The following is a 72,089-nucleotide window of genomic DNA, read 5'->3' as shown; positions in this document are numbered from 1 at the left end:
TTGAGCATGGGCCTGGGAACCAGGAGGTCAGGGTTCGATTCCTGGTCAGGGCACAGGCCCGGGTTGCAGGCTCGATCCCCCCAGTAGGGGGCGAGCTGGAGGCAGCCGATCCATGACTCTCATCATTGATGTTTCTCTCTCTCTCTCCCTCTCCCGTCCTCTCTCTGAAATCAATAAAAACATATTAAAATAAAATGCATGTGGCAATACAGTTGACCGAAGATCAACATTTTCTTTATCGGAGATCTGGTACCTTTGATTTTTTTTTTTTTCCCGTCAGTTTTGGAATATCCGTCTCGCATATCAAGAGACTTCATTTAAATCTAGCAAAAATGCTCCAATGATGACCTGCTGCTGCAAGATAAGTTAAATGCCGTGGCATTATCATATTGTGTGTTTTATTATTTCTCTGTCAGTTTAATGCAGACTGGAAAATCATGGCTATCTCTCTTCTTCTTTTTTTTTTTTTTTTTGTCTTTAAAACTCAATAAAGTTTTATTAAATGGGCCCTGGAAGGCATCTATTAAGCCTCTCTCAGGCAGTGTGCTGGGGCCAGCCAATAGCCTGGTTATTGGTTTCCGAGGTCTAACTTCATATTTCAGAAACTAACTTAATTTGTATGTTCCATGGACTTGATTTTCAAGGGAACGCATCACATTTCACACAGAAAATTGGAGCTATCCTTTGGAGGTAAATGGCCATTTTTCATGCATTTCTAATAAGTGCCGGCCCTCCAAAGAAAATCAACAAACTGCCTCAGGACCTAGGGCTATAGGCTTTAGAGGCTCACGGACAGGTCCCCGAAGGGTCGTCGCCGTCACCTGAAAATGAAATAATAACGGGGAAATAGTCTGTTTTCTCACTCCGGCTCTTTTATTTTTCCTAGAACCCTATTTCTCACGTATGCATTTGGCGGAGTCTTGGAAACAAATTTTAACTGCCTTTCCGTTACACAGGATCAGCCGCCTTGGGAAGAGGGAAAGATGCAAAAGTTACGAAGGGGAAAAAAAAAATTATTAGCAGGGTCAGCGTGATTCAGGGGTTGAGCGTCGACCTATGGACCAGGAGGTCACGGGTTCGATTCCCCGTCAGGGCACATGCTGGGGTTCAGCGCTCGATCCCCAGTAGGGGGCGCACAAGAGGCAGCCGGCCCACGGCTCTCTCTCATCACTGATGTTTCCATCTCTCTCACTCCCGCTCCCTTCCTCTTTCTCTCTAAAAAAAAATCAATAAAAAAATATTTTTAAAAAATGCAATTATTAAAACGCATTCACAGGGAGCACATCAATGCTTCCCTGAGAAACGCCTTTGTGTTAAACCACGGAATGGACTGTGTTTCCCCCCAATTCCGATCAATTGTTGTATTACTCAAACCGAACGAAGGCTGTTTTCAAGAAAGGGTTGCGAATCCTTTATTTAGAAGCGCACAGCTTATTTCAATATTTATGGCATTCCACCTCCGCAAGCGACTTTCAAAAAAACCTTCCCCTGTTTTTCATTCAGTATTTTATTTGATAAATTGAGTTTTGGGGGGTGGGCATGTGGAATAGTCCATTTTTAGGCTGTGATCTGTGTATTTCATCGGGCATTCTGCATATTATAAAGCTAATCCTTAGCAACAATTCATCATTTTCGTCCATTGTAGATTTAGCTAATTTTTTTTTTTTTAAACAGTTGTTCCAAAATCGAACTGGACCTTTGTGATGAAATGTTAAAAGACCTTTCCCTGGGTCGTGCCTTCCTCCCTCTCTCTGTGTGTCTGTCTTTCATGTACATGGTGTTCAGAACTATTGCCCATGAACCATATGATTTGCCAGCATGGCTGGTGGTGATTGTTAAACATGTTTTCTAAGGAGACCCTTTGCCTCTATTTATTATGCTCTTGCCACCTGCTCTTGTCATTATTTTAGCCCAGTTGGTGCGTTTTAGTGACATTTCTCTTGTCCTTTCTTCCACGTTTTCAACTAGATTCCCCAATGCCAATGGCATGAGTGTACACGTTGGTCATAAAACCCTGAAACGCACACAGCTCCGTATACGCCACGAAGAAAACAGACCCCTTCCTTTGAAACACAGACTCTAGGAATCACTAAATGATTAGCTCCCGGCCTCAATCTTTATTATTTTATTTTATTTTATTTTACTTTATTTTATATTTTATTTTATTTTATATTTTATTTTATTTTATTATTTTATATTTTATTTTATTTTATATTTTGTTATTTTATTTTATTATTTTATTTTATATTTTATTTTATTTTATTTTACTTTATTTTATTTTATTATTTTATTTTATTTTATTTTATTTTATTGTATTTTTTAAATATATCTTTACTGATATCAGAGAGATAAAAGGAGAGGGAGAGAGAGGGACAGAAACATCAATGATGAGAGAGCCACTGATTGGCTGCAGGCCACAACCCGGGCATGTGCCCTGACCGGGAATTGAACCCCAATCACCTGGATCCTAGGTCGACTCTCAATCGCTGAGCCACGCCTGGCCGGGCCCGACCTCAATCGTTTATTAAACTGATATTTAAGAAAAGCCTCTTGCCCGGCCGGCGTGGCTCAGCGGTTGAGCGTCGATCTATGAACCTGGAGGTCGCGGTTCGGTTCCCGGTCGGGGCACAGGCTCGTGTTAGGTGCTTGGTCCCCAGTAGGGGGCGAGCAGGAGGCAGCTGATCAATGACTCATTATTGAAATTTCTCTCTCTAAAAATCAATAAAAACATATTTAAAAAAAAAAAAAGTCTCACCAGACTTCAGACACTTGTGGGAGGCATATGTTTTCCTCTGTGCCTTGCCACCATCCTTTGTCTTCCCCCCGAAAAAGCCGCACTTAGATCATGGTTATACCCTTTCATGGCATCTAACGCAAAGCTCAACATGCCCAGATATTACCTGTCAGTCCAGGAATCCGATCCTATTAGAGATACTTGGGCAGATGAACTCTTTGGGGGAAGGAGGGTTTGCAGAGAGGCGCCCGGCTGTCATTCGTGGCATGGAAGGATTTTTCACCCAAGTGGCACAAACCAAAGATGACTTGGGCAATGGGGGTGCAGAGGGTGAAGACACGGTTATGCATGGAGAGCTTTGCAGCAGGTACTGCTGTGGACTGCGTCCCGCCCACAGAATGTTTTATATTCAGGGGGCATCGTCAGGGACAGGAGCTGTTGGCAGAGGAGGTGGGCAGCTAAGGCCGCAAAAGGCATGAAAAAAAAAAAATAGTCATCCTTGGAACGACCGAGCACAGCCCCTGGCTGAGCTGAAAGTGGCCTCCTCTCAGGGTGCGTTGCTTTTTGAACATTTCACAGGCGTGCGGCAGGCCGACAGCTGAAGTCGTGGTGGGTAAGCGTGAGCACCCACGGGGGGGAGAGCGCAGGTTTGTGATTTGTTCACAGGATAAAGGAGGCAGCTGCAGGGTGAGGGGAAATGACAGGGGCCCAGCCAGATGCTGGCCACCCGGGAGCAGGGAAGGGCTTGGGCCTGTTGTCAGGATGACGGATTCTGTTCCCTGCGTTTCCATGACTCTGCTCCTAATTCACTTCCCGGCTGCTGTGCTTTTGGGTGACGGAGAGGAAGATCCCTGAGATGTCTGGGTGTTTCGTTCTCTGGTGAGGACTGGCTGCCAGACACAGGAGACAAAGAATTAAAGTAGGAGCAGGGGAAGCACTTGCTTTTATATATATATATTTTTTAGAGAGTGAAAGATCGATATGAGAGAGACACATCCATCGGTTGCCTCCCACACAGGCCCGAACCGGGGCCGGGTATCGAACCTGCAGCCAGGTACCTGCCCTTGGCTGGGAATCGAACCCAAGACCCTTTGGTGCCCTGTGGATGCTCTAACCACTGGGTCGCATCAGCCAGGGAAGAAGCGGTTTGATTTTATAAAATACAAGGTGTCCCGTGAAAAATGTAAACACATTTTGAATGATTATAATGAACCTACAGTTCATTTTCAGAATTAAGTGAGCTATCGGCTGTTACATGGTGTGTACATTTTTTTGGGCGCCACGTATATGCATATATTGGATTCTATTTTCAGCTGAGATTCAGAATTTCCACGGTTGTCCTTCCTAACCGCGGGCGGCCTGCACGCACACCCGGTGCCTTTTCCCCACACGCTCACACACAAAACATCAACACACATCATCGTCTCATCAATCAATTCACCAACCTCTTTTTACTCGACCCCCACAATCCAAAGTCTGAGACCCGGGGCTCAAAACACAGAAACCAAAATAACAGTTTTCCCTCTTAAGTGTAAGACAGAAATTTGTAGCGACCTAATAAAATGTAATTACACAAAAAAGGAGCCACGGGAAGTATTTATTTATTATGTTTATTTATTTATTTGTTTGTTTGTTTATTTTTGAAATTATTGGGGTGACACTGGTTAATAGAATTATATTGGTTTCAGGGGTGCAGTTCTATAATCCATCGTCTGTACATTGTTTGGTGTGTGCACCCCCCCAAGTCAAGTCTCCTTCCATCGCCATGTGTCCCCCCTGGACCCTCCTACCTGCCCCACCCCGTTTCCATCTGGTGATCACCATACTGTTTGTTGTCTGTGTCTAGGAGATGTTTTCTTGTGTTTTCCTTAAAATGCATTTTTATTAATTTTAGAGAGAGGAAGGGAGAGGGAGATAGAAACATCAATCATAAGAGAGAAACATTGATCGGCTGCCTCGCGCACACCCCCTACTGGAGATCGAGCCCTCACCCTGAGCACAGGCCCTGACCAGGAATTGAACCCTGACCTCCAGGTTCATAGGTCGATGCTCAACTACTGAGCCATGCCAGCTGGGGTGTATATTTTTTGTTTATTTGTTTGTTTTCTTTGCTTAACCCCTTCACCCCTCTCACCCTGCCCCCCAACACCCCTCCCCTCTGACAGCTGTTCTCTGACTCTAGGAGTCTGTCTCCACTGTGTTTTTAGTCTGTTTCCACCTACGAATCCTTATTTTTAATTTGAATCCCTGCTAGTTTTCTATAGTAGTCCCATTTGTCTACCCACATTTATCAAAATAAATTTTATACATTCACTGTAGGGTGATTTGCGCCTGAGGTGTGATGGCTCTCGGTCTAGGTACTGTTGAAGCATTAATCTCACGGATGCTGATGTTTTTACCTCTTTGCCCATTTCCCTGGACAGTTTCATTAATTTTCCTAGTGTTTACTTTTCGTCTTGCTTCACCTCTGGTTGCATTTCAGCTTATATTTTACCTCTTATCTCTGGGAATTTCCCCTTAAAAAGAGCTAGGTCACCGAGGGCAAATTCTCTTTTAACCACAGGAGCCACCATTTCCAGTCCAACCGCACCTCAGGGACCTAATTCCTGTTTCCAAAGGTGACTGACAATCCCACTTGGCCACCGCCCGTCGTCTACGGTTCTCAACTGCAAAAAAAAAAAAAACCACAACAACCAAAAAAACCACAAAAAGAACCTTAATGTTGATGTGCTGTTAAAGAACGCACAGTAACAACATCTCAAATTCAGATGGACCCCAGGGGAAGAATTATGTTTCAGGCAACCTCCTCCGACACAAAGAGTCCTATAATCCCTTCCCATCCCTGGTGGTGGGGACGGATGACGTAGGTGGGCCAGGAGCCTGGGACAATCGTTTTCACCATCTCCTGTTGCCAGATGTCTACAATGGACTCATGCAGAGATATCTGCCTGGGCTGGTTTTGCAAGCTCAGCCCCTGAACAAAGTGGGCTTTTATAAAGGGATTAAGTCCTTAACAAATGAAGACTGTTTTCCCCCAGAGGGGGCTTCAGAGTCTATTCGGATGAAGATGAGCCTCCTTTCTCTGCTGCAGCTGCCCGAGTCCGAGGAAGGGAGGGATCCAGCAGCCCAGGGTGGGCAGAAGTCCAGGGACCGCCTGGGAGGGACAGCATAGGACACAGGCAATGGTTTCCCTTGAGAGGGAAATGTAGAAGCGGGGACACTTTCTCTAACACCATTTCATCTCATTTTTAATTTTTTAAAATTGATTTTAGAGAGAGGGAGGGAGAGGGAGCAAGAGAGAGAAACATCGATGATGAGAGAGTCACTGATCGGCTGCCTCCTGCTCGCCCCCTACTGGGGATCGAGCCCACAACCCGGGCATGTGCCCCGACCGGGAATCGAACCGTGACCTCCAGGTTCATGAGTTGATGCTCAACCGCTGAGCCACACGGGCCAGGCACCATTTCATCTCATTTGATTTCAGATGTCTTTGCATGTAATCACGTGTGCAGTTAGCAAAGTGATCTTTTCTGCTGTGTTATAAAATTATTACGAAATTTACCAAGAGCATGCCAGTCTTAATTGATTGTGAGAATCCCCCAATTTAGGTCAAGTTTGCAAAAAAAAAAAAAAAAAAAGTCTACAGAATAAAATAAATGTTAACGCCCTGAAATATGACCCATAGAACAACGAAATGCAAAGTTCCGGTAGGGGTCAGGGGGACGTATGGGAAACATGGTTCATACAATGAGGCTCTTGTGTTACATATTTATGTATCATAAATAATGTCATTGATATTATGTTTCCACTGCGCGTTACTGTTGCAAATAAATTGCCCTTGCACAAGATGGAAATATGTACAGTTGCAACTTGAGCTGAGTGGAAGTTCCTGTGGTATCCCCGCTTCCCTTGTGCTTGTTTCTATAACAAGATCATGGCTCAGAGCATCGATTGAGAAACGAGACTAACTCTGAGCTACTATCTGCAACTCGCCTGCCTTGAATGAACTTATCTTTCATCTGACATCCATCTCCTTGATTCTGAGAGGAAAGGATGCAGATATGATGGTATCTTTTTTGTCTTTTCACAAATATTAACTTATTTAATATATGAAAAGTGCCCGGCACATAGTAAACTTGTAACAAATATTAATTATCGTCCACTTGGCTATTGTGGAGCCACTTTCTCCTGATGTCACTCACTATTATTTTCTGGGCTGGGTGACGTGACATTGCAGATACGGGTACAGATTCAGGTACAAATGCAGATACAGATGTGTAAGTATATAAAACATATGGATATGCACTATATAAACATGTACAAATATAACTGATCTCTAAAGTCTCATATATACTTATATACACACATTCAGAGATTACATTTTATTGTAACCCAATTCGTTAGAGAATCATGTTACTGTTCTCACATTTTGCAACAGAATTCTAATCATGCTCTCGGATTTTGATTTTTTTCTTTATTGTGATTCTTTTTGCTTTCTATATTGTGAATTTCATAAACTGTGTGCTCCTCTGAACCTTCCAGGGCACTTATTTCCTTTGATTTCTAGGTAAGCGAACTAATAAAGTGTAGCTGGTAGGTGGGTTCAACTTAGCATCTTGATACCAACACCTCATGGAATGTGACTGTTGAGGCCTGGTGTGAACATCCTGGATTCCCAAACCAATGGGTAAATATAGGGAGTCCCAAAAAATATAGATACACACTTTGAATAATTATAAAGTAAGTCATTGGGGAGAAAAAGGGACATCTGTAGTACTTTGAAGAAACAAACAAATTAAAATAATAAAATAATAATAAAATAATAAAATAAAATAAAATAAAATAAAATAATAAAATAAATGTGAAAGTGATAAAAAATAAAATACATTTCATTTTCAAAATCGAGCTATCAGCTGTTAAAGTTATATTTACATTTTTTGGGACACTCTATACTCTGTGAGCATCGAAAGGAATGGTGTCGGTGTATATACGTTGAATTTGAAAAGGTCAGAACTTGCAAAAAATCCATCTTGAAAGACTGAAGGGAAAGCAAAAAATTCTCAAAATAACGTGCATAGTAGAACCCATTTTTGCATTAAAAATTCATGGGAACGTTGAAAGCCATAGAAAATGTGAGACAATATAGCAGTTCATGAAGCATGGCTGTCCCTGACTCCTGAGACTAGAGGTGATTTTTGCAGTATTTATGGTTTTGTATATTTCTACTTTCTGATTTTTCTACAATATCCATATATGGTTATTGTAAAAAAATCTTTAATGTTTATCATCAATTTCCTATGATATGAAACATCCCCAATTAGTTTGGCACAAAAGATAGAGACCAGCCCTAGCCAGTTGGGTTCAGTGGTTAGAGGGTCAGCCCAAGGACTGAGGGGTCTCAGGTACGATTCCAGCCAAGGGCATGTACCTGGGTTGCAGGTTCGATCCCTGTCCCCGGTCAAGGCATCTGAGGGAGGCAACCAATCCTTGTGTCTCTCTCACAGCAATGTTTCTCTCTCTCTCACATCTCTCTCTCTCCCCCTTCCACTCTCTCTGAAAACAATGGAAAAAATATCCTCGGATGAAGTTTTTTTTAAAAAAAAGAGACAAAAGAGAGAGGAGTGAAGACATTTGTGACAAGGGCCTGAAATATGTACATCTGGGTCATTGTCCCAAGAGTCTTTTCCCGAGTAATATAAGGTAGGAAAGCCTGATAGAATATCTATGACTTATGACCTGATAGGGACTATGAAATACTTTTCTTTTAAATATTGCTTTAACCTACTCCATAAGGAATCACTCTGTATTTCTCATTGATGGGCCATCATTCATATATATTGTCAGTTTTATTAGCCTTCGAAATTACGGCAATTATGTCAAGCTAAAACCTCACCAACCCTAAGCGGCTGAGATGCTGAGTTCTTAATTGTCCTCACACTCCATTCGCAGGTGAATGCTCTAGCAAGAGCAATGCTACCGTTACAAAAACAACAGCATCCGAAAGAGAAAGATCAGCCCAGCCAGTGTGGCTCGGTGGTTGAGCATCAACCTATGAACCAGAAGGTCAGGGTTCAGTTCCCCATCGGGACACATGCCTGTGTTGTGGGCTCCATCCCCAGTAGGGGGCGAGCAAGAGGCAGCTAATCCACAACTCTCTCATCATTGATGTTTCTCTCTCCCTCTCCTTTCCTCTCTCTAAAATCAATAAAAACATATTAAGAAGCATTTGAGCCACCCGTTGACAATATGAGACCATAGCAGGATGTCCTTGGAGGTCACAGAAAATTCTAGAACAAACCAATGTGTTGTCTTTTTAATCGCTCTGCCCTCAGTGATCTGATCACAAACATACAAGTTCCTCCATTATTTCGGGGCCCTTAGAAGTTATTAGAAGTTAGCATTTGCTTAAATGTCGCTACGATGCATTTTAAAATTAACCACAAGCTGAGTTCCTCGACTCATGACATTCTGTAATTCGACATGTAGAAAAACACGTTGTGGCAAATAAAACAGACATGAATGACTCATTAACCACTTCTTTATCAAAACACAGCTTAATCGTTGACAGTGTTACTAGTACCCGAAAGTGAAATATTCAACTGGGCAGAATTTATTTTGGAAGACTGCCAATATAATTGTAAGCTTTCTCTCTTCTCGTGTGTGTGTTGACTGTAGAGATTTTTTTTTTTTTTACATGGAAACCAGAGGCAATTATGTCTCAGTTCTCAGCTAATAACTTTTCTGGAAGTTGATGACGGTCTCTTTTTATTATTTTCTTAATATTGTTAATCTATTTGTTGATGAGAGAGGGTGAGAAACATCGCTTTGTGGTTCCACTTACTTATGCATTCACTGGTTGATTCTTTTTAAAGCAATTTTTTATTTTTTTATTTTAATATGTCTTTATTGATTTCAGAGAGAGGAAGGGAGAGGGAGAGAGAGAGAAATATCAATGATGAGAGTCATTGATCGGCTGCCTCCTGCACACCCCCTACTGGGGATCGAGCCCTCAACCCCAGCATGTACCCTGACCGGGAATCAAACCACAGTCTCCTGGTTCATAGGGTGACATGCAACTGCTGAGCCACACCTGCCAGACTGATCGGTTGATTCTTGTTTGTGCCCTGACCAAGGATAGAACCCACAACCCACAACCTTGGTGTATTGGGATGATGCTCTAACCAACTGAGCTACCTGGCCAGTGCCAAAAACTTGCCTTTAGATGAAAAACAAACTCGTTGCCTAAGTGCATTCCTTTCATGTCATTGTTTACCCATCACTCCTTTGAATCCAGTGACAATCAAAGAAAAAAAAAAAAACACATCCAGAGACCTGGTTCTCAGTCGCAGGCAAATTAAAATTCATGTTTTCTGCATATAAATGTCCATCTGCTTAGTTTTGTTTCCGTTAGGTGTGCTGAAGACAAACCAGCACTGATCCAACTTGACGCTGATGCTAATAACAAGACAAAATCAGGTGTATAGAGCTGAGGAATTAAGTTAAAAGATGCCTTTTTAGTACTTTCAAGGGGTCTCTCTATACCAGCAGACCTAGGATTTGTGATATCTACTAATATTTGTTTTACTTAGGAAGCATCTGAGTTTGTATTTTCCGCCATCACACACATTCTCCTCGGCCACCTGCCGCCCCAGCTGTTTTCCACTGAGAAGGCAGAGATGAAAACCCTCAGAAGTCGATGAATGCATAATGTCATTTCCCTGCAAGATCAGTTACTAAATCTTACAGGTTTAGTGCTGGTAGAAACCAGCCCGTCCAACATCAGCTTCCCTCGTGAGAACGTATCATCTCAATAGCCGAAGATTCTCCGGCTTACTAATAACTCAGGAAAACAGCCCAGTCCAGAGAATGTTGTAAAGGCAAAGGGAATTGTGTGCTCTCACCAACTGCTTCTGGGCTTTTTATTACTTCAAATGGCTACGTTTTTTTCTTTCTTTCCTACAACTTAAGAATACTAAGCGTAAAATACCCATTCATCTTAAATTAATCTATAACCGTGATGGGGTTCAAACAGAAGGGTGGTAATTTTAAAAATATATATATATTTTAAATTGATCTTAGAGAGAGAGGAAGGGAGAGCGAGAGAGAAACATCAATGATGAGAGAGTCATTGATCGGCTGCCTCCTGCTCGCCCCCTACTGGGGATCAAGCTCATAACACAGGCATGTGCCCTGACCGGGAATCAAACCTTGACCTCCTGGATCCTAGGTCAACACTCAACCACTGAACCACATCAGGTGGGGAATTTTAGTATTTTTAAAAAGAATGCACTTAAAAGCTGTCTAATCTTATTACCCATTATCACCCCAATACATTTAATTAAAAAATAAAATTTCAAAAAGGGAGCGCTTCACTTTAGTAAGAAGTATCAATACTAGTAAGATAATTAGGCCATGAGAACAATTTTAACACACACACAAAAAAGCGTTCATAGAAAACATTGAAATGGTTTAAAAACATATGACAAATGCCTACTGGCAAAACAAAAAGTTTAAAATATGAATTTTTATTAACTATGGGGGGGGGGGGGTGGAGGGAAACAGGCAACCACTCTTGATTTAGCTGTAAAATGTCTACATCTGTTTCCTAAGCTCATGGGAACTACCCCAAAAATTTGATATCATTTTGATACAATTATATGTACATATTGTTTGCAACATCCTTGTAGTATTTATAATGTATATTGATTATATTTCTGCTGTCTTTCATCACAGACTGTCCCCATAAGTGTTTTAAGATACAAGTCAACTCTTGACACAAAGTTGACACAACTCTTGACCCCAGAAATATATGTTTCTATGTTGCCAAATCAATGAAACATAATCTTTGAGTCTTGTGTTGAGTTTAGGGGGAAAAAACAAAAAACCAAAAACTGTAACCTGCACACCCCACTGATAATATGCAGAATAGAAACTAAAACGTCTGGTTCATTGCCTGGTGTGCAGACACGATGCTATGCATTCAATGAGGCCATTCAGTGACTCCGGTGCACACTGAGCTTTCAGAAACAGATAAAAACCCTCATCTGTCCCAGAGACAGAGAAAGCTCCAGCGTAAGGGCCTCATCAAAACCGCCCTGAAAAAGACCAGTTCCTATATGGTAGCTTCACTGTTTAATATATTACAGTTTCTTTATGACAACTAATCATAATGTTTTGGGGTCACTGCCGGGAATATGTGGGCTTGCTTTGTGTCAAGGCTTGACTTGTATCTTAAAACACTTGTGAAAGATGCAATGATAAGTGGGTGACCCCAATTTACCTATAGCTATGACCTGCCACCCTTCCTTGCTTCCCTATTTTGATTAGGAATGTGTTCTTTCCTAATATTGTATTGTGTTCTCCTGAACTTTACTTAAAGACAAATTTCCTTTATAAAATATTCTAATCAAACTGGTTGGTGTGACTCAGTGGTTGAGTATCGACCTATGAACCAGGAGGTCAGGGTTCAATTCCTGGTCAGGTCTCATTCCAGGGCTTCAGGCTCGATCCCCAGTAGGGGGCGCGCAGGAGGCAGCTGATCAATGACTCTCTCATCATTGATGTTTCCATCTCTCTCTCCCTGTTCCCTTCCTCTTTCTGAAATCAATATAAATATATTTAAAAATATTCCTGCTAGGTTGCATCTCACTAAAGCCATCTGAATCTGTCAGTAACAGATTAACAGGCACACTCTTCAGAAGACAATGTGTTTGTGCCTTTGAGTGTGAGCACTAATTTCTTAGACTTGGAGCCTGTTCCATTCTCCGTTTCAAATCCCTTGGTGCTTTCTAATGTGACAACTCGTTTATTCCCTGACCTGAATTTATCTGCACAGAGCCAGAGAGAGAATGTACCACCCTTAACTCATTGTGGGATTCCAAGGATTGGGGTTTGAAAATATCACATGGGATGGAGAGAAGGCTACCTGAATACCCAGGTTTTGGTGGGTTATTCCGTGGTGGAAACTCTGCAATGTGAAGAGATAACATTTATTTCTTCTGAACCAATTTATGCATCTCTGCCTGGCTTATTTCGCTTAGCATAATACTCTCCAGGTCCCTCCCTGCCGTCCCAAAGGGTACGAGATCCTTCTTTTTCACAGATGCATAGTATTCCATGGCGTAGATGTACCACAGCTTTTTTATTCACTCATCTACTGATGGGCACTTGGGCTGTTTCCAGATCTTAGCTATTGTAAACTGTGCTGCTATGAGCATCGGGGTGCATATATTCATTCTGATTAGTGTATCAGGATTATTAGGATATATTCCCAGGAGTGGGATCACTGGGTCAAAGGGAGCTCTATTTTTAATATTTTGAGGAACCTCCATACTGTTTTCCACAGTGGCTGTCCCCCTCAGCATCCCCACCAGCAGTGCACCAGGGCTCCCCTTTCTCTACACCCTCGCCAGCACATGTCATGTGTTGATTCTGGCAGGTGTGAGGTGATACCTCATTATTTGATCTGGGTATTTAATTCCAATCTATATCAGTAATTCAAATTGTTCACCAAATGGGCCAAAAGCAACAGTATTGTTCCTATAAGAAAAGCTTCTTTTTCTAGCATTGCCTCAGTGTCATTTTTTAAGAATCTTGTTATGCATACCCCAGTCTACACGGGCATGAAATCCCAAACATTTACCTGCCTGTCATATACACATATTTGAAGGGTTGCCATCGCCTGAATCAATTACAGAAGTGAGAAGCTACAAAGTATGCACACAATTTGAATTTTGTTTCTGAAAATAGAACATGTCTCCACTGTGTCTATTTTCCAAATAGAGTCTCCCATAATGGGACACTGAGACTCAAAAAAATAAAAAAACTGAAAAAAAAAAAAACCAAAAAAGCTTTAGAGATGATTATCTTAACATAAATATGCATTATGTTTATTATATCATGCACTGCGGACATCAAAGGCACGCGGAAGCGTTAGATGCATATTACAAACCCGGTTTTGTTTGAGGGTAACCATGGAAACGTCAGCTGTCATAAATTAAGGGAAATACGTGGGAGAATTCATTTCACCACTGTAAGATGAAAACTGTGTTTTAACAGATTTGGATGGCTCAGGATTGGGAGTGATAGTGGAAAACAAAAATAAATCTAAAAATATATATATATATATATTTGTATATATATTTGTGTATATATATGTGTGTGTGTATGTACATATATATATATATATATATATATATATATATATATATATATATATATATATATATAACAGGACATAATAACCTTTGCACAGGGCCTAAAGCAACATTGTATCCAAAAGAGCTGTCTGCAAAGATGACAGGAAAGCAGGTGTGAGACCACTGAGGAGACAAAGTAACCTTTGCACGGGGCCTAAAGCAACATTGTATCCAAAAGAGCTGTCTGCAAAGATGACGGGGAAGCAGGTGTGACGACCCCTGGACAGGCGACCACAGGGCTGAAGGTTAAACACACTGTTTAGAATCAGCGTCACGATGTCCTGTTACCTGCACCCATAGTCACGCCCTCCCACTGTGGGTGTCACTGTGGCCCGTCCCTTCCTCACAAAACACCCATGGCCTCCGTCTCCTCCTCGGGACGCCATTTGGGCTCCGGCCTGAATCCGTGCTTCTCAGATAACTGCTCATACAGATGTCAACCAATTCTTGTCACTTTGAAAGACCTTTTACGTCTGGGTGAGCATCTCCAGCCTCACCCCAGATGCCATGTTTCTGTCTTAAGTTCGTCACCCCATAAAAATTCCATTTCGGACGTTTGCCATAAATGGCCTCGGCAGTTCCCAAAACAGAGGACAGTGGCTGCCATGCGCTCATTTCGAAGACACTCCAGCCGGTCACCGGAGCTCTCTCCTGCTCAGTATGCAACACATTTAGCATTTTTTATTTTATTTTCCCAGACGCGGTGTGCCATCCTCTTTATTTAACTGCATCTGATGTGTAGCGACGTCTAAAGAGCAAGCCCTTCTTGATGATTTAGGGAGCAGAGCGATGCATTTTTGCTGATCTCCTGCCTGCCTCGTGGCATTGGGTGGAAACAGAGCTAATGAACAGATTTTTATCTTTATTTTTTTAAATTTATTTTTATTGTTGAGAGTGTTGCAGGTGTCCCCCCTTTTCCCCCATTTCCCCCCCTCTACAGATTATGAAAAATCCATGGAGGGGGGAGATAAAAGGTTTATGTCTGAGTTTCCATTCACATCAATAGCTTTTTGTTGTTGTTGTTAATCTTCAGCTCAGGATATTTTTTTTCCTTTAATTATCAGAGTGGAAGGGCGTGGGGAGGGGAGAGAGAGAGAAACATGGATGTGAGAGAGACACGTCGATTGGTTGCCTCCCACACACATGTACCCCCACGGGGGGGGGGGGCGGGGGATGAAACCTGCAACCCAAGTAACTGTCCTTGACCAGGAATCGAACCCGAGACCCTCCAGTGTGCGGGCCGGTGCTCTAACCCCTGAGCCACACTAGCCGTGGCTCACATCAGTGGCTTTAATGTCATTTTACACAGTGTCACTAGCACGGAGAGGGACATTGTCAGGGACACTGGAGCAAGGCAGACAGGACAGCTGAACACGTAGGGTGGCCCTGGGTTTATTCTGCATTAGGTGACCTGAGAGGGTTCCCGTTTCAGTGTGTCGTTGACGGGTGACAAGGGATTAGCGGGATTCTTCCTGTTGGAACCCTCCCTAATTCACTCTCTTCAGCCCCTGGTGCTTCTGACAACCCCGAGAGGTAAGCTGTTTGTTATAAGAGACTTAGGACGGCCTGTGTAGAATTTTAAAAATAATACCTGTCTCTTTCGTTTGGTTGACCGGGAAGTGCTTTATTGAGCCAATATGTGTTATTGCTTTTTAATGTCCAGAAGCAACCTTTTGCTATATAACAACTTGCAAAACACTTAAAGATCTGTATTTCCAGTGTCTCCTCTAACAATGAAGAAAATCTCATCTCTGAATTACGATTTTATGCATTGCCTTAGACATTTTAAATCGAGTTTATTTAAATCCTTACTTCCTGTTTGACACAGGAATTTATTACAAATATATGTGTGTATATTACCTACACATATATGTCAACATCTATGTGTTACATATTTTTGCATATATGTATAAATTATATATATATATATGTGTGTGTGTATATATATATATTCTTTATTTCTTCCCTCCCTTTCTCTATCCCTAATACATGCAGCATGAATCATATATCATGTAGGTGCCTCATCTATTTGTCTGCCTATCTATCATCTATCTATCTAACTATCTATCTATCTATCTATCTATCTATCTATCTATCTATCTATCTAATCTATCTATCATCTATATCTATCTATCTATCTATCTATCTATCTATCTATCTATCTATCTATCTATTATCTATCTATCTATATCTATCTATCATCTACTATCTATCTATATCTATCATCTATCATCTGTCTATCATCATCATCTATCATCTATCATCTATCTATATCTATCTATCATCTATCTATATCTATCTATCTATCTATCATCTATCTATCATCTATCTATATCTATCTATCATCTATCTATCTATCTATCTATCTATCATCTATCATCTATCTATCTATCTATCTATCTATCTATCTATCTATCTATCTATCATCTATCATCTATCTATCTATATCATCTATCTATCATCTATCATCTATCTATCTATATCTATCTATCTATCTATCTATCTATCTATCTATCTATCTATCTATATCTATCTGTCTATCATCTATCTATCTATCTATATCTAATCTATCATCTCTCATCATCTATCTATATCTATCTTGATACCCAATCCATTTAGAATTAAGTTTTTCTTTTCCATCCTAACTCCATCATAAGGATATTAACATCCCATGAGTACCCAAAGAGACGCACACCTTTTTTATTTTTTTCCACAAACAGCTTTGTATGACACCACCTTTCAAGCTGTGATTTGATTTCATTCTTCCTGGCAGGTCATTACCCCGTCAGCTTGCATTACCTGCCAAATCCAGTCTGCACTCTTCCAGGACACACGCAAGCTCAGTGGGAGATAAGTTTTAATACAAATGTTTGTGTCTGCCGAGTCTTGCAACGCGGCTCAGTGGCTTTTGCATTATACCTACGAGTATTGAAAGGCAGGTGCATCGTGTTAATGGAAATGGCCTAACGTTTCTCAGCTGAGGGACCCAGCACATTCATGTTATGGGAAGATTTGATGCCTGTGACCTGAAATAAGTTTCCTAGTTGTAACCCACAAAACATTGTTCTTAATCTCATGAGGGCAAGAGAAAGGGGCTCTTCAGGCATCGCCCGGGCTGACCTGTTTTTCACTTGAGTAAGAGAGAAAGGTTGTACCAAGTCCCTTTACGTTAAGAAGCATTAAATAACAAGTCAATGTTTCTAGGTTTTATTCCAGTGTTCCCCAATTTAACCAGCTCCTACCAAAGCACATCATCAGCCCACAGTCGTATACTCCAGAATTTCCCATGTCATTTGTTTTTCAACATAGTAATGCTGTTTTATTGTTTTCATTTTTTTTTCAATTACAGTTGACATTCAATATTATTTTGTATTAGGTTCAGGTGTACAGCAAAGTGGTTAGACATTTATATCATTTACAAAGTGTTCCCCCGGTATTTCCAGTACCCGCCTGGCACCATACATAGTTATTACAATATTATTGACTGTATTTCCTATGCTTTACATCCTTATGATATTTTGTAACTGCCAATCTATACTTCTCGATCCCATCACCTTTTTCACCCAATCTCTCAACCTCTTGTGCTCTGGGAAAACATATTCACCAATGATACATCTCATAACGGATTAATATCTAAAATGTATAAAGAACTTATTAAACCCAACTCCCCAAAAAACAAACAATCCAGTTAAAAAATGGGCAAAGGACCTGAATAGACACTTCTCCAAAAAGGGCACACAGATGGCCAGGAGACATATGAAAAAACACAGAGAGGTGCAAATTAAAACCACAGTGAGGTGTCACGTCACACCTGTCAGAATGGCTCCATCAACAAGTCAACAAATGACAAGTGCTGGCGAGGGTGTGGAGATAGGGGAACCTAGTACACTGCTGGTGGGAATGCAGACGGGTGCAGCCACTATGGAAAACAGTATAGAGGGTCCTCAAAAATTAAAAATTGAACTGCTATTTGACCCAGTGATCCCACTTCCAGGGATATGTATTAAGAAACCCGAAACACCCATCAGAAATTGGTGCCATGCACAATTCATAAGGCAAAAGAGCATTGTTGGAAAAGACCAAGCTGTAGGTACTATCTGCAAGTGAAAGGACCGAGACCCGGTTTCATGAACTGCTTCTGCTAGTCCACTCTGCCCAGTCAATTCTTTCCAGATTAGGGTTCAAAATCGTGCCTTCCTTTCAGTCTGTGAAACCATGCTTGGATTTAAAAAAAAACAAAACAAAACTTCAGTTTTAACAAGACTTGCATTTCACATCAAGGAGCCCGGCTGGCAGGAATCGTTTGCTATATAAAGACCTGTAATTCAATAGGAGACAATCATTGAGTGCTTATTATGGGATAAACTACACTTGAGGCAGTGAAACCAAATCTCAATGTCCACGTTGCCAGGAGTCCTGAAGAAATAACACAATTATGGGGAGAATTTGCATCTGAAAGGATGACTCCAGTGGGGGTCGAGCCCAGCAGACGCTGAAAACCTTTGGGAAAGACCCAAAAAATCTCACTGTTGAGTCAAGTTGCAGAAGAAAGAACATCAACGGCCATGGGTAGTCACAGATCAAAGAAAAAAATAATTGGGACATCTTATAAATGTTTATAGCTAATAAATGACAAAGATTGTATGTATAAAATACATCAATGTGATAAAAATCAAGAGGACCGTGAAGAATTAGGAAGCATTTGCCTTCCTAAAAGAATGGATACATATTAACATACAAAGAATGGATACAGACATTAAGATACATAGTAACCTGGATTCACTTAATACGTATCGAAAGTAATTTAGATACAACGTAACAACAAAATGTAACACAACACAACAATATAACAAAAAAAATAGAAACAAGTAGAACATAATCCTACATGGTTGTAGCAGGGATTAAATGAAATAATATACCCATGTTACTTAGGAAAGTCCTTCCCATTTAGCAAGCACTCACTCCATGCTAGAGGGAGCCAAGTTCTGCCCACACTTCCCGCCTGAGCAATGACAACACAAGTAAACAAGGGGGGGGGAACACCAGATCGATTCATCTAGGATTCCTTTGGAAACTACAGAGCCCTCTGGATCACTTACTCCACACCCAAGTGTAATTATTATTAGTCCAAACAGATCTTTCTTTCTTCCTTCCTTCCTTCCTTCCTTCCTTCCTTCCTTCCTTCCTTCCTTCCTTCCTTCCTTCCTTCCTTCCTTCCTTTCTTTCTTTCTTTCTTTCTTTCTTTCTTTCTTTCTTTCTTTCTTCTTTCTTTTTCTTTTTTTTTTTAAGTGTTTTTATTAATTTCAGAGAGAGGAAGGGAGAGGGCGAGAGAGAGAGATAGAAATATCAATAATGAGAGAGAAACATCAATGACAAGAGAGTCATTGATCGGCTGCCTCCTGCATGCCCCCGACTGGAGGTTGAGCCTGTAACCTGGGCATGTGCCCTGACCGGGAATCGAACCTCCATCTCCTGGATCCTAGGTCAATGCTGCTGAGCCACACCAGCCGGGCTAGACTCAAACTTTATATTCTGCTGTGACCCCTCACTCTCTCTCTCTCTCTCTCACGAGCCACCAAGCTCTGTGTCCCTCTCTTAGTGGTGGGAAGTTCACAATACAACAAATTGTCCTTCACTTTGGCAGAGAGATCTTGGCCCAGCCCAGCCCACTGGACCCCTAAAAGTCCCACGTGGCAGGCTGTGACGTCTTCACGGAGTTGACCCCCACCTCTGCCATGCCTGGGTCACACTAGGGCATATAGGGCACTTGCCCCTTTGTGAGCAGGGGCTGATGTCATAAACACAGAAGGCAGTGTGTTGCTATGCAGGATGCCAAGGTGACCGAGGAGGCAGAGATGAAGAGCCAGCATGTGAAGGAGAAAGGCTTTTGATCATCTCTGAAGACAGTAATTCTCAAAGAGTGACACGGAGAACAGCATGTCCACCTGCCCCGTTGGGTACGGAACAGTGTCTCCAAGGGGGGTATTGTCTGGGTACGTTTAGGGTTCTTCCCAGTTATTTTCTGTGACACGTGTGGTGTTGGTATAGAGCAGACGGGTGATCAGAGCGAGGTGACAGCGACACCCTGCGCCCCGGGAATCCCCCGAGTCTTTAACGGTGGGCCTGACTCTTGCGTTTTCTCCTGAGTGTGTAACTTCTACCATCTTGGCCAGTTGAGGGGATTCTTTGTGGCTTTTCCAATGACGATGGCCCTTACTGCACGGATCTGAGAACCCGTGAGAGGGTTGTGTCACCGAGAAGTAGAATTGAACCATGATCTCCTGGTTCATAGGTCAATACTCAACCTCTGAGCCACACTGGCCAGGCCAACCAGATCTTTCTTAATAAGGAACAGATATTCGGTATTTCCATTTATAAACTTGCAATCAAATCATCTCTTTCTGCTTTTACCCATAAAACATAGAGATGTTGGCTCCAGTGAGAACCCATTGACTTTTTTTCATTTTTATTAATTTAAAAATTAACTTAAAAATTAATTTTTAATTAACTTTAAATTTTTCAATTTTATTTTTATCTTTATTGTTGAGAGTATTACAGATGCCCCCCCTTTTCCCCCCATTGCCCCTCCATCTAGTTCCTGCCCCTTCCCCAGGCCTAAATACTGCAGTTTTTTGTATGTTTAATCTTAAAAAACAATCTAAATAATGTTTTACTATTGATCTCCATAAAAAGCCCTAACAAAAAAAGCAATTTCAAAATGTTGGAAAACTTAAAAGAGTCCACAGATAGGGAGGGGAATGGAAATAATAAGCATTTGTGATTATCACAATGAAAGTTTTTTATGAAGAAAAAATATCAAGGAGGCACATTTGGTTTTCCCACAAAAGGCATTTAATTGAAACTAATAACAATTTTACCATGTTACGTTATTTTCCCTTTAACATTTATATGCCCACTTTAAAACAAACTATTGATTAAAACCATTTAATTGCTAACAATGCCAATGGTTTATGTTGTTTAAACTATTGTTTAAAGTAATATTATATTTCTAAATTATTTCTCTTGAAATTTAAATTTGATTTTGTAAAACGTAAGTTACTTTCCACAGTAAAATTTCTAAAACATAACTGTTTAACCTTTTAAGAATCTTTTTAATAAACCTAATAAACACACCTTAATATATATGAAAATTTTCAAATTAATGAACTAGGTGGTTAGAGAGAAATACATGTTGTATCATTTTTATTTTTATTTTGTTACTTTTAATTTTTATTGAGATATAATTGACAGATAACATTATATTAGTTTCGGGTCTACAACGTAATGATACGTATTTACTGCAAAATGACCACAATAAGTCATTAACATCCATCATCACACTTAGTTACAAAATTTTTTCATTGCAATAAACACTATTAAGATTTACCGTCTTTGCAACTTTCAAACATACGCTACAGTATTAACTAGAGTCGTCACATTGTACTTTACATCCCAGGATTAAGTCATCTTATTACTGGAAATCTGTAATATTGTATCATTTTTTAACTCTAACACTTGGACAGCTTAACTGATTTTTCTTAAAGACACTAGTCATTTTTTATTGTATAATTTAATGTTCCTGCAGCCCTGGCTTGTGTGGCTTAGTGGTTGAGCATCGGCCCAGGCACCCAGAGGTCACGGGTTCGATTCCCTGTCAGGGCACATGCCTGGGTTGTGGTCTCAATCTCCAGCAGGGGGCGTGCAGGAGGCAGCCGGTCAGTGACTCTCATCATTGATGTTTCTCTGTCTCTCTCCCTCTCCTTTCCTCTCTCTGAAACCAATAAAGATATATTTTCATTTAAAAAAATACGGCACTGCACAATTTTATTTAAAAAGGTGAATCTTGCATTTTGATTTGTAGAGAGAAATTTTGTAAGTCTATTGCAACCGGGGCTCTCTAGATTCATTGATGATAAAATTATTTTTTTGCAAATTATGAAGACTGCTGGTGCGGTTTTCTGCCCGTGACATAGCTGCCTGCCTCGTGCCCGGTGCCTACTTTGTGGCTTCCCGTTTGTGATTTATTGTTTCTCCTGGAGACCAATCCAGAATCTGCCATCACGACCCGAATCAGGAAACTCACTCGTGTGGAAGCGTCGTGGCCCAAAGGAACGACAAGGGAGACCTAATATCTTAAACTATACTTGTCACTCGGGATGTAACATCCAAAATCCACAAATAGGCAGCTGTCACAACGTGTCACCTCTCCTCGGGGACAGGCTGACAGCTCGAGAGAGATATTGCAGGTGCATTTTGACAACAAAGCCTACTCAACGGTGGCCGCTCTCGGGCAGGACTTTGGCTGAGATTAACGGGCCGGGATTCCTCAAGTGGGGAGGGATGATATCGGCAAATACTCTCATCATTCCCGGGATTTTTCCTTTAGGGCTCCACGGGAGGTGCAAAGCGATTATTGTATCCCCGGATCTAAAAGCAAACACAAGTGGACACACGCTAACAACCATAAAAAAAAAAATCAGGATTTTTCTTCGACCACATAATGGCCAAATCAGATTTTTAATTGTGGTTTCCACAGCTCTTTCAGAGATGATATATAAAAAAAAAAACACAGAAAAATAGCACTTGAAGACCTGGCTGGGTAGCTCAGTTGGTTAGAGCATCGTGTCCTGATACCCCAAGGTTGTGGGTTCGATTTCTGGTAGGGGCATGTACAAGAAGCACCCAATGAATGAATAAATAAGTGGAACAACAAATTGATGTTTCTCTCTCTCTCTAAAATCAATTTTAAAAAAATCAGAATTTAAATCACATATAATATTGTATGTTTATTCTAGGAGCTATTAGGTAATTAAAAATAATATAATAATATGAAAACAGACAGGAGACTGGCAAAACTCAAGGACTTCCCTCAAAAGCACGTGAATGACAATTAAAATACAGGCTTTCGTTTCAGCGACGGGATTTACGTAGGCGCTTTACCAAACTCAGCAAAGTGGTTTGGAAAGAGCATTGCCGGGGACAAGCCTATAACCTTAAAAAGCGATGGTGTTGCCAACACGTCATCCTGAACTAGGGAATGATGTTATGTCAGAGGCCCAATGGATACTCTGAAAACGATGAATTTTTTAACTTTAAACACAAATTGTTGGTTGTCGAGATTTAATCAAGAATTTTGAGGTTCAGCCCGGCCAGTGGTTGAAGGTCGTCCATGCACCCAGAGGTCACGGGTTCGATTCCCAGTCGGGGCACATGCCTGGGTTGCTCGTTCGAGCTCCAGCAGGGGGCAGGCGGGAGGCAGCCGATCCATTGATGTTTCTCTCTCCCTTCCTCTCTCTCTGAAATAAATAAAAACATGTAAAAAAAAACAACACAACAATTTGGAGGCTCAATAATAGTCCCTGTTAGGAGGTAGCCCGCAGATTTACCCCGAAGCAATCATTTTTACCCTCGTAGCATCCAGTGGCATTTTGAAAATGACATTCCTGCTCGAAGGGCCTCGTCTGGTAACATTGGTTATTGGAAAAAGTCATATTTACAGTTAAAACGCAACAGCATTGTCTTCCAAGCTTGGAATTACTATCAAATAAAAACATCGCCTTCTAAAATACAGCTTAATATCAATAGTCGGTTTTTCCTATTGCGATGTGATCTGTGAGGATGATTTTACGCCCCGTTTAGCATGTATAAAGCTCCCTGCGGAAACCTACCTGGACTCCTTAAAATACAAATGCCAAATACAGCCGTCAAAGCCGGCGTCCGACGGCCCCGCTCGGTGACTCTCGGCTGGTATTTATGTCACGGGGAAGTGTTTAGATTCTATAGAGTCGCCTTAAATAGCCCCATTATTTCCCTCGTTTCCTGCTGTCTCTGAAACGTCCCCGGGGAACCTGTTCTTCCTTCGCTGGAACAGATAAGCAGCATTTCCACCCCGCCGGCTGTTAACATCCACCCTCTTCCATTTCTCGAGTCTTGGGGTAGGTGATGCACTTTATCGGCTGTTCAAGGTGAAAATATAATCGAGAGCCACGGATTCAGCAGCAGCAGTCGTTTGCTCGTAATTTTTTTTTTTTTTTTATAAAAGTCGGCACCGTAGAGAAACCGGGCCCCTAGAGCCCTCTTGTCAGACGGCTTCTGCTTCTGCTTTGCAAATATTAGAGACATGAAGACACACCCAGGCTGTCCCCCCAAAATGCACACGCACTTCGAACGATGATAACAGTGTTTCTCGACGTACAGCTCGTTTGTAACATGTGAAAGAATCTACAGAAATGCATCATTTTTTTTTCTTTCTGTCAATCATTTTGTTTTCTAACGGACGGTCGTTCTGGTCCAGGCCCTGCTGATAACGCAACGCGGCCGAGTCGCCAACATCAAGGATCATTTCGTGGGGCACCTGTGTGGCCTCAATGCGTCGCCGGTTGCGGGTTTTGTGCCGTAAATATTATCTTTTATGCGTCCCCAATTAAAAAAAAACAACTCTAGTGGGCCCTTTAGGATAAATTTTCTCTGTTCAAAGCTTCGTCTGGTTTCTCCCATTATTTCAAATCCATTAAACCTGAAAAGGGGGGAACATTAAAGTCTGTCTACATTTTGGGGGGAAACCCAGGGAAAGCACATACAGACTTTGAATAGTTGCAAAGGCCGTGTTTGTGCTTCAGCCGCCTTTTCAAACATCCAGCAGCATTTTAGGACCCGTTTTCTTTGTTCAAAGCTCAGTCTGGCTGAAAAAAAAAACATCCACTGAGGGATCGGCTGCAAAACTGTGTGTACACGCGTTTCGGGGACACCCTGTATTTAAGAAGGTGGCGTCAATGCAATTAAACCAGGCGCCCGTTAACCGTGAGGTACCGGTGTTTGTGTCTTCGCTTTCACCCAAGAACTATAATTACTCAAGATGTTAATTCGAGTGCGGGGGGAGCTGGGAGAAGGTTGTAGATACGATGCATGGGAACTCCGCGCTGTTTCTGTACGTTTTCTGCAAATCTAAAAAAATTTTTCCAACATGAAAAGCTTGTTTAAAAAAATAGCAGAAGCGGCCTGGCCTGTGCGGCTCAGCGGTGGAGCATTGACCTTGGAACCACCGAGAGGTCACCGTTTCGATTCCCCGTCGGGTTGCGGGCTCGATCCCCAGTACCGGGCGTGCAGGAGGCGGCCCATCGACGGCGCTCCCTAAAAATCAATAAAAACACGTTTAAAATAAATAAATGCATAAATAAAATTTAAAAATAACAGACGTCAGCCTGGATCCGTGGACGCCTGGGGACGTGGGTTCCGAGCATCGCTCTGAAAATTTCCGCAGGCAGCCGGAGGCCCTCGGAGGGCTTTGCCCAGCTCAGTGGCATGTGGTGGAATCAGCAGCTGCGGCAGGTTAACTCCGTATGTCGCTCTTTCTGCGTGAATCCTACGTATTCCACATTTTCTGTCTCTGTCTACATAAGCTAAGACCTCGTGCGTCATCCAAATCTAATATATTACCTACTTACTGTACGGTTTAGGAATGCTGAGATTAATTGCTAATTATATGAGCGTTTTAAAGGGGAAACTAGGCGGGAGGCGATACTTTTTTGGAGTGCACTTTGGGCGTCACTGTGTCAAGTCTCTGTTCCTGTTTTTTAACTTTATTTAATTTTATTTATCTTTATTGTTGGAAGTATTACAGGAGTCCCCCCTTTTTTGCCCCCATGGACCCCCTCTACCTGGCATCCGCCCCCTTCCAGGCCTTCCCCACGCTATTCTCTGTGTCCATAGCTTATGCGTTTTTATGCATATAAATTCTTGGGTTAATCTCTGCGCCCCTTTGGGTACAGGCTGTTCCTGTGAGGCAGGGGGCCAAGGGCCATAAAATAATACGCACTTGGAAACAAAACAAAAAATTTGGCCTCCACAGGACTGCCTACTTTATAGCCTATTTTAATTTTTTTCTTCTAAAAGCTTTATTTTTATATCATACTGAGTGTCCCCAAAAAATGTACACGTACTTTAACAGCTGATAACTTAATTTTGAAAATGAAATGTATTCTAATCAACGCTTTGTAATTATTCGTAGCGTCCGTATACGTTTTTAGGACACCCTATATTTACATCTGCAAATTATCTATTTTTAAGTTAATGTCTGTGCAGGGCACAAAGTATCCAATTGTCCCAGGACTATTTGGCCTCAATAGGATGCCTACTTTATAGTCTATTTTAATTTTTTTTCTTCTGTTATATTATATTTATATCTGCAATTATCAATTTTAAGTTAATGTCTGGGCCTGGCACAAAGTATCCAGTTGTCCCAGGACTATTTGGCCTCACCAGGACTCCCTACTTTATAGCCTATTATAGCCTAATTTTAGAATTCTGGAGATTTAGAAAAATCTAAAGCTGTAGGGTTCAGAAAAATCACATTAAGAGAAATTACAGAGTCACTGTGTTATCAGGGATATCAGGGTGTCCCTTTCTCCACTGGGTGCTGGGGGTGGAGTCTTTACGACATCTGGAGAAAAAGAATTTTCTGAGATGTGTACAGGAGCACGAGTGATTTTTATTTGCATGGAATTACATCCCTCGGTTTCTAAAGCCCCATTTCTCTTAGTTTAGTCACAGAAGACGTGTAGCTGGGGATTGAATAGAGCTAAAAGCAGAGCCAGTGTCCAGACCTTCCATTCCATGGTGGAGCTGGGTCCAGTCCAGCATCAGGCTAGTTATTGTCCATTAGTCCACTGTGTGGGGGGTGCACACGGCTGTGGGCCTCATGGGCAAATGCAAGGGAGCCAAGGGAGCAGGCTCCCCGCAGCAAGAGTCCCAAGAGAGCCAAGAGCAACCAAGAGAAAGGGAGAGGAACGAAGAGAGCTCACTCCTTTGTTTAGGGGCTTAAATATTCCAAATTTCTCAACCTTGCAGTGGCCATGCCTACCCCGGCCAGTGACCTGATCCCAGGTGCGACTGAGAGTAAGCAGCTTGGCTAGGCCAACCGAACTTGGCCTGTGTCTATCTCCCCTCCATTGAACCCCTGGGGAGTGTGAAATTGCATCTTCCTGGTGAAGCTACCCGAATGACATGCCTGTACCATCCAGCCTTCCCTTTGCTCCTTTCCTGTTATTAATACCTAGGTTAATTCCAACAGGATCAGCTGGAAGGTTTGCATTTGCCAAGAAGCGGGGTGTTTATGCTCTGCTGCTACTCACCCAGACACATCCCCACGGAGCTGCTGGTGGGTCCAACTCTTGCAAAGCTTGTCTGCCTGCAACTCCGGCACCAGGAGCCCCGATGTCAATAAAATTCCAATCAGGCAGATTGACTGCTGTGAAGAGTGAGCCCATAAAGAGGGGAAAGAAATCCTAAGCACTCAAGTCGATACTGAGATCGGCAGTAAAACTCTGGTTTTACTGCGCTGCACACACGGATCGTCAAGGGTGTGCTTCCCAGAGGCTTGGCAACCAGAATGTCTGAGCAAACCAGTAAGTAACAAGGGATGACAAGGGAGACAGGTCTAAGTGAAAAGGAAGCACGTGTCCGCCATTCCTCCTTGTTTCATTGTCTTAGACAAAGTGCGGCAAACGGGCCTGGCACCTGGAGGCGGCTGGTCAGGTGCGTAGCGAAGGTGGGGTCGGGCATGGCAGAGTGCCGTTTTCTAACCTGGCCCGGGGTGGGTATCTACCCCACAAATTAGGGAACCAAGGTAGGGTGTCCCATCATTGACTCGTTGCTGTAAAAACGGCCCCCCAGAAAGGAAGGAGGGGTCATGTGTCACACAGAAATTTACAACTAAGAAAGTCGCCTCTCAATTACTTTATTTCGAATGTCCATATAATCTGTGAAGATGACACATAAGTCTCGAATGAAGCCCTCAAAATACTATATATGTGTACTAATAACTAATATAGATTAGTTATAGATATATATAGTGTTTATACGTACATAGTGTATATAATTATATATAATTATGTATATTATTATTACCAATATCTAATATATGTAGATATATGACCAATATCTAATATAATATATTACTAACATATACTTATATATATGAGTTTGTTTGTATATTTAGTCTATATATACTATATAGTATATAGAAATATATTTTGGCATATAGTCTAAAAATAAAGCATATAGTCTAAAACTATAGCATATAAGACATATTTTAGATAGTCTATAATATATATAATAACATATATTACTTATATATGCTATATACTATACATACGAATATTATTAATATATACTATATATACTAATATATACCACATACATACTAATATAGGGTGTCCTCCCAAAAATATGCACATTTAGCAGCTGATAGCTCAATTGATGTTTCTTTCTTTTTAGATTTAACCCATTGGAATTTAATAATTATTCAAAGTGTGTATACATTTTTGGGGACACCCTAATATCTACTATATACTAATATCAACTGTATACCACTTTATACTAATATCTACAGTGTACCACTTTATAGTAATATCTACTGCATACTACATATATACTAATATCTACTGTATAACACTTTATATTAATATCTACTACAAATCGCATATATGCTAATATATACTGTATTAATATATACTAATACATACCACATACCACATACATACCATTTTATACACACACACTAATAACTAATTCAACCTTTAATATTTTTTCTTGAGGGCATGAAAACATCCAAATGCCTTTTACACAGTTTAAATCCATTTTAAAAGCCACTCAGCAATGCTTTTTCTGTCAGGGTAACAATTCTACACATACCAATAGAACAGAAAAGTAAAGTCCTGAAGGTGCAGAAACAGGTACATGTGCCTTGCGATAATATTTTCAACAATAAAGATTAAAAAATAATAAAATGAAATAAAATATAAAATAAAAAATAAAATAAAATGGAAAATAAAATAAAATAATAAAATAAAGTAAAATAAAGTAAAATGATAAAAAATAAAATAATAAAAAAATAAAATAATAAAATAAAATAAAATAATAAAATAAAATAAAATAAAATAAAATAAAAAATAAAATAAAATAAAATAAAATAAAATAAAAAATAAAATAAAATAAAATAAAATAAAATAAAATAAAAAATTTCCAATGACAGCATTACCCAGGGCTGCAAAATCCGCTCGACCTCAAATTCCTTAGATGGAACTGAGTTTGCAGCACCCTGGACAACGGTGTTTGGTTATTTTCATTCTGATTAAGACGTTTAAAAAAAATGCTCTGAAACCTGTGCATAAAATCACATCCTGAACTGAGGAGGAAAACATGCCCCGTTTCTAAATGAAGATATGATTTCCTATTGAATTTAAATGCCTGCTCCTTAATTAGGGATTTGGCCGTTTCCTCTAATTCCCTCAGTATTTATATATTCAAATCGCATGCATTTCATTCTAAACCTCTCTAATTGGGGAGATTAGATATCTCCTTGTACGCAGGATTGCGGTTACAGGTTGACGCCCTCGGTGGGCCAGGGAACAGGGACTCTGGAGAGAATAAATGCGAAGGTAAAATTGGATCTGAATGAGCAGAGGCAGGGAACGGAACCTCCCGGACACAGAGAACAGTAGGGTGCTTCCCAGAGGGAAGGGGCTGGGGGCCTAGGAAACGATAAAGGGGGTCAGATAAATGGTGATGGAAAGAGGCTTGACGTGGGGTGGTGAGCACCCAGTACAATATACCGATGACATGTTGCAGATAGAACTGTACACTTGAAACTTAATGCTTTTTTTAAAAAAAAATAAAAATAAAGTTATTATGTTAAAATATGTTTTTATTGATTTCAGAGAGAGGAAGGGAGAGGGAGAGATTGAGAGAAACATCAATGATGAGAGTCATCGATGGGCTGCCTCCTGCTCGCCCCCTACTGGGGATCCAGGAACATGCAACCCGGGCCCTGTGCCCTGACCGGGAATCGAACCAGCGACCTCCTGGTTCATAGATGGATCGTCAACCACTGAGCCACGCCGGCCGGGCTATCTTGGGTGCATTTAAAATATCAAAGAAATACATGCCCACGCTCTCCGTGTTTACTTCCGAACTGATTCTGACTTTATTAACCTTTCCAAAAATAACACTTCCTGACAGCATTTCAAACGGAACGGGGCTTGTTAAAACGATGCCTGTTTATATTCGACACCTGCGGTTTCCTGACAATAAAAACAGCATGGCACCTAAGAGGATCCTCAACTTCACGATAAACTTCACGGAACGGCGTTTTACGGTTGGATCACCGTGTCTCCCAACCAAGGAAACTCTCTTATCCCCCTGCCGGTCGTCAGCACCTACATATCACAATGCAGGTAAGAGTCTTATAAACGTATCGTTGTGCTTAGAATACATAAAAATAATTAGTTTTTTTTCTCATAGTAAAATTCTGTACATTATAATCATTTTTCAATTAAGTTCAGGAGTAAATTCTTTGTATACTTCATGCCCTAGCCAGTGTGGCTCAGTGGTTGAGCGTCGACCTATGAACCAGGGGGTTGCTGGTTCGATTTCAGGTTGGGGCACGTGCCCAGGTTTCAGGCTCGATCCCCAGTAAGGGTCGTGCAAGAGCCAGCCGATGGATGTATCTCTCTTATCGATGTTTCTCTTTTTTCCCTTCCTCCCTCTTTAAAAAAAAAAAATCAATAAACTATTTTTAAAAATTCTTTGCACCCTTCAGATGTTTTTTTCCATAAATCCACTTACCAAAAAAAAAAAAAAAATCATCATCTTTAGCATAATCGAAGAACGGAGGCCCTTTTCCAATCCTCGGCATCGCCGAATTTAAATGCGATTTAATGTCTATGTGACTCGAAGCCGTGTGAAAAAAATATCTGCTTCTTTCTCTCTGTAGTACGTCGGGATGTGGGTCCGTAATCGACCGTTTATTGTATCAGAAATTCAGGGCCCTATGTGACCCAAATTGTGTTATTTTTTTAAATCATATATGTATCTGAGGGCTATCATTGTGCTTAGAATACATAAAAATAATTAGGAACGAATTCGGAATAACGAATACCCCCAGGCAGGAGTCTCGATGCCCAGTTGGCACCAGTCCTCAGAAGGGCAACCCTGGGAGTTTCCATCACAGGCTCGGCCTTCACTGGGTACATGCCATTGAACTGGTCTCACGATCTTCTCTGCATTGGAATTAAGTAAATAAAGGCCATTGAGAAGGAAAAACAATCCATTGAATTTGCTGAAGGGCCCTCGGCCAATATTAGAAATTTTCAACAGGACATCTTTTAGGTAAACTAAAATACGAATAAACGGAAGGTTTCGTTTCGTATGAAATGCACCTTAAGCGGCAAATTTCTTTCCAACCATGGCACTAGAGCTCTTCTTGGATTTTATTTTTATTTTTTAATTCTGAAATGGACAGAAACGGCCAGCATATCGTATGGATACTATACCGAAGACTGAGTGCTCCTTCCCGAGAATCAACAATTCTTCATGCTTTGCTGTCTTTGCTGCCGTGGTATCTGTTTGCTCAAGGATGTCCGATTAAACAAAGACATGTGGGCTTTTTTACACATAAATATTTCAATATCTTTACTAAGCCGTGTGTAAATCTTGCTGAGCAATTCTAGTTCAATTCTTGAAAGTAAATAATTAATAATACTTCCCGAGTACCTAATACCCAGTTAAATTTTATTTTATTCTCTCCAAAATGTATTTTCCCTTGTTGATTCAACCCCAAATTAAATTAAGACTGGGCCATAAATCTGTATTTTTTTTTTAATTTAGTGCAAATGTTAATCCCTTTTATGACAACATATTTTCTATAATATTATATAGTATGATTTTATCCCAGTACTCTTATTAATAAAAAGTAATATACAGATAAAGAACCAAAGAACATAATTACTAAATTAAATATTAAACCTAATACTGAATCTCCAAACTCAACTAAATTCACAGCATTTTATGTTTCACGTATCACCTTCATTGAGCAATTTTGTTTTATTATAAAAATAGTCTTAAATTTTTAAAAACATCCCCCATCACTTTAACTTCCTTCCTCATCTCTGTGAGTTTTTCTATACTTTGCTTCTTTATTCCTGTGAACATTTAACGTTTCCTATAATTTATTTAACAATTATCCAAACAGTCTGAAGGCTGACTTTTCTTTGTAATCTCACCGATTATTTTGACTTAGTGGCACAAATGCTACTGGATGGATGGGAATTAATAGCCGACGTTCCGTATAGGAAACTGAAACATGAAATTGCTGTAAGGGAGCCCTGGCCGGAGTGGCTCAGTTGGTTGGAATGTCGTCCTGTGCACCAAAAGGTTGCGAGTTCGATTCCTGGTGGGGGCATGTGGTGGAGGCAACCAAACAAGGTTCTGTGTCACAGTGATGTTTCTCCCCCCCCCCACTTGCTGTTCTCTGAAATCAGTGAAAGACATGTCCTTGGGTGAAGAATGATAGATAGATTATAGATAGATAGATGATAGATGATGATAGATATAGATAGATAGATGATAGATAGATAGATAGATAGATAGATAGATAGATAGATAGATAGATGATAGATAGATAGATAGATGATAGATAGATAATAGATGATAGATAGATAGATAGATAGATAGATAGATAGATAGATAGATAGATAGATATAGATAGATAGATATAGATAGATGATAGATAGATAGATAGATAGATAGATGATAGATAGATAGATGATAGATATAGATAGATATAGATAGATAGATGATGATAGATGGTAGATAGATAGATAGATAGATGATAGATAGATAGATAGATAGATAGATAGATAGATAGATAGATAGAGATAGATATAAGTAGGTAGGTAGGAAGAAAGAAAATTACAAGTGTTATTGAAACAGTTGATATAGACCAGGTGGGCCAGGGGGTGAAAGTAGGGGTTGGGGGCTGTAATTTTAACCAAGGTCCAAAGGTAGGAGAGGAAAGCTTCATGGAGATGACGGTACTTGAAGAAAGGCTTGGTAGACATGAGAGAGTGAGCTACACAGACCTTGGGAAGAGCTTTTGCCATAGTGGGAACACCCCTTGCGGAGACTCCAGTGGAAGAGTCAGCCAGGTGGATCCCAGGTATCCAGCTGGAAGGGAGTGATATCAGAAATAAAATAACAACCCAACTTACAATAGGTAAGGTCTGGAAACCGTCCAAATGCCCATCTGTAGATGAGCGGATAAAAAAGCTGTGGTACATCTACACCGCGGAATACTATGCAGCTGTGAAAAAGGAGCTCTTACCTTTTGAGACAACATGGAAGGACCTGGAGACGGTTATGCTGAGTGAAGTAAGCCAGGCAGAGAAAGACAAGTGTCCCAGGATCTCACTCCTAGGTGGAATCTAATGAACATAATAAACTGACAAAATAGGCCCAGAGACATGGAAGCATGGAGCAGACGGAGGGATCTCAGAGGGAACATAGAGTGGAGAGAGATTAACTAGAGAACGTATATGCAAATATGCACAACCCAGGGACACAGACAATAATGTGGGGAAGGCCTGGGGGGGGGGTGAGGGGTAGAGGGGGACCAATGATGAAAAAAAGGGACATCTGTAATATTTTTAATGATAAAATTAAAACAAAAAAAAAAGGACTGTATGTAAGAAGGCATCAAATATTTAAGGTCGTCAAACTGACTAAATTGGGGAAGTACCGGAAAGTATTGATCAAGCTGGTTGTCATCTACCTACCACGTTGCGAAAAATCTTGGGGGTGTGCCCAATAGAGGAGGGCAAGGGCGACCGCGGAAACCCATGGTCAGAAGTGGTGCCGGATTCTGCACATACTTTGAAGATCTGGTCGGAAGCCGTCATCTCATCGATTTCGATGCAGGGCCTTGGAAGAGAGTGGGCAGGGAGATCTCCACGATTTCAGAAACCTGCCAACAGCTCGGTTCAAAGCCCGCCCTTGTATCACCCCCTCTGTGAGTAGGACTTTGAAGTAGATAGTTTCCCAACATGAAGGTCAGTCAGTTTTGTGAAATATTAGTGGCTTAATCGTAGGCATGGTTAGAACGGTACCGTATTCAGTTCAAATAAAACGTACTTTACTTTAAGGCAGGATGAATTTTTCCGCTGCGTCTCAGGGTTGCACTTCTTTCAAAAATCCCCTTCAATCGTATCGACGAGGGCTTTGATATAGAGATTCACGGAAGCCCTGCTATCTCGCGGTTTAATTAAATGGAAACGGAAATAGTGAGAGAGGTTGGCACGCGAAATTCAAAGAGGTATTTCTGGTACTTGAGAGACAATTTGGCTTTTTGCTTGCACATGAAAGTGTGTAGATATGTGGCTCTCAAGAAAAACACACACAAAATCATTCATGTTGGGTTGCCTTTCATTTTAATTAAAATTCCTATTCAATAGCTTATCAAGAAAATTACCGAAATTGCATATTCATGAGTTATTTCGCTGTCACAGGTGAAAGGCGTTTTTGTAAGAAGATGAAAGCAGAAACGCCTTGCAAAACTATTGGGTAATAAGAATCGATTAAAAACGACAGCATAGAATTAGATAAAAACCCTCGAATTCAAAGAAACCATGATCAGAGATGAAATGAATATTGTTTCACAAAAATGCTTCCCCTTAATCACTTTGAGATAATTTTTATTTTGATCAAAACCAAAATATAAGCAAAATAAAAATAAATCAATTCAGCTGGACAATGCAAACCAAAAAAACACACCGGAAAAGTCTCTTTACTCTTCGGCTGTATTTTTTATTTTATGGAGGTTTTAATATGCAATCACCAGAGTTGGAGAATTTGTAGGAGAAAGGAGCATAAATTCATAGCAATAGGTCAAAGATGCAGATGGATGTCTCTTTTTAATATTGAAATCAGACTTCCGCTGAATTTGGGGAGCCCTGTGAGAATGCGAACACATATTTAAAAGTATTTCATGTAAATAAAAATATATTAAATTGCATATTGAATATATAACAGGGAGGTTTCTAACATCTTGGTACCCAATCAGATAGGAATTTTTGTAGGTATAAGCGATGCGGACATTTCCGAGGAACCTCTGCACATTTGCAGGTTGCCAGAAATCTTTCTTCCGCGTCAAGAACATTTTATGCGTCCACTAAACCATTTGGGTTTGAACAGCTAATATCATGGGGAAAATATGGGTCACATAACACATCTTTTTTTTTTTTTTTTTTTTTTTTTTTTTATAGCATTCAGGTCAAAATATACTAAGATATGTGCAGGATGCAAAGTCACTAAGCATTTTGTACAAGACAAAAATTCACTAGTTGAGAATATAGTGATTTGTTAAATATGCAGACATAGCTGAATAAATATAAGGAGTAAATTTATATAATTCTGTTAGGTGCTCACTAACTTTATTAAAGTTAAGAGAAATTAGATACTGCTGATAGCATATGAAATAATCATCCACGAACCCGGAGGGGGGGGGAGGAATAATTTAATGCAAAATTCCCATTGGAATCCTTTTAAATTCCCCCGTTGAAAGCGATTGTAATTTCAAAATTACTTAGTTCCACCAAGAACGTCATTCGGAAAGCGTGAAGTTTCTAAAATGACTCCTCATCGGGGTAAAGAAAACTCTTCTCATGGAAAAGCATTCAACCTGACAAACAGAGGCACAAGTTGGAAAGCAATGATCTCTTTTCAACAAACCAGCTTTCAGCACCCTATTTTTTGAAGAGTCATTCTGGTTTTAAGGGGAATCACTCCGTTTTTAATGTGTGTTTTTTTAAAAAATTGATTTTAGAAAGAGAGGAAAGGAGAAGGAGAGAGAGAGAAACATCAATGAGAGAGAAACACTGATCGGCTGCCTCCTGCTCGCCCCCTACTGGGCATCAAGCCCACAACACGGGCATGTGCTCTGATCTGGAAATTGAACTGTGACCTCCTGGTTCATAGGTCAACGCTCAACCACTGAGCCACACTGGCCAGGCGAGAACCACTCCGTTTTTAATGGTTTGCTTTATCGAGTAGACACGAAGCCCATACATTTTTTATTTTTGCCTTGCACTGTCTTTACTCATGCATTTCCTTGCTCGCAAATGTGCTCCTTAAAGTGGACTCCGACATTATAAGTACAATGAAAATTAAATTAGTTCAGCTACGAATTTAATAGTACATTGAAAAATCTTTGGATGCATTAGAATCCTTTCAATCATTTTGTGTAAAATGGATTGGAGAAAATTGGGCTGTTGGTATATTTACTCTTATGCCCACAACCAAAGCTAGTGAAAATCAAACACAGCCCAATGAAATAAAAATAAATATACAGATGTTCCAATATAGTTAGATGATAAACATAAAATGTCATCATTTAAAAATAGCGAATTTTAAAAATCGTAGATGAGAAAGTTGCTCATAACTTTGCCAGGGGTGGGGAATGTCTGGCCCACAAAATCATTCGGTCTGGCCCTGCCATACAAAATTATCAGGTTAAAAATTAGACTGCTATATTTAGTCAAACATTTAATTGAATTTATTGAATTTTGAGTCTCCCCTGCATTTGCCTTGGCAGGGCCAGACGGAATGATTTTGTGGGCAGAAAAAAGGTTCCCCACCTTTGCATGAATGCTTGCTGGGTTGTTGTTTTTTAAACTGTTTTTCAAAATAAGAACCATATTTTACTTGAGATGTACAATCTGTATTTTAAAAGACTTTAAAATATACAGCATATTAATTTTATCACATCACTAAAAATAATTGTATCACACAATTTTTAAATTTGTTTATTAATTTTTAAAGAGAGAGGAAAGGAGAGGGAGAAAAAGAGAAACATTAATGTCACAGCACAACATTGATTGGCTGCCTCCTGCACACCCATTTCCAGGGATCAAGCCCACAACCGGGGCACGTGCCCTTGACCAGGATCTGAACTGGCAGCCTCCTGACCCACACCAGCCAGGGCTCACATGATTTTAATAGCTGCAAACAAGTCTACCCAAGACAGAGAAACAAACCAGGAACTAGCTTTGGAGAAGGAGGCTGATTCCAGAGACCAGAAGTTCTGTCTCCAGGAGACTTGCTCACTCTCAGCCACAAAAACTGGACCTTCACTTAACCAGTTTTGAGAAAATTATCAGAATGGGCTGTGCTGACTTACGCATAGAACACGTTCAAATTTCTCCTCCCCTTGGTTTATTTGTTCTACTTTCTCTCTCCCTCCCTATAAAAAACCCCTGCTTGTGCTGAGATGCTAAGATAGGCTTTGGGACAAGAGCTCCCCATCTTCTCAGGCTGCCGGCACCTGAATTAACCTCTTTCCTTCTCACTAGCACCTGTCTCACGAGTTTAGCTTTCAATGCAGCAGGCAGTCAAACCTGCATTTGGTTACAGTTTTTCCATCTGGTCGATTTACCTGGGCCACTGGAAAGCCAATGAACAGTTTCCCACCATCAACTCTCCTAGGAGATTTTCTGTCTTTTTCAGTGTGTCTTCTAGGTGCACCTTGATGTGTGGTTCCTTCTCTTATGACCGATGATTTCTACAGATGCCATGTTAACTTTAATATATATGTTGCTTTTAAATCCTCTCTATATTGAAGGGCGTGTGCTAATTATACAGCATCCAGCATTAACTATCTCTCAATTTATTCTTATTGTATTCAGATCTCACTCTACGTATGCCTCCTCGGCACATGAGTATTTCTAGTAATCTCCCCACACCTCATTTCCCAAGGTTATGCACATAAAAGAAGATTTACAATTCTTTTGGAAGAATTGAATGGGTAGGATAACCTTTTTAAGAGAGCTATGGGGAAGATTTTAAGCATTTTTTAAAAAAAATACCTGAAGAATGTAGCAACTAATGGAGCACAAGTCTTTTTTCATCAGTTCGTCCAAATGTCATGCACTGTACCTGTTTATTACATTCCTATTTTAGCAATAATTATAAAATTATCAAAATGTTAAAACTGATTCTAAAAAGATGCTTTTACCTAAAAATAAACAATTTATTGAATCTATATGAAAATTTGCTTCACATTGATATTACAGTATATATTTATGTATATGACATAATATATAGTACTATTTATAACATAGTAATATACATACTATACATAATTATAATATAATCTAATATAAATAAGCATTTTATACTTTGTTTCATAATTAAACTTGAAAACATCTATAGACACCAAAGAAGGCTTTGAAGGTGAGCACTAAGAGGTAAAAATAATCACGAAAATTAATGGTGTTCCATATATAGCTAATCCATCTCAAATTTAAAAAATTGCAACATAATGTCAAGATGTAACTAAAATTTTTATTAATTTGCACTCTGTAAATTAACATATATATATATATAGTGCTTCTTAATTGGATCTGTATAATGCAGTACTCTCCTAAGATATCCACTGCGCAAACCTTGGCTTGTTTTTTTTGTAAACTCACATTTGTATTCTGCAAGGTTGACATTGCATGTTTTCATCTGGGGCTTTACGATGCTAATAATGGGTTTTGCATGTGATTATGTTATCCTACTGGCAGTCCTGGAATCGCGTTAACTCAGTTGAAGACTGACAAGTGATTTAGTGATGTGTGCTCTGTATAAAATTCTCTTCCCTGACTTATGAGGAAAATGTTAAAATGCAACATTCCATTTTGGAAACTGCAAAATAAGGGAACTTTAGGTCTAAGGGCTGACGTTAGTCTTAATGTTGGAAGCCCTTAGAAACTCACTGACAATGTCCCTCCTATGAACAGTCATTTGCAAATGGCTTTCAGGTTTAAATGAAATTATACGATTAGCTATGTGTCAGAGTTTTATTTTCCATGTTGGTATGATTATTTCAATTTTTAACTGAAAATAGCTAAGGCAGCTGACTGGTGTGGCTCCGTGAGTTGAGGATTGTCCAACGCACCAAGAAGTTGCTGGATCAGTTCCCAGTCAGGGCGCATGCCTGAGTTGTGGGTTCGATCTCCAGTAGGGGGCGAGCAGGAGGCAGCCAACCGATGGTCTCTCTCATCATTGATGTTTCTCTCTCTCCCTCTCTTTCTAAAATCAATAAAAACATATATATATATTTTTAAAAGCTAAAAAGTATTCATCCACTTTGGCCGTACTGAATTAACGTCTGCCCTTCCGGTTGACAAATGGCTATATCAAAGTTAAGCAATTTGTACGTTGGTTTCATAGCGAACAGGGAGATCAGAAGCTTAAGACAAATCAAAGCCCACATTCCCCTCGTTGGACTTGTTAGAAAAAGCACCCTACGTCCCTTAGAGGAACATTTTGAATCTTAAAAGACTCCACAGCTCAGAATTCCCAACGCATGTTTCCTAGGGGGAGTTTAACACTGAGAACGTGGTCTGGGAAGTAACGATTCTCAATACCCAGCCCTGCTTGGTAGGCTCAGGAGGTCAGCTAGGAGTCCTTCCAGTGGCCACGTCCGATGCCAGTCCCTGGGGGGGCATTCAGATTGGTCCAGGAGAGGAAGACGGCTGGCTTCCTATGTGGACCAAGAGGGGCTTATACCTTAGGTGGAAAAAAATGTTCCTTCTTGAAGATGCTAATGTCCTAGTTCCTAGAACTTGTGCATCGATTATGTGATATGATAGAGGAAGAGGGAGATTGCAGGTGAAATAAAGGTATCTAATCACCTGACTGCAGAACAGAGGGGTTTTCATGAATGATCTGCTCACACCCAATGTGATTGCAAGGATCTTTAAAGGTGAGAGGGGGGCCCAGCCGGCATGGCTCAGTGGTTTAGCATCATCTCAGGCACCAGGAGGTCACCAGTCTGATTCCTGGTCAGGGCACATGTCCGGGTTGTGGGCTCAACCCTCAGTCTGGGGCAAGCTGGAGGCAGCTGACCAATGCCTCTCTCATCATTGATGTTTCTCTCTCTCTCCCTCTCCCTTCCTCTCTCTGAAATCAATAAAAACATATTTAAAAAAGAAAGAAAGAAAGAAAGCAACTGCTGACTGCTGTCTAATGTGACAGGGTAAATAAAGCAAGGCCAGGGGAAAATATGACGGCCTTTTCTGGCAGCCCTATGATTCCATTGGCATTTCACAAACTTTCATTTTCTCTCTGAGTATGCCAGAAACGATGATTCCATTCTGCAAGACTAGTTCAACCAAACACGTCAAAAACGCATCTCCACTCCAAAACACGTGTCCGCAAAGCTGTAGGCACCCCTGTGTTCACTGCAGCATGATTCACGGTGGTCAGGACGTGGGAATGACCATCAAGGTGTCCTGAGATCGAGGGCTGGATGAAAAGATGCGGGACATGCACACGGTGGAATACTACGCAGCCATGAAAAAGGGTGGATTACTGTCCTGAGATCGAGGGCTGGATGAAAAGATGCGGGACATGCACACGGTGGAATACTATGCAGCCATGAAAAAGGGTGGATTACTGTCCTGAGCTAGAGGACTGGATGAAAAGATGGGGGACATGCACACGGTGGAATACTACGCAGCCATGAAAAAGGGTGGATTACTGCCATTTGAGGAAACACGGATAGACTTTGAGAATATTATGCTGAGTGAAATAAATCAGACAGAAAAAGCTAAAAAAAACATATGATGTCACTCGTATGTGGGATATAAAACTGAAACTCGAGGACACAGACGACAGTGTGGAGGTTGCCAGAGGGAACAGGTTGGGGGTGAAGGGGGGTCCTAATAGAGGGTGACAGGAGATGACTTGACTTTGGGTGGTGGGCACACAGAGCAATATACAGATCTTATAACATAGAAACCCACACCTGAGACCTCTATGTTCATAGTAGCCATTGTCACCCCAATACATTTAATTTAAAAAATGCTTTTCCCCAAAATTATAGACAAACAGGCTTAAGGAATCTAAAGCCAATATCCATAGAAGAGAGGAGTCCCCAACAATATAGTAAATTGATTTTCCCAGAGCCCGAGCAGTGCTATGAGATGTTTTAATAAGAGGAATTACATGCTATGAAGTTTTAGGCATAATTAGGAGCAGAAAGTTCTCTCTCTGGGAAGTGTTGAGTTTTTCTCACATTTTTGCAATGGTTTCAGTAATATAGGAAAATAGTACCTGACCATATGGCCCATGACAGCCAGTCAACATTGATTACTGGGATTTAATTATAATAATGACTTTGGGATTCAATAACTATAATTCATAAGGGTGGCAACAGTGTTGCCAGCTGTGAATTTTCATCTAAGGATCCAGACTCCAGGAATATTTTAATATTCATAGCACCTGGACTATGATTGATTTGCTGTAAATGACAGGCAACTGCAGACTTTTCATGGGCGGAAGATTTCACTTTCCAACTTATTAGAAAAATAAGTTGTTTCGAAGAAAGAGAAACAATTCTTTATTTTTAAGCGTATTATTATTATTTAATAACTATCAACATTTTTGTATCTGAAGGAGTCTGGTCTATAGACTAGAATCGCACCATTTATGCCCATTAAGATGTAAGCTATTTAAGGATTTTAGGGTATATATTTGCATTCTTAAAGAAACACAGTTAAGCCTTTATGCATTTTGTACAGGTCTTCTCAAGTGACCTTTAAGTGAACTCAAACCTTTAAAAATATCTAATTGCATTTGTAAAATCAGAATATAAAAATCACTATTTTCCCCCCACTCTCTGCAAGCTAACATATTCCTCCCCCCCCCCCCAGTCTAATATACACAAACGAGTTCCTTAAAAGCACCATTACCTTGCCCAGCTGGCGTGGCTCAGCGGTTGAGCATCAACCCGTGAACCTGGCCTCCAAGGTTCGATTCCCGCTCAGGGCCCAGGCCCAGGTTGGGGGCTCGATCCCCAGTCGGGGGCCTGCAGGAGGCAGCCGATCTATGACTCTCATCATTGATGTTTCTCGATTTCCCTCTCCCTTCCTCTCTCTGAAATCAATAAAAACATATTAGAAAAAAATACCATTACCTCCAAATCCCAATGGCATTGATAGATGTGTGTCAGTCGTGATTTGGGTACTTATATAGCCTGGAAAAAAAAAACTGTGTTAAAAAAATCTATGAAATAGCCCTGGCTGGTGTGCCTCGGTTGCTCGAGAGTCGTCCTGGGCACCGAAAGGTGACCTGTTCAATTCAGGGTCGGGGCAGGGAGCAAACCTGCCACCCAGGTAGGTGCCCTTGACCGGGAATTGACCCTTTGACCCTTTGGTGCCCAGGCCGACGTCCTAACCACTGAGGGCACCAGCCAAGGCTTAGAATTTTAATTCACCCATTCAAGTTATGTTTTAACTATTTTCACCAAAGTTTAGTCTAATAATAATATTTTAGCCTTGAAAGGATCAATTCACTGCTCGATAAATAAATTCAAGCACCCACAAAGCATATTGGGTGATTATTGAAAGCCGTACAGTTTGCTCGTGCATGTAAGAGCCAGGGAAGTTATGAAAGACAACATTTAAAATAGATAAAATCAGGAGGGCGTCCTTAGCTACCATGTAGGACTCCACGGTAGCCTGTCACATAACATCGCATTTTTATTTCATTTCACACCCCATCATCTCTTAGCAATACAGTGACTCCGTGAGGGGCATGGTGTTAATTTTTGCATTTCGCTGAGAAACACTTTGATACCCGCAACAGAACATTTAATTATATTCACGAGGTTAACAACATATATATATATAAATATATAAAAATATATATTATATATATTTAATAATTTATATATTATTATATATTTAATCATATATATTATATATATATATATATATATTTAAAAACAAAGAAGATTCTGGTCGCTACATAATAGTAACTCGGGTGTGTCACCTCGTCGAGACCCACGTGTATTCAGGGACATTAGCGTCCTCAGAAGCATCCAGTCATTTAAAACCATGGCCTGCCCAAGAATTTACTTTTAATTAACATTTTTAGGAAAATGAGAATGAAACAGCGAACTTACATTTCCAGGCAGGTATTTTAATGAGGGCTCCAGAGATTTTTTTATTTTTTTTTTTATCTGAGAGACTGTTCGGATGTACTACGCAGCTTGCATTTTTAAAAGGTATTTTTGGCATCGCATAATGTGTCTGAATGCTTTGAAAGCCATATTTTGAAGTGGAAGTTGCCAGACATATTTGCTTTACTTTCAGATTTTCCATTTATATATCCATTAATATATTTCCGTTGCTTTATCACCTAAAATATGTTCTTGTATATAAAATTGCATATATTTATTATGGCTTTTAAAGGCACATAATTATGCAATTGACAAATTAAAATAATATAAACATGTCATTGATGTATGTATAACTATATTTTCATCAGATAAATCTTTACAAGTATGAATTTATACATTTCCAATTATAAAAACATTGTCCGTATTTACATTAATACGTCAGTCTATTTTCATGGACAGATGGGATATTAAAATAATTAACATTATTTGAAATTAATCCAAAGATTAAAATCATGTAAATGTATACAGAGAATTTAAAGAACATAAAATAACTTACAAATCGCTTTATCTCCTTGAGTTAAAATGAAAATAAAGAATGGAGAAAGCCAAAATTTTTAAGAGACTATTGAAGAGATGCTAAGGTTCAAATTGCATAAAATATGACCTATTTTTCTCAGAAGTCTATTTTTAAGGATACATGTATAATTCAACATGTTAGGCTATGTTGAAAAATACTATTTGTAGCTCATAAATCATATTACATATGTGTGTTTAATAAAATAAACACTCATGTGCAAAGGAATCTAAATTTAGGAGCAAAGTGGCTAGAATTTTCCGTTGAGATTTTATGAACTCGCGATAGGAATTGTTTCCAATGGGTTAAGCAAACAGTAAACTAATAACCTTTATTCCATATTGCACAGTAATAATTTGACGTATAATTCACTGACTTTTGTTAAATATATATATTGCCATTTTATTAACTATTATCACAAATATATTTATACCCCCAAATATGAATTGTGATTAGAAGTAATTCCTAATCATCAGCATAATTGAATTGCTTTTTATATGTTTCATGCTCTGTTTTTCCTTTTATTTATTTTGAAGAAGTTTATAGTGATGGAAAACAAAAACAAATTATAGAAATAAATTCAGCATTTATGGAATCGAATATTTATGGCTATTATTATGGGGATACAAAAATATAAATAATATTAATGACACTATATTTTTATAACATTAACAATAAACAATAATGAAAAACAATGTATGGCAATAAATATTTTTTTATAGGAAACATACTGAAACTTTAGCACATCTTAAGATTCATTTTTATGGGGTCGTAATCATTTTGAACATATTGCACTTTCTCATTATTTAGCTCTATTGGAGGAAATATCTTAATTTATTCTAAATCTCCTAAAGTTTTAACTTTGTAGGAATGAATTCTTGTTTGATACAAAATCCGCCAAAAGGTTACTTAATGATTATTTTCAGTGGCTTTGCACAGCTCTGTGTTGTAATCTCTGTGTAGCAAAGGTGACTGGATACAAAGTAGCAACCGTGCAAAGGCGACTGGATACAAAGTAGCAACCATACAAAACTTGATGATTATTGTCATCAAATGATGAATCCAGACGAACGCCTGGGGATGGCGGGATTTAGGGATTAAAATAATGAGGAGTGGTGCTAAAATCCCTGATATTCGGTGAATCGGGCAAATTCTGAACATTTGTGCCCATCTGGTGGCACGAATCTCATTAGGCTGCTCGGCTTCTCAGTCTTTTGAGGAGAGTTGTACCCAACGTTCGCTATGGAGACTGACATAAATATCAATAACCAACGCGGATGTTCACTGCGTTGTGAATTGAGAAATACTCAGATGCTTCACGTGGGAATTAAGCATGAAATTTGAAAAAAGCATCAGCATCATCAAGGACTAATAAGCCTTTGGCTCAGTGGTTACTGAGTTACTTTCCTTGAATACATTCTGCACCTTAAGGTGCAACCTTCATTTTCTATAGTTACCTTAACTTTCTTTAAATTATATACAACTATACTATTCCTTATGTAATTATGAAACAAATTAGTCAATGACAAAAACTCCATGAATGTTTCGGATGATTCATTGCCCTGTCAAAATAAGTAGCATTTCTGATGTGTTATAATGGACATAATGCATGTTGTCTTCAAATAAACACTCCATTTCCCCCGAAAAACAGTGATTCAAAGGAACAAAAGGTTTCTTCTCATTATGAAAACATAGGGTTTTGGATAGGATTTCACAGTCATTAACCGTCCCTCTCCTTGGCAAGGATTGACGGTCTAGAGTACACATATAACTTCACTAAATGTCTTTATTTTTACCAGCTGGAAATAATATGCAATCCCCTCTCCTGCTCATGATCTGCAAGGATCTCTAATAACATCGGTGCCAACAAAACCCAAAGCTGCAGGATTTACATTTCATTTCTGTCTCTATCCCAGCGTCACGGAGGGTGAACCCCTGAGCCCGCCGGGGACCTGGTCACAGGGAAGATATTTCCTAAAGAATCTGGCAGTGTCTACAGCATCTGGCCCCATCCACATCTCCATAAAAGCCAGGCGCAAGTTAGCAACACATTTAGAAACTCCCACGTCTGATCGATCACCAGCCTCTTTTACTTCCCCCAGAGCTTGGTAGTTGCAAAGATGGTCAACTTCTATATACTGTAGAGCCACTGCAAACGGACTTAAAATTCAGGAGGTCTTGCATGAGCTCAAATGAAAACCAAGTGCCCCACCGGCCTTTCAAGGAGCCGTTCCTGTGAATAAAATATTTTATACATTTATAGGGCGAGTGGCTTTAAAATGGGATTTTTATTTGGTGACATTTGATGGAAGGAAAAAACAAACAAACAAACAAAAAAACATTGCCCTGGCCAGTGTGGCTCGGTTGGTTGGGTGTCATCCTGTGCACCGAAAGGTTGCGGGTTCGATTCCAGGTCAGGGCACATGCTCGGGTTGGGGGCTCGATCCCCAGTAGGGGGCGAGCAGGAGGCAGCCGATCAATGACTCTCTCTCATCATTGATGTTTCTCTCTCTCTCCCTCTCCCTTCCTCTCTCTGAAATCAATAAAGAAATATTAAAAAAATATAAATACATAAAAAGAGGCATGGATGCATTTGTCACTGGATTTTCCTAAGTCTTCCTATGTTGTTGTTTTGTTTTTTGTTTTTTCTCTCTATATATATCTCAGGGTTTTTGGAATCGAACCGGCTACCCCATAAATCTGGAAAATGGACAGGATTATTTGAACAAAACGCCAGATTTCATTTTACCTGACTCGTTTGGGTAATTTGATGATGACACTGAGGAGGGGAGGGTGGAGAATTCCTTCCACCTTCAACCCTTCCCGACATTGGGAGCCACAAAGTGAAATTCATGGGAATCTTGGCATTCAGTTTTCTTAGGAGAAGGGAATTCTAAATAGCTTCTCACAGTTCATATTAATGTCATTTCAAAAGAAAAAATGCAAAAGCGTACTGGTCGATGACCTCAAGCTTTATTTTGCGTGGTTCCATGTTGTTCTGTTTTGAATAATTACACGAGTTTGGTTTTGCTAGATAATGGTGTAGTTGCAAATAACCTTCAATATTGAGGGGCTTAACCAATGCTGGTTAATTCACTCATGTTATTTAGGGTCTGTGGGGCAGTCTCCACCAGGAGTTTGCCTTTGTTTTTGCTTTCCAAGAGAAAGATCAGGAGACTGGCAAAGAGACACACAACAGCACAAAAGCTTCCGGTTGGACCTTGCATGGGACACTTTGCCCCTACATTACTGACCAAACAAGATGCATGGAGCAGCCTGAAAACCCTGAGGGTTATCTTTAATTAGGAATATCTTTGTATGCCATTTTAAGAATATTGGAACACATCTGTAGACAACAGAAAATTGAAGTGTTACTTAGCAGAGAGACAAAACTGCTTTTACAAAGAGACAAACACAACTGGAATGACTCAATGGTCTCTTCCATACTAGTCCAGGGTGCATATGGGCAGTCTACTCCTCAAAGTCAGCCAGGTGGGCCCAGGTTCCTTCCATATTGTGGCTCTGCTGTTGCTGGATGGGAGGTTCTTGTCTTCAATGATAAAGCTGCATGTCAACCACATGAAAAAGATAAACAGAGTCAAGGGGAAACAAATTAATTTTGACTAAGAGGAATATTCACAGACAACCTGCCCCCCAAAAGATCAACTTCTCTAATGATGACAACAAAAATGCTACCCCTGCTCCCCACCTCTGGGTCAAGCATGGCATATGAACCACAACCTGAGTGTATTGACCAGCTCAGCAGAACATCAACCTATGAACCAGGAGGTCATGGGTTTGATTCCTGGTCAGGGTACATACCTGGGTTTCAGGCTTGATCCCAAGTAGGGGGCATGTAGGAGGCGGCTGATCAATGACTCTGTCTCACTCTTTTTTTTCTTTTTAAATCCTCACCTAAGATTGAACGTGCAACCTAGGTATGTGCCTTGATCTGGAATCAGACCCACAACGTTTTGGTGCATGGGGACCATGCTCCAAGCAATTGACCCACCTGCCCAGGTCTAGTTCCTCACTCATTAAGGGTGAGCTGTGGGGTGATTTCCTTCCACAGAGGACAATGTGTAAAGTGGGAGCAAGAAGTGATTTTATTGTGCAGAATCCTGAAAAAACACAAGCTCAGCCAGCTGATCAAAGTCAACATCACCAATAAGTCATGTTCAGAGTCTGCCTCCTTGTTAGGATGTGAAGAAAACAGAATTTCACCTACGTGGCCTTCTCTCCAGAAATATAACCCTACTTTAATCACGAGAAAGACATCAGACAAGTCCCAGTAGAGGGAGAGTGTACACAGTGCCCCACTTGCCCTCCTCAACCCTGTCAGTCATCAAAGATGCGTCGGTTCAAGTGTCCCAGATTAAGGTATGATGCTAAAAATAGAAGAAACTGGGTCTATTCTTTTTCTGCACCTATAAAACTATTCTAAAATAAAAAAGGCAAAAGTTTATTTAAATGCAATGGTGGTAAGGCACCTGGGGGCAAATTTCGGGGAAGAGACATGAGGAGAGAATTCAAGGAGAGAACTGGACTTGGAAAAATCATCGCAGAGAAATCAAGCTGGCAGGAGGGAGATTTTAGGTCTTAGTAAGAGAAATATAGTTAACGACCATTGTGAAAATCGTTAAAAGCAATTCTAAGATTTTAAGTGATTTATTACTTACTATAAAATAGAATTTTAAAAGCAGCTTTCCCTTCTTACATTTTAAAATCAATAATAGTTTTAATGTTTTAGATACTTAAATTCCTTTTCAGAGCCCTACTATCATATTTCTGTTTTGAGATTTTTTCCCCCATATAGATGGTTATTAAATGATATTTACCAAAATATAATTTTCTAATAAAATATAAAACTAGAGTAAACAGATGATCTATAGAAATTTAAGTAGAGAGAATGCAGAATAAAGGAAAATGTTTATTTTCTCTCAAGGGTACAAAGTCCTTTCTTGGTTTTCAATGTTTACCAACAATACCTTGACCTGGTTCTTGGCTCTGGAAAAATATATTACAATTCAAAATGGAGAAAAAATGTATGATTGTTTTCTGATAATATCTACTCTGTTCTTCGGATACCACTGTAATTAGCTAATTATTAATGATAGGAAAGAAGCAAGGAGCAGGCCAGGCATTATAGGCATGTTCCCTGAAAAACACTGGGGGTAGGGATCCAATAAAGGGAAGAGAGATGCATGTCCAATAAAATTGGAGTGACTTAGGGAAGACACTTGCCTGTCAGTCACACCTGGGGACAGACATGGTTGACCAGAATGGAAATTTGGGATATATAACCCCTTGACCAAAGAATTTCTCTCTCTTGGTTCCTCTTAGTAACCTTGGCTCATGGCTCATGCTTGGGTCCCCTGCGTTCTCCGGTGTGGCCCAGGGCCATGGGGACCCCACACGCAGTGGACTGATGGACCGCAAGTAGCCTGATGCTGGACTAGACCCGACTCCAACATAGAACAAAAACTCTGGACACTGGCTCTGCTTCTAGCTCTGCTGAATCCCCAGCTGCACCTCTCCCAGGACTGGAGTAAGGGACATGGGACTTTGGAAACCCAGGGGTGTAATTCCAGGGAAATAAAGCTTCCTACCCCAGCTCATCCTCCGGTGTGCGAGTCTCAGAAAATTCATTTTCTCGGGATATCACAAGGACTCCACTCCCACTAGATTCCGGGGCAGACGAGACACATTTTTTCTCTGATAACACTTCCACCTACATCGTTTCTTACTATTTATGGGACTTACTATTTAGTGACCATGGGACATCCAGATAAAATTTGTTAAAGGTAAAATAGACATAAAATTGCACAAAGGAGCCCATGTTAAATGTACCAAGGATGGGCAAAAATAGGTTTGCAGTTGTGAGTACACAAACGCAGATTTTATTCTTATATTATTATTATTGATTAATTATTGTAATATTTTCCATATGAACAACTGTAAACCCATCTTGCCCCACCCTGTGTATTTGAACTCTACTTTTTAAACCACATTAAGAGTTTGCAAGTTGAAATTTTATTCTGTAAAAATGTATTTCTAAACATCATTCTTTCTTCCATTTTTCTAAATTTCACCTGTCCTTTGGGAGTTTCCTTGTAGTGTGTAGCTGTGTTTTATTTTGCTCCAAATTAAAAAAAACAACACATTGGATATTTTATTGGTACTGTTTACCTCTTGCTCTGTCCAGAGTACTATACTCACAACTACATTTAATTTCCTTCTCGGTTTCAGAGAGAAGATTCCATATCAGGTCAACACAACATTTTACTCTCAAGCCCATGGGGAAGAGACTGAACCATCTTGCAGTTTTGCGTTATATGCAGGTACAAAATTATTCTTTTTGCTTTGATTAGTCAGTCTTTGAAATTTATTTCTTAGAAAAAAAACATGGGATTTTTGAAAGTAAAGAAAACCTTTAAATTAAAAACAAAACAAAACAACAAAAACAGAATAGGAGGCATGTATTTTCTGGGAAGAAAATGTAGAAAGAATGAAGCTATTTGATTTTATCAACTGATAATATTAAAATTGTACGTGAAAACAGAAAGGCTAGGAATGTTCTGTCTACTCCTAGGGGCTGTCTTCTCTCTCCTACTGTCTCTCATCTTTAATTGATGTAAAATTTGGTTATATCAGTGGAACCTATGCTCCTTCCAGAAATATCATGATTATTCTTGGGTCACTGATTTTCTTAATACATGAAGCAATGATGGTTAATCGAGGGAATCCTTGTCTACACGTGATGGAACTGTGTAGCCAGGTGTGGAGACTTATTTGGAAATAGAGACACAGCAGGTGTAGTTACTTAAGTTGAAGTCACAGTGGAGTAGGGTTGTTGCCTAATTCTGTAGGACTGGTGTCCTTATAAAAATGGGAAATGTGGACAAAGAACACAAACCAAGGATTTCCCAGATGCTAGGAGACAAAAATTAGACAGTTCCTTCCCTTTGGCTTCATGGGCAATATGGCCATGCCCACACCTTGATCTTGGACTTCTGGCTTCCAGAACTTCAAGAGAATAAATTTCTGTGTTTAAAGGGCCCAGACTATAGTATTTTGTTACAATAGCCCTAGGAAATGAATCCAACAACTCTGGGAAGTGGTAATCATGACAACAGGGACTGGACACAGATATTGTGTAGATAAAGGTACACGTTCCCTAGGCAGTCTCTACATGGGGTGTCCTCTCTCTACAGTGGAATTTCTTAACCACCCATCGAGTACCATGGGGGATAGACAGCCTGACAGACGGGGTCTTTCATGCTCAGGCAGGTATGTCAATCTCAACTCTTTGACACCTGAGGTTGGATTATTCTTTGGTGTCTGAGAGGAGGTTCCCCAGCATCCCTGTCCTCTTCCCAATAGATGTCAATAGAATACCCTCCTTTCCAGATGCGACAATTAAAAATGTATCTGGACTTTGCAAGATGTCCTCAGCTAAGGATAAAATCACCATGGTCTTTGGCTAATCCCTCCACCTTCTTTTATCTAGTCCCCCCTCTGACAGCCATTAGTCTGTTCTCTGTATCTATGAGTGTTTCTACTTTGTTTGTTAGTTAATTTTGTTCATTAGATTCCACATATTATTGAGATCATATGGTACTTGTCTTTTTCGTGACTGGCTTATTGCTCTTAGCATAATAGACTTCATGAAAGTGAGGTTGCTGGAGTTAGAAAATAATATTTTAAAGCTAGTGTATGTGAATTCACACACATACATGTACACACGTACATGTATACACATGTATGCATGTGTATTTCCTTCAGAAGGTTTATCCCAGGTGGCATCTCAACCAAGAATGCATGAGGGATCTCTCCAAAACCTATATTAATGTTGCCAAAATTTAAGTTTTCTGCCAATATGATAAGCAAGGGATGGTGTATTTAATTAAGTGTATTTGACATTTTGTTCATTTTTGCAATCTGTTCATTTGGACTCATGCTCCCTTGTGTTTTACTTTGCTTTCCTTTAATTTTCAGAGTGCTGTTAACACTGCTCATACGATGAAGTTATTCTATTTTTGTTAAATTATAATGTATTAGAACATAAATATACAACATATTTTCATCATGTAAATTTTTATGGGGGATACTTGGGGGAGAGTAAAATAACAGGAAATGATGTTTACTAAGCTGGAAGGAAAAAGGTTGATGAACATCAAATGGACAACTTTGGCTTATTACATATTTCCCAGGGATTAAGTCTCCACGGTTTAGCAAACGGGATCGGTCATCGACTGGTTTTGCCTGACTGGATCAGTCATTGACTAGTTCTGCCTGCCTGGGGAATGGACTAGTTGGGCCTACCTAGCTCGGCAATTGACTAGTTCTGCCTGGCTAGCTCTGTAATAGACTAGTTCTGCCTGCTGTAGTCCCTAATAGACTAGTTCTGCCTGGCTCTGCAGGCAATCGACTAATTTTGCCTGCCTATCTTGGTAATCAACTAGTCCTGCCTGTCTGACTCAGTAATCGACTAGTTCTCCCTGCCCATCTCGGCAATCGATTAGTTCTGTCTGACTCAGTAATCGGCTAGTTCTGCCTGTCCGTCTCGGCAATGGATTAGTTCTGCCTGGACGACTCAGTAATCAACTAGTTCTGCCTGTCTACTTCGGCAATTGACTAGTTCTGTCTGCCCACCTCGGCAATCGATTAGTTCTGCCTGCCTACCTCGGCAATCGATTAGTTCTGCCTGCCTACCTCGGCAATTGACTAGTTCTGTCTGGCTGACTCAGTAATCGACTAGTTCTGCCTGTCTACTTCGGCAATTGTCTAGTTCTGCCTGGCCGACTCAGTAATCGACTAGTCCTGCCTGCCCGCTGGGTCTCGGCCGCGTGCTCCCCACGGGCTCCTTCACTGACAGTTTCCACCAGGCCCGACCTGGTCGTGAAGGACTTTTCCAGCCGGACCCCAGGGCTTGGTCCTCAGTTCTTCCCTGGACGGACTGAGTCGTTGGTTGGTTGGTTGGTTTTTTTGGACTAATTGGCTCCAGGGGGCTGTTGTCCAGCAGGTCGCCGGCCTGCATCTCATCTTTAACTCTTTCCCGTGGGGCGACTTTGTCCTGGGCTATTGTCGCTCATCTCAACAGGTTTCCATCATCTGCATCGCCCACGACGTCACCGGGCTGACCTGGGGGACGCAGGCGTGTTGGGCCGTCCCCAACTCGGTCATCAGCTCGCTCTGCCTGCCGGAGGGGTCACGGACTATTTCCGCCCGCTGGCTCGGCCATCAACTAGCCGGGCCTGCCCCACTCGGTCATGGACTAGTTCTGCCTGCCTGGCTCGGCCATCGATTGAGTGGGTCCAGGGAAGAATGGAAGACCCCGCCCTCAGGTCCGGACCAGCTCGGGCAGGCAGGACTAGCCGATGGCCGAGCTAACCAGGCAGGACTAGTCGATGGCCGAGTCGAACAGGCAGAACGAGTTGCTTCCTGAGCCCGCCAGGCAGCACTAGTCCATGACCGAACCTGTCAGGCAGAACAAGACGATAACCAAGTTTACTTACATCTAAATAAACTACAACCACCGAATACGAAAGTTGTTATAGGTTGTTAACATACAGTTTGTTAATAGTACAGGTTGTTAATATAGATTAAGAATATATAGAGAGATGGTTAATACACGACCTAATATAGATGGTTGCAGTGGCGTTTACCATGCACATGCATGTACATACATGTTCCTTTATGTGCACGTGTGTGTAGCACACACCTGAGACCACGCAGCTGAGATGATGCACAAGGACATTCTAGATGATCATTGTTACTCTCACAGAAGAGAGACTTTAAGGTGAATGTTATTATTATTATTATTATTATATTAAATATATCTTTATTGATTTCAGAGAGGGGAATTTTAACCATTTAAAACGCACAGTTTAGAAACGTTTATTCCACATGCAGAGGTCACAGGCTCACGCAATAATGTTAGTTAGCACTTCCGTCCCATCCCATAATTCACCAGGAAAACACGACCAATTTCCTTAACTTGTATGCAACTAACAACATCGCTCAAAACCAGAAAGTCAAAATGTCAAGGAGATAGCGACACATTTACGTTCGTCTCTATTTGTAACGGACAGAACAGGGAGTCAAAATGGTTTTAAAACATGGAATGAATGGGGGGGGCTGGGGAGCAAAAGAGACAGATGGTGAAACACCACTGTCCACATGTTGTGATAGATACATAATTAGACCCTGACCAGTGCCTGGGGAGCATGTATAATATTGAAATACGAAAGCTGCACAAAACACCTCTACACATTAAAACAGTAGGAAGCACGCAGACAGCATACTCTGAACGTAAAATTAAATTTGAAATCAAATAAAAATATAGATGGAATCCCGTAGTTTTCACAATTCTAGTTATTTTCTCACTTTCATTGCTAGATGTAGAATTATGACTCAACAAATTGTTATACGTCAAAATCAGTGAAAAGACACTATGAAATTAGAGAGAAATGCAGAGACCAAAATGCTTTATGGGGAGGGGAGGAGCTAAAGCATAATAAAATAGTCATCCAATTTATGAATATACAAGATGAAAAACCAGGTAACGAAGCTAAGAGCAGAACGTAAGGCTATAAAAATAGAAATAACGCAAAAGGACACTGGTATTTGACTCTTTCCCGTGCAGCCCATAGGATGTGCTTTCTGTTTGTCGCTGTAGGAGTTTATGGGGACACAGAGTGGTGGCCCTAGAACCTAACGCAAACTTTTAAACTTGTATCTTTAATCTGCTCACCACCCGTCCTCCAGCCTCTCTCTGGCCCAGCTCAAAACAGATGAAATTAGAAACCAGAAAGGGGAGGACGCTTCTGATTTATTTATTTTTTCTCAAATTCTCCCTATTTCTCAGCCCTGACTCTAGGTTCCCAGAAGCTTAATCCCGGCAGCAGGGCACTTGCTGGGCAGGACAGTGTTTAGATGCCAAACAGCTGAGAACGCCTAGTGCCTCCTCCCCACTGCCCTGGCTCTTTGCAAGAAGAAAGACTGATGGAGAAGCCGCACCGAGAAGTCAATCGAATAACTTTTCTGGAACAGGAACAACAGGCATGAATATATATTTCTCTATGTGCACCTAAGAGCTGTGCTTTTTTAAGGAGCTATAGGAGGCGTCCAATTTATGCCCCAGGCGTAAATTACGAGCTGACAATACCGTTTCTAGCTCACCTTCCAAAGCAACTGTATTTACATTTATCCAAATAAAAATACGTGGAAATACCAGTATGAAAACAGAAGTGACAGATATTCCACGTAAACTGTTTATTAAGCTGGAAGGAGAAAGGCTGATGAAAACCAAATGCACAACTTTTGCTTACTACGTATTTTCCGGGGATGAAGTCTCAGCAGCTTAGCATTTGGACGTGACACACGATACATGATTTTTCCAGGATTTTTTTTTTCCCTTCCCATCTACAGTCTGTGACTCTATATTTTCTCATCCCGAGAATCATGCCCAGAAAGTCAATCTGTTGTTTTGTATCCCTTTCAGCTGCCAAGAAAAAAAATTCTTTTTTACTTTCTGTTAAAAATCTATGAAATTCTCACACAGAGTGGATTTAAAAACAAAAACCATCCTTCCAATCCAGTTCAGTTCCCAAGAGGACGATTTATGCATTAAGGAGGGTGCGAGAGAACAGAAATACTGTAACTCGCGGGTTTTAATTTTGCATTCTCGGTGGCTCAATTCAACAATAAATGGAAATGTTTAAAGATTTCATACTAATACCCCGGTAAACACCTTGTTAACACTTTACTGTAAAGCCGGGATAAATCTGCTATCAAAGCAGTTAAACCTACTGATCTATAACTCGCCTGAAGACTAATTGGTCTGGGCATTAAGATAAACTTCAACAGGTTTGAATGGTTTTATTTTATTTATTTTATTTATTTTATTTTGTTTTGGACACATATGAGTGAGATCATGAGATACTTGTCTTTCTCTGCCTGGCTTATTTTACTTAGCGCAATACTCTCCATGTCCCTCCCTGAAGGATGAGAGATCCGCCTTTTTCACAGCTGCATAGTATTCCACTAATTGGTTTTTACGTTCTAGCCACAGCTGACAGCCCTGAGGCTAATTCTTGACCTTACGTGGAATAAAAAACACTCATCTTTCAAATCAGATTGATTTTTAAGCCGTGTATAGAAATGTTTCAATCTTACCATTATATTTGGATAATGTTTTCATGACAGAATGTATCTAAATGCAAAAAACAACCCTGTAGATACTGATGCAGGTAGAGGAGGTATCTACAGTATCTAAACGCTATAAAGATGTCACTTTGTCACATTTAATTCTGCTCCTTCCGTCACTGATGCACTAAAGAGCTGACACATGCCTGCTCCCAAATGTATTTGAATTTTAAATTTGCCTTTGGAAATGGACCTGGTAAGCAAATGAAGTTATTTGGAATCCGAGCTAATAAGTGTACTGCTATTCTGTTTTTTAAACTTTTTGGTTTAAGAAACTTGAATTAGAATTTGTACAAATAAATAGAACAGTCATTTTTTTCTTAAGCCCTCACCTGAGGATATTTTTTTCATTGATTACTTTCAGAGAGAGGGGAGGGGAGGGGAGAGAGAGACATTGACGTGATGATTGTTATATTGGAATTTTAATCGAAATTTGATGTAATAAGTAAATTAATGTTATGTGCAATTTGCATATATATATACTGGTATTATTCAGTACTGAATGGATGAAGTGGAATGATGCTTGGTGTTGGAGGAATTTTTATATTGGAATTTTAATGGAAATTTGAACTGATAATTACGCCAGCGTTGTTTGGTATCGGGCCTGGAAAGTGTGCCTGTGTTCGCTGTGGCTGTCACATTGCTTTGGGAATTTAAATTGGAATTTGAGTCGATAGGACCATGGGCGCTGTGAGGAATTGAAATCACTGCCTGCAACAGCGCTTTTAATCCGAGGTTGATGCAGTTTCAACTCTAACTGAAAACTAAACTCATAATTAGAACACACACTTCGAGGACGGCCAATGCTGTTTAAATATTGCTCGTGAGATTAGTACTTATCTTTGTAAAAGTTTTTTTTTTTTAATCTTCACCAAAGGATATTTTGTCCATTGCTTTTCAGAGAGACTGGGAGGTGGGGAGAGAGAGAGAGAGAGAAACATTGATGTGAGAGAGACGCATCGATGGGTTGCCTCCCGCACGCACCCCGACCAGGGACAGGAATCAAGCCTGCAACCCAGGTACGTGCCCTTGACCAGGAATCGAACCCAGGACCCTTCAGTCCTCGATCTGATGCTCTAACCACTGAACCAGACCAACCAGGGCTTTTAAAAAAAATTTTTTTAATTGGAATTGGAACGGACAATTATGCCCGGTCACTTGGAAATGGGACACGTGCATCTATCAATACATACGATCGCTGTGCTCTGGATTTGGGAGAGTGAACTGGAACTCGAATTCACAACATCATTTACAGTCTGAATCAGCAATGGCACCGTGGCTCGGAATCAGAGGCATTTGGGTATCGCTGTTGGAGTATAGACTAAAAAGCACTTGAAACTTGAACCTAATACTTGCACGGAGGGGTGTGGTCAGAGGTACTGACACTTGGGAATGCAAATGGCATTTGAGACGTACGTGCACCTGAGCTTGTTTATCGAAATTACCTGCATGTGGACATAGGATCAGGGTGGTTTTTTTTTGAAATTTGAAGCAATAAGTGCCTCCAGGTGTGCTATCTGTTTTATTTGAATTTTGGAATTGAAATTTTGCTATGAATTAATAAGCGTATCATTCCCATGGGGAGCTCGAGCTTTCCAAGTAAACTCCTGTAGCTGGGAATTTGAAAACGTACAAATACGTCATGTAAAATCCCACCCCCACCATGGCATGTTTTCGGTTTTGTCTTTTTTTTTTTAACTTACCTTTATTGTTGAGAGTATGATCGATTTCTTAAAAATCTTTTAAAAATTACGTTTTCGTTTGTATTTAACTCTCCTGGGGTTCCTAAGTGGCTCCCCGGGCTTGTGTTTGATGTCCGTCTACAGTGTTGAAAAATTTTGAGATGCTTCTTTCAAATAATTCCAACATTGAGTCTCCTCCGTTCCCTGTCTCCAATTGCACGTATGTTGCTTCATTTCTTTTTCATTTTTTAAAGATTTTTTTTTTAAAAATTGATTTTTAGAGAAGGGAGAGGGGGAGAGAGAGAAACATCGATGTGAGAGCAGAACAGGGATCGGCTGCCTCTTGCACGCCCCCGACTGGGGATCAAGCCCACGGCCCAGGCATGTGTCCTGACCGGGAATCGAACCAGCGACCCTTCGGCAGGCAGGTGATGCTCCACCAGCTGAGCCACGTGGGCCAGGGCGGTTGCCTCATTCCTTTAAGTTCCATATATCACATTTCCTCCCCTTTTTTCCCTCCATGTCTCTTTTTTTGGTCTCTCTATACTTTTTTCTATTAATAAATTCTGTCTTCCATCGTAACCAACCGCCTGCCAGCTGCATTCATTGATTTTATTTTCAACTCTTGCATTTCTGCTCAATATTCGATGCTTCCCATGGCTCTGTTGATATCTCTTAAACCAGCTAATTTTTCGAACACAGGAATCCCAAATATTGAAAACTCTTTTTTTCCATTGGGCGTAATAGCTGACTTTATTGCAGTTTTCTCTCGTCTGTGTGTATCTCGGTTTTCAGACTGTGGTTACTGTTTCCTCTTATCTCTGGTTCTCTGACTAAATGCCGGCACTGTTTAAAGTCATTCTGAGAAATAAGATTTAAAGTCATTCTGAGAAATAAGATTTGGCTTTGGACGGTGTCATCTTCTTTCAAAGAGAAATTGTTTTCGCTTGATCTCGTTGTCCCGCGGACAGGTTTTGAAACTGACTTTCATTCTCGGTCAAGGCCCCTTTATTGACCCGTTTGTGGTTCACTTTTCCTGCCCCGCTGCAGCCCATCAGGGTTGCAGGGTGCAGCCTGGCATTTTTCACCAGCCTCCTGCTCCCAGGCAGGTCCTCACGTCCAGCGTTTGTCTTTCAGCCACGGGGCAGATGCCAATGGCTTTGGTCAAAGCCTCGGGCTCCCGGCCAGCGCTTGCCTGAACTGCCACAGGTGACTGCTGCATCTCTTCAGAGCCAGATTCACGTCAGATAATCGATTAACTTCCACGCGTCCCTGCAGCCCTCACGGTCTCGGCACCTCTCAGACGCTTTCCAACAGAAGTCTTTGAGAATGTGACGTGTCGGTAAGGTTTTAACTGCCACCTGTTAAAACAGACATGTAACCCATTTCTTTGTTTAAAAAAAATTGAATTAAAATAAAACAACTTTTTTTTTATTTTATTGGAGGTAGACGTGTTCTGTATCTTGCCTGTTTCGGCGTCAATCTCCAGTTGTGATGCTGTCCTGTAGTTTCGCAAGATGCTCACTTTGGGAAAACTGTGGAAGAGACATGTGGGGTATCTGCATTCTTTCTTACACCTGCAAATGAATCTGTGTGATTACGTCAAATATGTTTAATTTAAAAAGCACATGTAAATATGCCACACTAAAAGAAATCTGTTTTTGCGTATTTTAAATATGTTTTTATTGATTTTAGAGAGAGAGCATGGGAGAGGGAGAAACATCAATGAGCGAGAGAAACACTGATCGGCTGCCTCCCGCACGCCCCCTACTGGGGGTCAAGCCTGAAACCCAGGCATGTGCCCTGACCGGACACCGAACCCGTGACCTCTCCGTGCATAAGATGAAGCTCCACCAACTGAGCCACCCGGCCAGGGCTATAGCCCATTTCTTTCCTAGGAGTCCTGGCTTCATTTTACTCTTAATTACCTTTGGCTTGGAGATCCCCGAATGCCCAACCACTACAGATTTTCTTTCCTAGATATTGAGTTGGCGACCTGTATATTTTATTATATTTCCTCCCCAGTATTTGTTTCTATTTGAAACGAGAGCAAACAGTCCCCGATTATTTCAGTCCATCGTATTGATCAGTAATTACCAACACGGTTGTATTCAATTGGCCGGACTCCGGTGTATTTTCAATTCATTTTAATTTTGAACACAAATACATGTAAGGCCTTTACGCTTACCTCTCTACTGGAAACCTCAGTAATTAAATTACACATTTCAAATATCCTGGAGCTAATTTGATTCAATCAAGAGAAAGAGATTGGGCACCAATAGTCTCGGCCATAAACCATCCCCATGGATTTCTAACAACTTTTATTTCATCTTCTCTCCCACACATGCTTGTAGCTTTGCAAAAGGGACAGACAGAAACACTGTGTTTACAGCTGGTGAATCTATTTAAAAAAAAAAAATGTTGACCACAGAGAGAGAAGCAAATAATGTCAATATTAAAGAATCGAGTAAAATATCCGAGCAATAGCTGATTATGAAAGTAACTAAAAACGTACAGAAAGATAGGTCTGTCTATTGACTCCTGCTGTAGGTTGGATAGAAAATCAAACCATTTTATGCTACTGGATACAGTCCCTGTAGAAAGCGAGGACCGATGTATACATTTCTGCCTTCAACGTTTAAATAAATTACCATTTGCTCTTTATATTTATCTAGACTAGTTTTGTAAAATATTTTGCTTCCCTCATAAAAGTTTATAGAAGGTAAAAACAGTCTATGTGGTTGGCGTTAGGCACCCTAAAACATACATAATTAAAATGTATATAATTAGTTTAACCAGCCTTCATTTTTTTATTTGTTCGCTTTGGTTCTGCGCCAAAAACATTTCTATGACTTGAAATGTTGAGGGTTTGAATGTTCTGGCTATATGAGGACTGGAAGCCACAGTGTCTTTTCCCACTTCCATCTTCTTTATTTTTAATCAGTTTAGAAAATAACTTGTAAATGGTTAGTTGTATTATCTGTCTGATAATCATAAAGCTGCAGAGTGTACCGAGATGAGCTAACACACTGAATTTCAAGAATTTTGTTCTTCCCGTTTTGAGATATAACTGACATACTCCCCTGAATAACGTCTACACAATGATTTGACTTAACACATATTGTAAAATGATCACCAAATAAGCTTACCTTGTGTCCATCACCTCGTATAGAAACAAAGAAAAAAAAACACTAAAAGATATATTTTTTTCCCCTTGGGATAAGAATTCTTAGCGGCTTTTAAATCTATTATGTAGGAGTGTTGGCCACAGTCATCATGTTATACATTAGATTCCCAGGACTTATTTATCTTATATCTGAAAGCTTGTCCCTTTCCATACCTATATCCAATTTCCTCATTCACCCCTGAGTTATTTTATAATATGTTTTTACTGATTTCAGAGAGAGGAAGGGAACAGGAGAGAGAGAAACATCCATGAAAGAGAAACATCAACGCTCTGCCTCCAGCTCGCCCTCTACTGGAGGCTGTTGGTTTTTTAAAAAAATTATTTTACATTCCACCTATAAGTGAAGACCATATGCTATTTGTCTTTTTATGTGTGACTTATTTCATTTAGCATAATGCTGTCAACGTTTCTCCACGTTGTCACAAATGGCAGGATTTCCTTCTTTTTGTGGCTGAAACCTATTGCATTGGATGCATGTCCCACATCTCCATCCACTCACCCGGCAATGGACCCTTGGGTTGCTTCCGTGTCTTGGCTATTGTGCTGAACGCTGCAGTGAACATGGGGGTGCAGGTACCTCTTTGAGTTAGAAACTCTCTTTCCTTTGAATATATACCCAGAAGAGGAATTGCTGGGTCAAATGGTAGCTCCATTTTTTAATTTTTTTAAAATTTTTTTTTAGGAAACGCCAAATCGTTTCCCAATGAGAATTTATAGCCTGGGTGATGGTGTTGTGGATGATATAAAATATCAACGTTGAAAAGAATGGAAATATCATGAGAAGAATTAAGAGGAGTGAAGACCTCCTATTTGAATCTCCAAAATTAAAACTGGAGGGGCTAAGGCAACGCTCGTTGTTAACCTAAACGCTTGAGTTGGCGAAACAAAACAGACTCGTGAGCTTTCAACTCAGTCCAGCGGACACAAGTTAACCAAAGCCTTTTTCTCATTTCTGCATTTTGTAACCTTTCAAGTCACTGAGCACAAAACAGTGGCGACTTGCTGAGCATCTTGGATGTTTCAATGGCCTTATTGGCTGAGATGAGAACCACGCTGTGTCAGAAAGTGAAACAGGGTTGTGAAAACGTTAGGAAAAATAATTGCAAAAGCTTTGGTTGACACGATTCTTTCTGCTTTCGGGTGGCTCTGCTGACAAGCTAAATATCTCAAGTTGTTTAATTGTGTGTGTGTGTGTGAGCTTGTGTGTGGGCCCTTCCCACAGTCCAATTACAAACTCTCCTTACAATGCCCTTCTTTTGTCCATAAATGAAACAAGATTAATACACATTCGCTGGATAAACTTATCCAGGCTGTGGGTGGACATGTTTGGTTTGATTTCACTGTCTCCAAACTTAACTGCTAAAAAAAAATGAACCAAAAAACCCCCACAAAAACCCAACAACAACCTGCCACTTATTAAAAATCAACCTCCAAAGCGTCTTTGAGCATTGACGGCTGAGAAATTAATTCAGTTAGGATTCAATGTGGCTCTGATCATATTTTTTACAAAACCTGAATATGCTACTTCCAGAGCGTAACAAATGATAAGTGTATTATTACAATTCACTTCCCCCCAAACCTTTGATTTCAACAGAATCGCCTGTTCACTGACGTGAATCTTCATGAATGCAAACCGGAGCGCTCATGCTTTGACAGATTAGGGGTCCTGGAAATTAAATCAGAGCAGCATTTGGGATTATAGTTTTAATTTTAGAAACGGGGGGGGGGTCATGAAATTTCATGTGTTTGTGGCCGATTGAAAACCACGATTTCCACCACCATTGATGAGACAGTTATGAGGAGGACTGATTAAAACGCCCTTTCAAATCGATCATACATTCTTCAGACCTCTCCAAATTAGGGCAAGATCAGAATTTTATATTTTATATTCTGCTCTACACGTATCATTTTCTTGTTAGGTATCCTTGCTCATATAAATATATATATTATTTTATTATATATAATAAAATATATATATATTAAAATATATATAATATATAACGATGTATATATAACAATGTATATCATTTTATTACATATATTATATGTAACAATGTATATATGTAATAAAATAATATATATTATTTTAAAATATATTATTTCAAAATACACATTTTAAAATATATATTAAAATCTCCCTTCTTTCCCCTTCCTACGACAATGTGTCTATTTCTCTTATTTATATGAATGATCGCAGTTATTCACTCGCTCTGTCTCAAGACACTGCACCAGGTGTGATGCATGACGTCACGGACTCGCTGTTCACCTGGAGGCTCACCTGTCTCGCCCAAGATACAGGGTAACGACCAGCAAACGCATGACGTCACTGGGCACCGTGGGCAGCTCGGCAGGTTCCCTACGACCGCCTTGCGCTTAGTTAGGGTCGGTGATAAAATGTAACGGGCGGCAGAGAGGCTGATCATTATTTCTATTGTTTCTATGTAGGGGGCTTTAATCGTCATCATCATAATCATAATAAGATAATAAATGCAAGAATTACGGCCTATTACAAGGGCTTAGAGACACCGACCCATTTCGTGTCTCGTTGTGGAACTTTGTCTTGCAACTTGCTCTGTTGGCTTTACAAAATGAGTCCATATATATGTGTATTATATATATATATATGTAAAATATATATGAAAATGAACCCAAACCCCCCCCAAAACCCAACAACAACCTGCCACTTATTAAAAATCTATAAAATTTATACTTAGCACGGGCCGTCATACTTCCAGGAACAAGAGGTTTCTTAGTGTAGTTAGGCAAGCGCAGGACTTGCAGGTGGAAGATCCGAGCGCCTGCCTCTTTAAGAAAGGCGTCTCCTAGGTTACCTGCCAACAAGTGAGGAGCATCCTCAGGTGCGGCGCAGGAGACAGTGGGCGGAGTCAGGCTCCAGCGGCTGCCCCCTGGACCATGTTTCCCACGGGCAGCCTGATCTCGCGGGATCTTGGAAGATCTCGTGGGGTCTTGGAAGCTCTCTCGCGGGAGACGGCCCAACTTCTTGGAAAATCTCGTGGGATATTCAAAGATCTCGCGGGGTTTTGGAAGCTCTTTCACAGAAAATGAGGAGATCTTGGGATATCTTACGGGGTCTTAGGAGATCTCTTGCGGGCCTTGGGAGACCTCGCGGGGTTTTGAACAACCTCGTCGCGGAGGGAGGGAGGTCTTGGAAGAGCTCAGGGGAGATTGCAAAATCTCATGAGGTTTTGGAAGATCTCTCGCGGGAACTGGGGAGGTCTTGTGATATCTCGCGGGGTCTTAGGAGATCTCGTGTGGGTCTTGGAAGACCTCACGCGGTCTTGAAAAATCTCGCGGAGGAGGGAGGGAAGTCTTGGAAGAGCTCGCGGGAGATTGCAAAATCTCGCGGGGTTTTGGAAGTTCTTTCATGGCAAGTGGGGCGATCTTGGGATATCTCGCGGGGTCTTAGGAGATCTCGTGTGGGTCTTGGGAGACCTCGCGAGGTCTTGAAAAATCTCGCGGAGGAGAGAGGGACGTCTTGGAAGAGCTCGCGGGAGATTGCAAAATCTCGCGGGGTTTTGGAAGATCTTTCACGGGAAGTGGGGAGTCTTGGGATATCTCGCGGGGTCTTAGAAATCTCGTGTGGGTCTTGGAAGACCTCGCGAGGGCTTGGAAAATCTCGTGAAGGAAGGAGGGAGAGAGCAAGGTCTTGGAAGACCTCGCAGGGTTTTGCAAGCTCTTTCATAGGAAGTGGGGAAGTCTTGGGATATCTCGCGGTGTCTTAGGAAATCTCGTGGGGGGCCTTGGGAGACCTCGCGAGGGCTTGGAAAATCTCGTGAGGGAGGGAGGGAGGTCTTGGAAAATCTCACGGGGGATTGAAAGACCTCGCGGGGTTTGGGAAGCTCTTTCACAGGAAGTGGGGGAGTCTTGGGATATCTCGCGGGGTCTTAGGAGATCTCATGCGGGTCTTGGGAGACCTCGCGGAGTCTTGAACAACCTCGTGGCAGAGGGAGGAAGGTCTTGGAAGATCTCGCGGGGTTTTGGAAGATCTCTCGCGGAACTGGGGACGTCTTGGGATATCTCGCAGGATCTTAGGAGATCTCGTGTAGGCCTTGGGAGACCTCGCGAGGTCTTGGAAAAATCTCGCGGAGGAGGGAGGGAGGGAAGTCTTGGGAAGCCTCGCGTGGGTCCCGGGAGATCTCGCGAGGTCGTGGACAGCCTCAGGTGTGCAGGGCCCAGGTGGATGGAATAACGAGGGGAGCCTGTGAACGAGCAGCCCTCTGACGCCGCAGCCTCCGTCGTGGTCCCAGAGCCGCGGCGTCTGCGCCCCCAGAGCGCGGGTCCCGTGCAGGGAACCGGCCTGTGCCCAGGACGCCCCTGGGGAAGGAGCTCACCTGCCCGCCAGGTGTGTGCCAGCCGCGCGTGCAGGTTTCCGCTGACGCTCCTCCCGGCCACGCGCACCCGCGGGCCCCGGTAAGTGACCCCATCTTCCCCAGGATGCCCCCCCGGTTCTCTTTTGCTTTATCGATTATAGTCATGAAAAAAATAAATCAGGTGTGTTTCCCCTGGGGGGGAATTCAGCGCGAGGATGTGCGAATAGCCTGTGAATTCCCTGACCGCCCTGCTTGATGCTATCTCAGTTATTCATCTCAAACGCTGTCGAATCCTAGAAGTTTGTAAAAAGGCAATAAGTTTAAAAAAACACAAAATACATACACACAAAGAAAACAAACAAATAAAAATCACAGGAATGATTTCAGGCCCGGGCAGGCTGGGTCAGGTTTTAGTTTAATTCCAGTGGGAAGTTTTTTTTGTGTGTTTTTTTTTGTTTTGTATTTTTAGGTTGGTGACCCATGAATTTCGCTATGACCTTGATCTGTGAGGTCATTTTAATCCTGGAGCAGGAAAGTCAGATTTCAGGATCTTTTGGGATAAAAGCATTGATATTGCAAACGGGACAGACGTTCCCAAGAAAGGCCTGTTGTGAAGCATGATTTCTCCTTGGGGCTCGGAGGCAGGTGGGGCAGGTGTTAAATGGAAGAGTGAAATAACAGCGAAATACCCGAAAGGGAGAGGACATCTTTAAACTTGGGTGTTTCAAAATAGCAGAGGAAGGGAACATCGTAATTACCTGCCATTAGGCGTAGTAACAGGTGAGCCTGAGGAGGTACCTGGAAATGCGCTTCTTTATTCTCACCTTCCCTTGAGAGAGAAACCTCACTCTGAAATATTACGCAACTTCCAGAAATGCTATAAATTTCCCCCTTTTTAAGGCAGGACCTTTGAAGTATTTAAAATTCTAAGGGTCGTGGACAAATAGGGGGGAAGCAAACTCCTATTTACCTTACAGTCCTTTTCAGAAATCATTGTAACAAAAACCAGAGAAATACATATTGGTAGTTACAGAGTAGTCACAGGGATGTTAAATACAGCGCAGGGAATATAATCAATAATAATATCGTAATAACTATGGATGGAGACAGGTGGGTATTAGACTTATCAGGGGGATTACCTCTTAAGATCTAACCACTGTGCTGTACACCTGAAACTAATATAATACTGTATGTCAACTGTAATTGAAAACAAAATTTTTTTAAAAATGAACTAAATCATTGGCTGGTTCTAACAAATACCCCACCGCCTAAAATGCTGTGACATGATTCTTCTCCCACACCTACTAACCTGGGTCCCAGACACACCCCACACAGCGGAGAACCCGGGTATCAGTCCCTCCTGTCCTGATACCACAGCTCCGACCTTTCATGCAGTTTTATGAGCTGATTTCATTTCCTGGCAGCATGAATTTTATTGTGACCAGCTCTGTCTCTGATTCCCCATCCAGGTGGCACACACTGGCCCGTGGACACTCGGTCCCAGACACCTGGCAGGTGGTCACTGCTGACGTCGTTGGAGTATTTGGACATGGGAACCACGCAGCCCCGGCAGATCAACCTGGGGTGAGTAAGCAGTGACACACACTGTGTTCACAGGGAGTGTATATGCTGGTTTGTACACAGATGCGTCAGGCAGCACTTGTATGAGCACCTGAAGCCTCACCAGGGTCTGCAAATTGTTTTTCATGTTAACTCACATTTGGAGACTAATGCATATGATTTGAGAGACAGGGAATATTTGATGCTGCTGGGGACAGAGGCAGAGACAGATAGAGGAAGGGGGCATGTATACATTTGACAGTGTTTGCTTTAAATGTCGCCGCTGAGATCTGTAACCATATGCCCAAATTTTTACCCCTTGCATCTCCTGGCTACTTTCTTAAGGCTCACCTTTAAATTTCAGGTGAAGTGGCTGAGCGTGTTGGCTCTGAGTCGTGAACCTCACTCTTGGCCAAGTATATTCCTGGATGTGTGTAGCCGTCTACACTGGATGAGATTTTGGGTGTATGGCTGTCCCCACTGGATGAGATTCTGGTGGGTGTGTGGCCGTCCACACTGGGTGAGAGAGCCTGGTGGGCACGTGGCCATCTATAGTGGAGAGATTCTGGTGGGCGCATGGCCGTCTACAGTGATGGCAGCCGTGGAAAATGCTTTGACTTGAGAATATGACTCTTGGCCAAGTGTGTTCATGGATGCGTGTAGCCGTCTACACTGGATGAGATTCTGGGCCTATGGCTGTCCACAGTATATGAGATTCTGGTGGGCGTGTGGCCGTCTACAGTGGATGAGATTCTGGTGGGTGCATGATTGCCCACACTGGATGAGATTCTGGTGGGCACGTGGCTGTTTACAGTGGTGGCAGCCGTGGAAAATGCCTTGATTTGCGAATGTGACTCTTGGCCAAGTGTGTTCCTGGATGTGTGTAGCCGTCTACGCTGGATGAGATTCTGGGCCCGTGGCCGTCCACAGTGTATGAGATTCTGGTGGGCGCGTGGCCATCTACAGTGGTGGCAGCCGTGGAAAATGCTTTGATTTGCGAATGTGACTCTTGGCCAAGTGTGTTCCTGGATGTGTGTAGCTGTCTACGCTGGATGAGATTCTGGGCCCGTGGCCGTCCATACTGGATGAGATTCTGGTGGGCGCATGGCCATCCCCAGTGTATGAGATTCTGGTGGGCACGTGGCTGTCCACACTGGATGAGATTCTGGGCCTATGGCCGTCCACAGTCTATGAGATTCTGGTGGGCACGTGGCCATCCACAGTGGATAAGATTCCAGTGGGCATGTGGCCATCTACAGTGGTGGCAGCCATGGAAAATGCTTTGACTTGCGAATCTGATTCTTGGCCAAGTGTGTTCCTGGATGCGTAAAACTGTCTACACTGGCGGCAGCCTTGGAAATGCTTTAAGTTTATTTCCTGTGTTTTCTCAGTAGGACCCAGCGGCTCTAAAAGGTAGCAGATAACACGGGGTTCAGTGTGTCTGCATCTGTGTTTCTGTTTCCTTATAAATGTTTTGGCTCTTTGAGAAATACGTATATGTATATGTTATACATACTACTGTAAGTAAATATATAATATAAATGTATCCATGTATATAACATATATAAATGTTGTGTTTCTTCTCTAAGTAAATCTGTGAGCCACAAATAAAAATGGTTTACCTGGGAATTTACTCAATAGTCCTCATTAGGAGTTTGTAAGAAACAACTAAAGACTGTGCACCTATATTTTATTCTGTTTAATTTTTAAAATATTTGGAATTATTGTTACGGAAAAACACTCATTTCATGTAATGTCTTTAACTGAGATGCTTCTTGTAAAAATTAGATATATTTAGTTATTCTGTCCAATAAGTTGTTATTGGCCTTACTTTCATCTCACCATAATGTGTAATAACATTACTCTAACATTCTCATTTAGGCAAGTTTTCTATTTATTGTTTCCTGAAAAACCTAAGTAGTTCGAGTTACCTGTGTTTCCTGATATACACCAGCTTCGCGATCAGTAAATGTTAAGATGATAAAATAATAAGAGTGTTTCCTACATCATGATAGGCCATGCATATAAAATGAGAAATTTATTTGTTTTATTCCTAAAGAGAACATGTTTTAAAAAACCCGAACTAAGTGAAAAACACATATTAACACATTGAGAAGTGCAGTTTTTAAGCCTGTAACTGAACGCCTAAGGGAAATGAAAGAGACTCCGTTGATTTAACAAAGCAAATGAAATTTAAAAAAGAAAACAGAAAAAGCGGGAAACAGAGGGATGAATTAAGAGCCAAAGAAGATTAACATAAAACTTATCTAAAAAATAAAAATAAAAAATAAAAAAAGGAGGGACCAGAGAGGGGAAGGACGTTAGGAGACATCACAACTCAAAGGCAAAACATATAAATCACCCAGAAAGATAAACCCTTTCACCGAAAATTAAAGTGATGAAAACAGTCTAAACATAGCACTTCGGAAAAGAAATACCCACGACGTAGAGACATTTATGAAGAGAGAGGTCGCCAGGCCAGCTTCTTGCTTCCTGTATGAGACACAAATTTATTCAATATTCAGAATGTAGATTTAAGGAGAGAGTTAAGTGGAATTTGCAAGGTTTTGAGAAAGGAAGGTCGTCCGATTTCGGATGCTGCTTGAAAGAATGAATCGAACCGCTTGCCCAGTGAGACTGGGTCTGAATAATAAAATAATATGGATATATCAGCATCTTCGAAGAACCGGAGACATTAAGAGCAGGGCAAAGGAACAGAGACCAAGGAGAAATATGCAGAAATGCCAGATCCAAAAAAAATAAAATAAAAATTATGTTATCGAACTAAAGCCAGCGTTTCAAAACAGGAGAGTGGATTCACTTACGACACCGCTGAGTATTAGGTCAACTGAAATGGTGAGTTTTCTTGGGACTAATTTAAGATAATTAAGTCCTGGGGACACCCTGTTCTCTCTCTCTCTTAAATTCTGGTAAATCAACTGCCCAGAAGTTCTGCCTGGTCCGTGTTCTATATTCCCAAGGTTTTCATGACATCACTTTCGTTTGTACTTATTTATTTATTATTTATTTTTAGGAAAATTTAAATATCTGAGGCTAGAGTCAGGAATTTCAGGAAAACCTAACAAAAGCTATTATGTCTGAACGGAGTCCTTCCTCCTGAGCCCGCCTTCTGGGTTCTCTCAGAAGGCTTCATTTTCCAGATTTTTTTTTTTTTTTTTTACTTTTTTGCATACTCTTGTCTGAAACTTTGGAACAGGGTTAACTGCCAAATTTTCTTGCTCCATCAAGATGACTAAGAGCTGATGTACTCTCACCCATTTTTCAGGCTCATGAGGGATGTAAAACAAATGCACAGACACATTGGGAGAGACTTGAATGCTACTGGTGTATAAACTGTAAGGGCCGGGGCAGGGACATGCAAATTAAAAACCATTGTCTCGCCCTGGCTGGGTAGCTCAGCTGGTTAGAGCATCATCCTGATACCCCAAGGTTGTACATTCAATCCCCAGTCAGGGCACATATGAGAATTAACCTATGACTGAATAAATAAGTGGAACAACAAATCGATGTTTCTCTCTCTCCCTCTCCTTTCCTCTGTCTCTCAGATCAGTAAATAAAAATAATAGAAACCTTATATCTTTAATAATAAAGACTTATCCTTGTATCTTAATCAATATAAATCTTACATCTTTATGTTGTGTTTTGTTTTTCACACACACAAAAAATTGTTAAATTTCACTCTGCAACCGGAACTAATGATCAGCATTGAAAGTATACGTCTCTGCCCGTTCAGCTCAAAATACACCTTTGAGAACATGTCCGTTTACTTCATGTGGAAAAAATCAACAACGCACCTTCCCTTTTGTGTCTGGAGTTTAGTTCATGTCGAGTGACTAGGAAAGATGCATGTACGAGCCAGTGACTTACATTCCATGACATAGGGAGGCAAAGGGGGTGGGGGAAATGGGGGGTATCTGCAGTAGTGTCAACATTAAACATTTTTAATTTAAAAAATCAGCATTGCTGACATCTACGGAGGGAAAACAAATAAATGAAGGTTCAAAACGAAAAATGTGATTATTATGCTCCCTGACACACAAATGGAAGTGTTGTTGCAGATAAGGGATGACATCCTGAAATTCTACCCTGTGTTGTATATTGGGATGATTCCTCCAGGAAATTAACACGTATTCATTGGGAAATTGAGTTTATTATCTAGTCAAACTGTACATAATATGAGTTTACTATATTTTACAAATGACGGATTAACTAGGAAATTATAAATTATTTTTTATTAGTCAGTCTTGAGCGGTACAATAGCTTTCATGTTCACAGAAGCACTCGAATAAAATAATGTTGAAAATGTCCAGGGCACACCTTTGTTAAAACACACACACACACACACACACACACACACAAAGACATTTAAGGGACTGTAATTGTTTTGTTCGGTGGCATTGATACTTCACTTGAGAGAGACGGTTCTAGACATACAGCTACTTAAGGTTTACAATACTGGGTCACTCATTATTTACACAGCAGTGTCTGTCGTCTCTGAGAAGCTGCTAAACTGACAGGTCTGTACAAGTTGTCAAGAAGGGCAACAATTGACGCACAAAATGATTTTTTTTTAATTTATTTTTATTCTTGAAAGAAGTACAGATGTCCTCTCTTTCCCCCCATTGACCCCTTTTACCCCACTTCCCATGAGTAGACAAGCAGATAAAAAAGCTGTGGTACATCTGCGCCGTGGAATACTACGCAGCTGTGAAAAAGGGTGTCGTACCCTTTGGGACAGCAGGGAGGGGCCTGGAGAGCGTTATGCCAAACGAAATGATCCTTGATGTTTGCAATTCCATTGCTTTGTGTTATCAGCAGGGCCTGGACCCGAATGGTCGTCCGTTTGAAAACAGGCGTTGACCCAAAAAGTGATTCATTTCTGTAGATTCTTTTAAATGTTCAAAATGCACTGTGTGTTCTTAAAGGCTGACTTTATAATTGCTCACAGTGTGTGTATACGTTTTTTTGGACGCCCGTAGACTTCCTTGACAACTTGATTTATTGCAAACTATTTACGTTAAGAAAACAGGATTTCAGTAGTAAACGAGAAAATTGGTTTTTCCATTATTTGTACGCCGGTGATTACATGCAGCTTCCCTGGGCCTAATTGACCAGCCTGTGAATTGGATTTTTAAAATTTGAGTGTATTTTGTCCTGTTTCTCCCAATTTCCTCCCCGTGACGGCATCTGAGAATCATTTTCGCCAGAAAGCAGTATAGTAAGCGAATCCTTACGTTTGTATAGGCCTGTGAGCTGCAAAGCCAGAAAAGCGAGAGGACATGCTGACCATGATGATAATATCCCATCGCGCTCCATCCCACGGTCCCTTCTACCCTCGCCCAGGAGCTGCCGTCTGAGTTCCCAGCTCTAACGGCACAGGGTTAGGAAGTGGAGAAATGCCCAGTGTTTTGGCAACAAGTTATTGTTTTCTTGTCTATATTTTTTTAATTTTATATTTTATCATTTTCTTTTATTATTCATTTTATTTTATTTTATTTTATTTTATTATTTTTTATTTAATTATTTTATTCTTTTAAATATGCTTTTATTGGTGTTTGAGAGAGGAAGGGAGAGGGAGAGAGAGAAACGTCAGTGATGAGAGTCATCGATCGGCTGCTTCCCGCACGCCCCCGACTTGGGATTGAGCCCCCAACCCGGGCCTGTGCCCTGCCCGGGAATCGATCAGCCACCTCTTGGTGCAGAGTGACAACCTACTGAGCCACTCTGGCCACGGCTCACTTGGAGATCTGGATCACAACTGAGCTACTGTGCCTTTAGGGTAAGTGTAGCTATTTAAAATGCATGTGTTAGA

Source organism: Miniopterus schreibersii (genome assembly GCF_964146895.1).
Source record: "Miniopterus schreibersii genome assembly, chromosome: Y".
Classification (NCBI taxonomy): domain Eukaryota; kingdom Metazoa; phylum Chordata; class Mammalia; order Chiroptera; family Miniopteridae; genus Miniopterus; species Miniopterus schreibersii.
Note: the sequence above shows the minus strand (reverse complement) of the source record.